The sequence below is a fragment of the Sceloporus occidentalis genome, unplaced genomic scaffold (genome assembly GCF_023333645.1).
Source record: "Sceloporus occidentalis isolate IW3139 unplaced genomic scaffold, rSceOcc1.0.p SCAF_1, whole genome shotgun sequence".
Lineage (NCBI taxonomy): Eukaryota > Metazoa > Chordata > Lepidosauria > Squamata > Phrynosomatidae > Sceloporus > Sceloporus occidentalis.
Genome location: NW_028316981.1, coordinates 163,418,374 through 163,474,216, shown reverse-complemented (window position 1 = coordinate 163,474,216; position 55,843 = coordinate 163,418,374). Strand labels below are relative to the sequence as shown.

The window sequence follows — 55,843 nt, the reverse complement described above, 5'->3', positions numbered from 1 at the left end:
GCTGAAAAACAGCTCATGTGCCCCACTGCTGATCTTCCCTTGTGAGGGTCCAGGGTCACATTCTCAGTTAGGATCAACAGGGAGAAAAGCCCTGGCTGTGAGGACCTGGAGTGTAAAAGCAATGCTTGATCTATATATGTGCACCACATACAACTGAACCAAATCCATTCTTATTTTCTAACCAGCTGTGCATGACTGGTTAGAGATAGAAATAGACAAAGAAGCCTCCTAAACGCACATTTTGGAACACTGTGGTTTTCCCCGCTGAAGCATAAAGTTCACCTTTCAGATTGAGCTGCCTTTTCTTTTCTTTTTTAATATTTTGTTCTAAAGGAAGTGGAAGTGGACACAAACTTGACGTTAGAGCTTTTTGTGCTTCCAGCGCTGTATCCTCCAACAGACAGACAAGGGCCCCCTAGTTCAGTGCCACTGGTTGAGGAGATTTTTCTCCCAATGCCGGGGCTACACATTCCACCTCCGCCACTGCTCACAATCCCTCCACCTCTGACAAAGCTCCTGCTACTAGAAGCATATCCTCCTCCAATACAAGGGTCGGGATCACACATCAGTCCACCCTGGGTCCGACAGACAGCTAAAGCAAGAAGTAAACAAGACAGGATTATGCATTTCCAAAGCTGAAACATCTGTATAGGATTGATTACAAAGGTGGGGTAGGGTAGGGTGGATTGGGGGACAATTCTCAAAAAGATTACTTACAGATGTTTACTGGACAGGAATCAGCACACAACCTGTTCAAAGAAAATGGAAAAATCTCACACATCTATTGTATCATGCATATTGCATTTCTTTTGGAAGAGATGCCCCACGTGGCTCACCAAGTGGGGTAGCCTTTCTATTTTAACTTTTCCAAGTGATTCTTGGCCAAATTGATTTTGGAGAGGTGCAAGGCTTTGCGGGTAGGTCACAGAAGACTTGGCGGCTCCAGCAAAGGGTGCTGAAGCCACATGCCACATTTCCCCAATCTCTCTCTTTTCCCATAACAGGGATGGAGGAATCAGGCTGCTTAGGTTTTACAACTTGTGAGCTTTCTGAAGTCCATATTCATTAATTCCCATGTCTGCATTGTTAATTTTGGGTAAAGAAAAAGCCAACGTAAAGATCCTAGGATCATAGAATCATAGGGCTGGAAGGGACCACAGGGCCCCTCTAGTCCAAGCCTTGTCATGCAGGCACACCATCAAAGCATTCTCAAGTGACAGTCATCCAAAATCTGTTTAAAGAAGAAGATTCCGCCATCTGAGGCAATCTGTGGAATAGCTCTTACTGTCAAGAAGTTCTTTCTAATGTTTAGGTGACATCTCCTTTCTTCCAATTTGAATCCAGTGTGGTTCATGTTCTAGTCTCCAGAGCAGCTGAGAACAAGCTTACTCCATTATCAATATGGCATCCCTTAAAACATTTTAAAATGTCTGACATATCACCTCTCACTCATCTCTTCTCCAAGCTAAACATTACCAGTTCTCTAAGCCACTCCTCACAGGACATGGCTTCTAGACCCCTTATTATCTTGGTCACTCTCCTCTAAACATGTTCCAGCTTGTCAACCTCCTTTTTGAACTGTAGTGTCCAGTATTGGATACTGTATTCCAGGTGAGGTCTCACCAAAGCTTGAATAGAATGGCACTCTTACATCCCTTGATCAGTATGCAAAGGGATCTTGCAGCACCTTTGAAATTAGCTGAAACAAAGAACTAGTTATGCAGCCCCCAAACATGTTGCCAGCTATTTTCTTTCAGTTAATCTCAAAGGTTCTACAAGAACCCTTTGCATACTGGTTTTCCAGACTAACATGACTATGGAGATTAACACATGAGGCTAAAAAGTGGAATTAAAACACAACAGATGTGTCTATGGCCAAACCTTATCTGATGACACCATGGCTGAGCTATAGCTGGTCTGTCCTCCATCTGTGACTAACGTACATCTTTTCACTGACAAGCTTTCCTTGTCAATTGCTGTCAACAGTGCTGCTGTTGCATTAGATTTGTATGTAATAATGTCTAGGCTGAAGTCCCAGCATTGGGCATTCACGTTGTGTCAATTTACTTCTCTCCATCGCTCCCCTCACTATTCACAAGCAGCCTGTATTCTTTCTTTTTTAAAAAATTTTTTTTCTCCCCTTCACATTTAATAACATTGCTATAATATCTAAATAGCTTTTAAAAGAGAGAGAATAATAAAAGTTAAAAAACAAAAACATGCTAGTAAAGCAATAGGGCAGAGAGGCAAGTTTAGGGAGCATGCTGGGAAAGAGAATGCCGGAGTGGTAATGGCTGCTACAATGGTTGCAGACGTGTGATGGGGACTACTCCCTAGCCAGTATGTATGTGTTTCCTTACATTAATGCGACCCATGGAGAGAACATGACTTGTGTGATAACCTGCTACGTCTTCGAATCCCTTGATCTGGACACTACTGTTGATAAAGCCTAGAATTGTCTTAGCCTTTTTGAAAGCCACATTACATTGTTGACTCAGTTTAAGCTGGTGCACCACTAAGACCTCTAAATCTTTTTCATATGCACTATTAATGAAAATGCATACGAAAATGCATTTTTTTCTACACATTTCTTTTAAGGTATCACATGTATGTGCACAATTTCCTCAACTATACACATTTTTTATGTATTTCTTTCCACCACAAAATTCAGAGAAGTGTGCAATGAGGAAGAAACTTTTATTCTAGTTCATCTATTAGTTCAGAGAGTGTGAATTAGCTTGGTATATATCAAAATGCAAACCTAATAAGCACCTGAACAGAAAAGAAATGCAATTAAAATTGCAGCAGCTTTCAGTCCTAGCTTAGCCTTGATAACCTGAGCCCTAGTTTGGAGAAAAGTCAGGGTACAAATAAACCAATACATCACCTGCTCTCCTCTCCTTCCAGCATCTTCCTATAAGTGGCGATCTCAATGTCCAAGGCCAGCTTGACATTCATCAGCTCCTGGTACTCCCGCAGCTGGCGGGCCATGTCTGCCTTGGCTTTTATGAGGGCATCTTCCAGCTCTGTCAGCTTGCACTTGGCATCTTTGAGAGCCATTTCTCCTCGCTCCTCAGCTTCTGCGATGGCAGCCTCCATCTTGTTACGCTGCAGAGATGACATTTATTCTCAGCTGTTGGGCCTAACAATATAACTATTCTGAATAAATGTAACATTATGGTTGCAGACTGAAAGACACATAGCTGGGTTTGGGCAAGAGTAGAAAATACCTTTCAAACTACAATGACATCTAGAATAAGCTATGTGGGAAGATGTGCCCAACAAGTTCAAATCTTATTATATCTTATAACCATCATGTTTAAAAGGATTAGAGTTGAGACAATATAATTATTTGCTTCAAAAGATTCATTGGGAGTGTGATGTTATAAATGTCTTTCTTTTGTCTGTGCTTGACTCATTGCTTCCTCACAGCCCTCTGTGCCTATCAGTAGAAATCATAATTCACAGGACATCAATACCACAGAAAACCAAACCAGAATTACCTGGCCTTTGGCGCCGTCAATTTCAGTTTTCAGTCTCTGAATCACACGGTTCAACTCCATGATCTCATTCTTGGTGTCACGTAGGTGGTCACTATGTTTGCCAGCTGTTGCCCTCATCTCTTCATACTTAAAAAGCAAAGATTCAATGTGAAAAGCCTCCTAACCATTACAACCACTTCTGGGTGAGTCAGTCTCTAATTATCCAAGCTACTGCTCTAACCTCCTGTTTTTTTTAGATCAAATATTTTAGGATTTACTACAGTTTACTGAAGTTACAGTAATTGGATCACGGGATGATAAGATTAAACAAGTTGCAGCTTGACTTGAATTTAGAACGGAGATGTTTTAGTCTGGAATATCAGTATAGAAAGGGATCTTCTAGCACCTTTGAGATTAACTGTGGGAAAGAAGTTGTAGCATGTGCTTTTGTAGACTTGGGCACAAAACAAACCACCCCAAAAGGGCGGGCTGGTTTTCCTCTGGAGGGATGCAGCAGCCAAACTGCACAGCGTCCCTCCACCCCAAAAAGAATCTGTCTTCTTTGGACACTGCACCAATGTCACGAGTGCACCATTGGCGCACTGAAGTGATGCACAGCAACGTCTATATGCTGGACGTCACTTACCTCACGATGGCAGCCCCCATATGGATGGGAGGATGCCATTACAAGGATGCCATGACATGCTAGGGTTAGGGACCGTGTGGTTGGTGCACAGTCCCTAACCCTAGAATCACCTCATGAACGGTATGGCGGTATGTACTGGGCCTTGGTCTACTTTCTCAGATGCATACAAAAGCTTATGCTACAACTTCTTTTGCACAATTAGTCTCAATAGTGCTGTGAGAGCCCTTTGTATCTTGACTTGAGTTGTCTTTCTCACCTCTCCCTCACTAATCCTTTGTTCTGTCCCTCCATTTCTGCTTTCTATTTTCTCATCTATCTCAGAAGCACAGAGCAGTCCTGCATGCAAAAACAGAAACTACTAGAAAAAGACATAGAGACGGAATATTGCTTGTTTGTCATCCAGTGTCAGGAGTTGGTGATCTTGGGCAGAGCATGTTTTCTTCTGGTTGGTATGCATCTCCTATGGACATGAAGGAACATACTTACTGATGATGGTGCTCCACACATAAAGCCGTGATGGACTGCAGTACCCAAGATGGGAAACAAACTAACCCATGCCTCCTTTTCTAATCTGTCTCCCACCTAATGGCTCCTATGGGAGGAATTTTTTTGCATGTTTTACATTTACACACTCTGTGTTGTGTGCCTTCAAGTTGTTTCCAGCTTATGGTGACTCTAAGGTGAATCTATCACAGGATTTTCTTAACAAGATTTGTTCAGAGGGGTTTGCCTCATGGCCTTCCCCTGAGGCTGAGAGCATGCGACTTGCCCAAGGTCATCTAGTGGGCTTCATGGCTGAGTGGGGAATGGAACCCTGGTCTCCATAGTCCAATACTCAAACCACTACACCATACTGGCTCTTACATACTCATTCCTACTAGTAATAATAACAACAATGCTAAAAACTCCAAAACAAATCCCTTCCCATCTGGGCCCAAAAGATAAAAAGGAAAGCTTAAAACAGTACTAATATTGTCCATTATTTCTTGGTTCCATGTTAACCCTTTTGCCTTGGAACTGACCTCCCTTTTTAATACATTGATTCCATGATGCACTATGCCCATACAAGAATTAATTATCCTTTTTCATACAAAGAAATAGGATTCTCACCTTGCACTGGTACCATGACTCTGCCTCATAGCGGCTCTTGTTTGCAATGTCTTCATACTGGGCTTTGACCTCAGCAATGATGCTATCCAAATCCAGATCTCGGCTGTTATCCATTTGCACAATAACTGAGGTATCTGAGATGCAGGAGTGCAGTTCCTGCAGTTCCTGCATGGAATACATATGAAATTCATCAGAACAACCCAGTCCCCTCCTTTGACATGGCCTAGCAGTGAAGGATTGCCAGCCACAGAACACATTTGCTTAGCTGGTCTAAGGTCACAAATTGGGCAATGGTCTCACTACAACTAATGGCAGGGTTGACTGCCATGTTTGTCTGACAGATCCTAATGATCTTCAGTGAAAACAAGCTGTCTTCTAGCCTAGGTGCATCCAGATAGTTCTTCTTCTTACAGAGTGGGTTTCCAGAGGCATGGATAACAGAGTTATTTGAATACCATTCTTTGATTTTATTTATCTGTGGGTGCATCTGAACTGCAGAATTAATGTAGTTTGACACCACTTTAACTGCCATGTTGTCATGCTATGGAATCATGGGGTTTGTAGTTTTGTGAGGCGCCAGAGATTTGTGGCAGAGAAGGCTAAATATCTCACAAAACTACAAATCCAAGAATTCCATAGCATTAAGCCATAGCATTATGCCATGGCAGTTAAAGCATTGTCAAACTGCATTAATTTTCCAGTGCAGATGGAGCCTCTGTTTTCAATTCAAGCATTTTAGGTATTCTTTGGCTTCTGTTAATAACATACATACATCTCCTTAGAAGCTAACCTTACCGTTTGTTTAAATCTGGAAAAGGCAATTTCTTTGCTACCAGTCATCTTAACAGCAACAACCCTCCAGAAAGGGTTTTTCCTTCCACACTGCCTCTGGAGGGCCAATGTCTCCTTGGACAAGATCTAATTCTTAATTCTTTACAGTAATATTGCATGAATATCTTTAACACCACTTGGTTTTTGCTCTTCTGAAAAAGCAAAATGGTCTCTGTCTGTCATAACCTTGCATCAACACATATGTCAAAATACTTCTGCAATGATTTAAGTTTTTATTTTTTTATTTTTCATTTATCAACTTACTTTCTCTTCCTTTTAGAAAGATAGGGGAGCACAAATTTAAAGCAGGGGAGAGACTGCATGGTGTAGCATAGGAAATAGCATTACCATGTCATGTAAACACCTCAGAAAGCTGATCTCTTCCATTAAGCTTTCTACTTTGCCTTCCAGGTCAGCCTTGTTCATGTATATGCCGTCAACATCCTAGACATTGGACAGAAATACAATAAAATAAGATACTTTAATTTATTAGATTATTTCTTTATTTATTGAGTTACTCTGTGAGTTACAAAGGATATAAATCTTGAGTTTCCACTTTCCCCCTTACTCTCCACTCATAATAATCCTATGAGGTAAATCAGACTGAGGAAGTATAACGGAATAAAAGTCACCCAGTGAAATCCACTTGGGTCTCCCAAGTCTCAGTAAGGGATTTGCTCCATTTGAACACACAGATTCTTATCCAAGGCAGTACCCTGGTTAGAATGTCCTGACAATGACCTATTCCAAGGGAACAATGGTGGTAGGCAACTGCTTATTTTTGCACCCGTGCACTTGTGGTGAGCTTCCCTGTTTTGTCCCAAATTTGCAATGGAAAGTGACTTCTGCTTTCAAATTATAGTGTTTGTAAAGTGCATGAAAGGTGGTTTTGAGAGCTTCAGGGTGGTGTTTTTTTTAAAGCAAATCCAATCAAAATAAGCAAAACTTAGTGGATGACAGAACCCGAACAGAAATCCAGCAATTCCTCAGGATACTCAGAATAAAAATTTCAGGGCATACTTCTAGGATACACTGGCTTCCATGTATAGTATTTATCCTTTAACAGTAAATACTGCATTTAAGCATGTATAAATCTAGAAAATGTCAAAAAAATTAACCCCAAAAACCTGTATCAATTTATCCATGGGTCAATTTAAGTAATGCACTTCAATTCTTATATGTAAAAAAGGCAAGGGCGTAATCTGTCCTGGAAGCACTGGTGCCCATTCTGCCCTCACATCCATCCGGTCTTTGTTGTGAGCACAAACAATGATGCCTGCTGGAAATTTTGTAAGTTCTTTGGCATTGTTATCTCCTTTGTTATGTGCCCCTACATTTTACTCTCGACTTATCCACAGGTCATATCAAAATCCATAATTTTGGCTCCCAAACCTGCCCTGGACTTATACATGAGGTCAACCTATAGTCGAGTATATACAGTAATTTGTTTCTCTTGCTGATTTGGCCAGCTGGGCTCCTGGTTAAAAATGTAAGTTTGTCCTACCCTGCTACCATGTGTTTTACCCTTCTATGGCCCGGTACATACCACCAATAAACGGTGTACCAGGGCTGATAGTAGGGTTAGGGACCATGCTGCAACTGCACAGTCTTTAACCCTAGTACATACTGACGCCATTACAATGGTGGTGTTCCGTGTACATGGGCGCTGCCAGTCTGACATAAGCACCTCAAGGTGTCCGCATGGCACCATACGTTGCTTACATCACAAGTGCTCCAATGGCGCACTCACAACATCACTGTGGCGCCACAGAAAGAACCTAGAAATACCAGGTTCTTTTTGCTCTGCAGTGACAGAGTGCCATTTGGGGGCTGTGCCGTCCCTGCGGAGCAAAAATGGGTGCCGGCAGGCCACTGTTTCTCAGCAGTCTGTCCCGGGCCTATGTTTAGTCACTCTTCCCTGACCCTCTTCCCTGTTGGAGAAGAAAAAGATTTATGCTCCCATGTGTGTGTGCATGGATACAGTTACACCACACAGTAGCTGTTACCAATTGTCAGTGTCTGTTCACTCCTTCAGCTTGGGGAAAAACCATTTTAGGAGTGGGTGGAACTACACATTTAGAAGTCAGAGAGGAACAACCAGAACTTCATAATTTGAGGCTTTCCCTTGAGCTATGCTTTGCTTCCCCTAATGACAAGCCACTCAATTGAAGAAGGAAGATGGAAGCAAAAAGCCAGACTAGATCGACCTTTGACTTGATCCAATTTGGCACCAAATTTTGTTGACAACTTTGGTACTGGGAAATGTGGTGGCTGTTGTTGCATTTTGGTGGCATGAACAGTAATTTGGAAGCTGTGGAAATCCCATTGGGTTCAGGGGAAAGGGAAACCAATGCATTCTTTCCACTTCAGCCCAGTAGAGTCAACCACCTTTTCTTTAGAGCACAAAAATGTAAAAGGATACTCTGTGTATGAAGGGCAGAGTAAGAGTTTCTATTGATTTATGTTGAACTCTGAGCCACTCACTTTTTTCAGTGTTACAAACTCATTCTCAGCACCTGTTCGCCGATTGCATTCCTCTTCGTACCTGTGAAGAAGCGAACAGGTTTGGGCATATTCTTATACTGTAAAAACAAAGCTAGAGAAAATTAGGTTTTGGGGGGACTATAACTCTCAGAGGGCTGTTGTGGAATCTGGGGGTTGTGGCAAAAGAAAAAAGGGGGGTACATTTCCCCAAGCCCAGTGGGAAAAAGAACATGAATGTAAAACAGCACAGCCAACATTTTGGTAACATGAAGAAAGTGTGATTTTTGTAGTGCAACTATTACCTTATGATTTATCTAACATTGGAAATATGGCTTGTAGCTAAGACTTACATTCTCTCACCTGGGATGGGACTCTAGATCTCACTTAAGGCCCGCTAGGTCTTTAATAAAGGCAGAAGAAGAAACAAGACGGCAGCAGCAAGCAAATATGTGTGTGTGTGTGTTTTTAAAAAAACTGACGTCTACAAGAGGGCTCTATCACAAACAGGTGTGTATGTAGCAGACTAATCAATCAATCAATCCTCCTGCATAGGCTTAGCCTGGTATGTGCCAAGTGCAGAATGTTTTAAATCTTTTGAGAATGTGGGGTTGTATAGATATCTAGATAGATAGAATGAAAGAACCAGCATGGTGTAGTGGTTTGAGCATTGGACTACAACTCTGGAGATCAAGATTCGATTTACTACTTGTCCATGGAAACTATTAACTTTGCATATGCAAAATCACCAGACACAATGTTAACACTGGGTAAAAAGAGATTCCATTTATGTCCACCAACTTCTATCTCTATCTGTAGGCCTATCTATCTATCTATCTATCTATCTATCTATCTATCTATCTATCATTGTTGTGTGTGTTCAAGTTGTTTCCAATTTACAGCAACTCCAAGGCAAACCTATCATGAGGTTTTCTGGGGCTGAGGGTGTGTGACTTGCCCAAGGTCACCCCATGAGTTTACATAGTTGAATGGGGAATTGGACCCTAGTCTGCAGAGTTGTAGTCCAACACTCAAACCACTACACCATTCTGTCTCTCTCTCTCTCTCTCTCTCTCTCTCTACACACACACACACTTCTATGTAACTTTTTATACTTTGTATTTCGTGTAAATCCCCACCACCACGGTGAAGAGCTCCCATGCCAGTGGGGCAGTGAATAGATTCCAGGTTTTCATCCAGGCTTGGAGTTCTCTAAGGCATTTAAGCTATCTCTAAATAGCTTCAGCACTCATTTAAAGATAGGCAAGATCTGGAATGAGTATCATCAGCCTATTAGCATGAGAGGAAGCAACTGCCACTGCTTCAGATAAAGTTGAGACTTCTTAAGTATGTCCAGTTCTTAGCTATGTAAGGGCCTCCACTTACTTTCTCCTGTAATCTTCCAATATGTCCCTTGAGTTGGTCAGGTCTGACTCCAGCTTACTGCGGTCACACGCCAGGGTCTCAAGCTGTTTCTTTAGTTTATGGATCAAGCCATCAAACATGGGCTCCATGTTGCTCTTGACCCGCTTCTGCTCTTGCAATAAGCTCCATTTTGTCTCTAGCACCTTGTTTTGCTGTTCCAAGAACCGGACCTAGTTCCCCAAACCCCAAAATAACATTGGTTATTATCAACATTTGTGGGGTTTGGAATACTCTCTTACAAACCTAGATTGGCTTTGTACCACTTTATCTATCCTGATTCTCCCAAATAATCTATTGAAATTTGGACAGGTGAAATTACTCCCTAGTAATTATGGTTCTAAAATACCCAGGATCCCATGCAATGAACGTTTGGAAATAATTTGTTAAAAAAATTAAAATGTTATTTTAATCATTATATATTGAATGACATAATTTTAGTTTGCACTTTTCATTATTTTAATTTGCTGCTGGTCATTTTATCAGTTTTTAATTATTTCTGATTTAATAAGCTAACCAATTAGAATGAAACTTTACAATCATATATAGTTCAGTATTATCTTTGACAGAGTTTCAGACAGGGACCTTTTTTCACTCTAGTCTTGTGAAGGTTTAAACCTGGGATCTTCTACATATCAAGCACTTGTGCTACCAATTAGCTATAGCCCTACTTTCATCACTAGGGCTGCATCTGTACTGCAGAAATAATCCAGTTTGACACCACTTTAACTGCTATGGCTCAGTGATATGGCATTCTGGGAACTGCAGTTTTGTAAGACATTTAGCCTTCTCTGCCAGAGAGCTCTGGTGCCACAACAAACTACAATTCCTAGAATTCCATAGAATGGAGCATGACAGTTATAATAGTGTTAAACTGGATTATTTCTGTGTGAAACTGAAGGCTTTCATGGCCAGCATCCATAGTTTCTTGTGGGTTTTTCGGGCTATGAGGCTGTGTTCTAGAGGAGTTTATTGCTGACGTTTCGCCAGGAGCTGTGGCTGGCTTCTTCAGAGAATGCCGGCATGAAAGAGAGTGAGGTATATATACTGGGAGGATATATATATATATATATATATATATATATATATTGAGGTTAAGAGGAAGCGATTTATATGTTAAACTGTGTATTGTTCTGTTATTGTATGGCAAGGACTCAGGGTGTCTATTTAATCAATGATCCATTGTCTGCTGGGATCCCCCCCCCCCCAGACCTTGGGTGGTTTGCATTTGCATTTACTGGGTTTCGATTTTGGTGTTTTGCAGGGCTAGTAGCCAAACTTTGTTTATTTTAAGGGTGTCTTCTTTCCTGTTGAAATTGTCCAGGTGTTTATGGATTTCAATGGCTTCCCTGTGCATGCTGTTGGCAACAGTATATATACCCCACTCTCTTCCATGTCAGCATTCTCTGAAAATGCCAGCCACAGCTGCTGGTGAAATGTCAGGAACCCCTCTAGAACATGGCCTCATAGCCCGAAAAATCCACAAAAATCTATGGATTGTTTCTGCTGTGTGGATGCAGCCTTGAAATATAAATGCTATCTTCTCATGTCTTGTTACTAGAAGAACAAGAGGGAAACAAACCAAAACCCACTGGGTAGCCAATTCTTGTCACATGCTAATTCTGTCTGCCCCTCTCCCTGGGCTATTGGTATTGTCAGCACAGGTTATACTGGACTGTAATCAATAAATGAGAGGATTTGATTCCCTGTGTATTCAAGCATATTGATGCCGAATGGAGGTTGCTCTCCCCTTCTTTTTTTTTCTGAAATGCTTTTCATTTTCAGTACCTTTGTGGAAGGCAGGCACAACATGGTCTTCTCCATGCTGGAAATAGCTGTGCACCTATTGAATTTGGCCATTGAAAATAGTGGAGAATGTTGTTTCCTCCTCTCTCTTTTTGGCAGAGTTTAGCAACAGTCACACATTACATATTTAGGATGGAAAGAATTTAGGAAGTTTTCAAAAATCCAGAAAGAAGAAAGCAAAATTGACCAGGTTTTCTTTCCCAGGAGATAACAGTAAAGGTCACTAGCTGAGACCTTAGGCAGCTATTGCTAGTCTGGAAAAGCAACAGTGGGCAGGATGTGGAAAAGTTACTTTTGTTGATTATATTTCTGAGAATTGCTATTGGCTATGCTGGCTAGGAAATTTGGGGGGGGGGGGGGAATCCAAAAAGCAAGTTTTCCAACTGGGCTGCATGAACCAGTATTCTGCTCCCCCCCACCCCAACTGTTATAATAAATTGTTCAGTAATCATCTTCACAAAAGTAACACCCAAAGAGTTTCAGGCAAACAGAACACAATTAAAAATTCCAGAATAGTCTCATATTTAAATCTTTATATGTAACTTTGAGAAAACATTATCCTTTCCCCCTTCTTGGGACATGAAAACATATTTCTTTGAGATTATACACACACACTATCTTAGAAGCTGTACAACTCTGCATTGAAATGTCTATATGAATCATCACAAATGTAGCCTGAGATCTCACAGAACTCACCTTGTCAATGAACGATGCAAATTTGTTGTTGAGGGTCTTCAGTTGTTCTTTCTCCTGTTGCTTCACCAATTGGACGTTGGGGTCAATGTCTAGGTGGAGAGGCTGGAGTAGGTGTGGGTTGACAGTGACTGGGGCAATGCCAGCTTGGCAAGGCCCACTTACTCCACCAACCCTGTAGCCAAAGCTGGACATACCATAGCCAAGACTGGGGCCCACCAAACTGTATCCATATTTCATGGGGCGGTAGGTACCAATTGCAATTCTGGGCCGGCAGGATGCAACACCACTAAGACTTCTGCTCCCAAAGCCTAATGCCTTAGCACCAACATTGCTGCCCCCTTTGTATGAGACTGTGCTGACAGCACTGTAGCGTTTCACGTTCCTTGGGAAAACAGCTGAGGATGAACTGTAATTCCTGACTGCACCACCACCCCTTGAACTAACGTGGTAAGATCGGCAGGACATGACGGCTGGCGGATAACAGAATGAAGGCTGATGTTAAACCTACTAGTGCTGGAGCAGATAGGAAAGTATCTCCAGGTGGTTCCTTCTTAGTGAAACCTGAATTGGAATGGTCTCCCTTTTTATCTGTGGGATGAATGGCCTTTGACTGCCTAATCAAGCCCAAATGTCCACTTACATGCCATTTATTAGCTTGGGGTGTGAGGTAATCGGTTTGCTTATCCATTTTGCTGAGCAGAGATTTGGTTTCTACTTAAAAGGGCATCTCCTGTAAATGCTCTTTTAATGGCAGGGAAATCCAGTTCCATAAAAACTAGACTTGCAAACCTCCTTTTTTAATAGGGATGATTAAAAGAGAGAAAAAATAAGCAAGAGGAAGGGACTCTTTTGATGTACTCAGCATCTTGTGAGTTAGCAAAGGGGTGATTGCTTCATTTTATATGTGGGAAAAACATAAATGGCTTGTTAAGTGTATACATCAGCCTGAGAATGCCTGTGTGTACAATCTGGTGGAAAGAAAAAACCCAGAAATTCTGGATAAGCCTTCCCCCCACCTCAGATTCAAATTTAATATGCCAAAAAGACATTCATTATATGTCTTCTTTATATTTGTGTTGTTGTTTGTTATCTGCCCTGTGTCCCATTGCTGGCAGGAAAGTGGGATATAAATATAACAACTAAACAAATTGTTGTTGCATACAGATTGGCTATTTCAGACCACAGGCAACCTTAAGAGTGGAGACCCTAAGAAATCTCTCTTGCACCAATGTTGTTGTAGCTGAGGTCATTCATGCTCTTTCTGTCCTTTGGTATACCATTTTTCATGAGTTTGCAAATTCTGTGACTCCAGTTGGTGCCTGCAGGTCCAGACTTAAAGAGCCAGCATGATGTAGTGGTTTGAACACTGGGCTATAGACTTTATCACATGGGAAAATCAGGAGTTTAAACAGCGAAAATTGCATGGAAATGGCGCAATTGTGATTGACATTTTCATACACATTGTGATTAAAAAGCCATTATCCCGGCAATAAACAGGCAATAAACAGCAACAAATCATTCATGGGATTTCCCCATGAATGATTTGTTGCTGTTTATTGCCTGTTTGTTCCTGGGATGGTGGCACTTTAATTGTGATGTCATGTGAAAATGCTAATCACGACTGTGCAATTTTCACAGGATAATCGATGTTTAAACCCCCCAATTTTCCTTGTGAGATAAAGACCTATAACTCTTGAGAATAGGGTTTGAATCCTGGCTTTGCCATGTAAACCCATTGAGGGGCTGAAGTAGATGGAGAATAAAAACCAGGCTGTTCCCAGGTTTTCCCAACTCGACTGGAAAGCCCACTGTCTGCACAGCCTTCTCTAAAGGTGGGTCAGACACCCACTGGTGTCCACACCATGCTGCATTAAACCACTGCGCTCAATTATTATTACCTTTTTGCCTCCCCTCCATGCATTTACACCATCACACAAATACATTGGCTGTGACTGCCATTTACCTCTTTTGTCCTTCCCAGCTGCTATGCTATGGGATGCCCTGTGTGATTGGCCACACAGTCACATGAGTGATACATTGCCTGCACAGTACATCAGTGCATCCAGTGACACATTGGCAAAGCACAGGCATGAGGATCCCTCATGCATGTCCTCCCCCCCCCCCCTTCACCCAATGGCCCTTTGTTGGACTAACTGGTCTATGTATGTTTTTATTACATCCATTGCATTATTAGTGACCTGCCATGTTTGTTGTAATTCCACTTCATGGCGTGTGTTGAAGGTTCACAGTTGCATGGGTCAATGGTGTATTGGGCACTTGTGTGCCTGTAAACTTGACAAAAGGGGAGAAAAACCTATGTCAAGCAATGGTGCCGCTAGCTGTGTCTCACTGGGCTCAGGACACATGCTCCAAACTACTTCCGTAACCCATCTGGGCCTTCTTGCATTCTCACATTCATGTTGTGCTGTTTATATACCAGTGCAATATTGCATACTTTATGCATTAGAGCAGAACAAAGGGGCATTGTTTTGCTCCTGTTTTTCACCCCACAGCATGGCTGTGTCTGAGTTTCAGTTTCATGTGTTGGCCTTGTTTGTTATGTAAACAGCTGAGGCACAAAGCAGGCTGAAACTACATTTTTTTTGTTCATGCAGATAACCCTTGGGTGATCTGGGGCAAGTCACACTCTCTCAGCCACAGAGGATGGCAATCGCAAACCTTCTCTGAAGAAACTTGCCAAGAAAATCCCATGATAGGTTTGCCTTGGGTCACCATAAATCAGAAACAACTTGAAGGCACACAACAGCAACAGGTACAGTCTTATTACTGGACACAGTGATGAAAAATAATATCTGATATTTTTCATTTTTAGCTCTGGAAATCCTGATGGGAACAGTAATAAATACCAGTAAGCAAAAATTTTACACAATTTTCTCAATGTATTCAAATGTCCTGAAGTGTTGTGGACCAATTATTCTATATAGAGATACACATGGGATTTGTTTGGGTTTTTTAGCAACCTCCTCCTGTCTGTTTTCTGCACATAAAACACTATTTGCTATATAGGAAATATGTTTTCTGCACAAAACAGGATGTTTGTACAAAAACCCACAATAACTCCTCCACAAGAATTTGTGACATTTGGATACTAGGAAAATACTGTTAAGGAATATGAATTTTCTTCCATAGTAGGCTTACTGAAATCCCCCACCTCCCTTCCCCTTTGGGTCTGCATCTGGGAGAGATTTTAAACTCCGTTTTTGGATTGATTCCTATGGGGAAAGAGGGGAGAGAGAGAGATGGCAGGACATCCCCATAGCCAAGCAACCTCTGCCTCCCCAGATGAAGACCCATAGGGCTCTCTGCTCCTTTAAAACTCCGTTTTTGGATTGATTCCTATGGGGAAAGAGGGGAGAGAGAGAGATGGCAGGACATCCCCATAGCCAAGCAACCTCTGCCTCCCCAGATGAAGACCCATAGGGCTCGCTGCTCTTTTTAAACTCCGTTTTTGGATTGATTCCTATGGGGAAAGAGGGGAGAGAGAGAATTGGCAGGACATCCCCATAGCCAAGCAACCTCTGCCTCCCCAGATGATGACCCATAGGGCTCGCTGCTCCTTTAAAACTCCGTTTTTGGATTGATTCCTATGGGGAAAGAGGGGAGAGAGAGAGATGGCAGGACATCCCCATAGCCAAGCAACCTCTGCCTCCCCAGATGAAGACCCATAGGGCTCGCTGCTCCTTTTAAACTCCGTTTTTGGATTGATTCCTATGGGGAAGGGAGGTGAGGGATTTCAGTAAGCCGAGGGACTCAGGAGAGGCGAGCTCCATGCCCCAAGCCTCCCTTTTTCCTCTTTCCTGGGAGCAGCGCCTCTCCCGAGCCGTCCAACCACTGAGTGGCGACGTCATCAGAACACAGCCCACAAAACGTAATAAATACCAGTAAGCAAAAATTTTACACAATTTTCTCAATGTATTCAAATGTCCTGAAGTGTTGTGGACCAATTATTCTATATAGAGATACACATGGGATTTGTTTGGGTTTTTTAGCAACCTCCTCCTGTCTGTTTTCTGCACATAAAACACTATTTGCTATATAGGAAATATGTTTTCTGCACAAAACAGGATGTTTGTACAAAAACCCACAATAACTCCTCCACAAGAATTTGTGACATTTGGATACTAGGAAAATACTGTTAAGGAATATGAATTTTCTTCCATAGTAGGGAGAAAACTGCAGAAATTATCTGTCCTAACAAGTGTTTCATCCCCACAGTGAGGCAGCTGCCTTGCCTGACAGAAGCTGGATAATGGGAAGCAGTAGCAAGAGCTTGGAAGAGAGAGGTATGAAGGCCTTCCTTTCCTCAAGTTAGGGGCTGTACAAACCGGCATCAAAGGCCAGCATGGGGGTGGAGTGGGGGCATGGTGTCTACATGACACAAATCCTGACTCTGTCCCCATGCTGGCGTGACACTGTGTGCCCCACCACATGGAGAGCAACATGACAATGCTCCTCTGGCACTGCGTACACATGATGCAGCACCAAAGGACCACCAAAAAGCTGCAGCACCAGAGATATGGCACCCTTTCTGTGGTGCAAAAAGGAGTCACATTTTGCAACTCCTTTTTGTTCTGCGGAGAGGCCACCTAAAGGCCACAATGTGTAGTTGCTGTGGCCCCAATCGAGCACTAAAAGGGGCAGTCTGTTCAGCTCCTTAGTCAGCTGCAATGGAAGGAACTATTTTACTATTCCAGTGGCAAAATAAGGAGTTTACCACATGAGGTGAAGAAACAGAATTTTAACAGGATAAAAGTGGCTTTGGTGGGTACTTATCACACAATATCACCCATCCTGCTGCTGCCTTGCATTCTATTTTTTTTTACTGCAGTGCATCTTTTCATTTATGAGCAACACCTGTTAATAGGCTCTCAATCTCACTGCTATTGCATTAATGCCTTCATGTGATTGCACCCATCTGCACTTTTCATGCAGTAGCGTGGTGTGAGTGAATGTGTTTCTGCTCCTCTCTGCCCCTTGATCTCACACTGATCACAGTGGCCAACAATTTCATCAAATGATCTGCTTTGTGCACGTTCAGACAGCAAACAGCTTCAGGAGGCAGTTGGCAGCCAGGATAGCTTATAGTCCCCCCCCCCCCCTCCTGAATTACACACACCAGCCTTGCGCTTCAGGATGGAAGAGAAGAAGCACGTTCATACAGCACATGGCTTCAAGAGGCCACTCATTCCTTTGTTTTACTGAAATGGTAATGAGATCATCAGCCCCAACCCAGGCAACACCAGGCAAATTACCTAGTCCATTATTAATGATTTCTCTTTCCAATATTTTTTTTCTTGATGTGAAAAGCAAGGCAACAAGTACCAGCCTGTCTGAACTAGCTTTGTTTTTTTCTACTGAGGCACGATGTAGCCCCTTCAAGCTTCATTTAAACAGAATTGGCAGACTGTTCACATTACTGCACTGCACTCTTATACTGCTGCTATTCCACTTTTACTGCTCTGGCTGCCTCCTGTTGCATTCTAAAGCTTGTAGTTTAGTGAGGCCTAAGAGCTTTCTGGCTGAGAATTCTAAATGCCCCCCTCCTTCAGCTACAAATCCCAAAATGCAACAGGAGGCAACCAGAGCTGTTAAAGTGGAGTTCAGTGGATTGCAAAGAAGCATTTCTTTCTTTCTTTCTTTTGGCAAATGGATGTTAAATTTCCTGGACTCTGAAAATCTCCTAGTGACCACAAGGCCAGAAGAAGGAGGTTCCAACCTGTAAGCAATGCCCCTCCATACCATCTGAACCGAGAACAAAAAAAAAAAAAAAAGCAAAATGAAGGTGTATGGCTAACATCTTCAGTTTTTTCCCCTCCTGTATGGTTTTTACCATCTTGCAGGATGAAGAATCCAGTGGCGCTTCAAAAACTTGCAACATGTAATTGTGCATTTTGGTTGATCCAATAAAAGTATCATTGTTTGGTGGGTTTTTGATTTGCTCTATGGCCAACACAGCTACCCCTGAATGTTTTTTAGTAAAATGACCTGATAAAACAGTTTTGTATGTTTCCAGGATCCATGGTTGATTCTTGGTTAGTGAGATCATGAGGTTAAGCCCAGTTCAGGTAAACAACACTGCCTTTCCAATACAGAAGTCTGTTTTCACACTAGTTGTATGTTTACAGCCCCAGAGTCATAGAAGATTATCGCACTGGGTTCTGAGAACGTTCTCATCACGTGATGAGAACGGAACACATTTGAGTATACCGCACGTATGTGTTCCAATCGGGTTCTCAGAACGTTTAAATGTGTTCCAAATGTGTTCCAGGAGGGTACAGATTGAATGTGTTCCCAGCGAGCTGAAACGTGATGAGAACGTTCCAACAGAAGTGTGTGCGATATTCTTATCCGTTCTCAAATCCGTTCTCTCATTCCTCCGTCTCCTGATTGGCTGAAAGAATGACAGGCAGGGAGACAGGGGGGCAGGCAGGCGAGCGACTGCAGTGAGGGAAGGTGTGTGTGTGTGTGTGAGAGAGAGAGAGAGCGAGAGAGAGAGGGGGGAAGAAGGAGGGAGGGAAGGAAGGAAAAAGGGAGGAAAGGTGGGACAAGGAAGAGAAGAGGAAAGCAGGGAAAGAGAGAGAAAGAGAGAGGGAAAGAAGAGACCAGAGCAGAGAGCAAGAGGGAGAGGGTCTGGCTGCTTCTGTGGGGGGCCTCTAGTGTCATGTCCAGTGGGGCTCCTGTGCTGTCACAATGCAGGAGGCAGGGATGCCCAGGACCTTCTCCTCCTTCCCTCCAGGAGGGAACCCACAAAAGCTCCTCTGTTTGGAGCAACACACAAAAGCAAGCAAACAACTCCCAGAATTCCATAGCAAAGAGCCAGACAAGAGTTAAAGCGGGGAGGGAAGCTCACAACCTGAAGGCACACATTACATGCACACACACAGGAGCAAAAGGGTGTCAAGGTGCCAAAAAGGGGAAATGGGATGACAGCAGAGGACTCTTCTTTTCTAACCGGTTTAAAGAGCTGCAATGGCTGCTGGGGCTCTGCCCTTGGTCCAGTCCCCTCCCTTTCCCTCCGCTTGAAGGGACCTCCGTGGAGCTCCCTTAAAACCCAGGCTGCCAAGGAGGGGACTCTGCCCTTGGCCCATCAAGTTACATAGGTTTTATCCTATTTTCTTCAAACATATGCCAGCATATGAAGCCCCAACGTTTTATAGGGGCTTGCCTTCCTTCCCTCCCAAGAGAATCCTCGGACTCCCTTTGGAGGGAAGACAACCTGGGGGGGGGGGGGCGCTTGCCTTCCTTCCTTCCCTCTCAAGAGAATCCTTGGACTCCCTTCAGAGGGAAGACAAGCGGGGGGGGGGGGGCGCTTGCCTTCCTTCCTTCCCTCCCAAGAGAATCCTTGGACTCCCTTCGGAGGGAAGACAAGCTGGGGGGGGGGGGGCGCTTGCCTTCCTTCCTTCCCTCCCAAGAGAATCCTTGGACTCCCTTCAGAGGGAAGACAAGCTGGGGGGGGGGGGCGCTTGCCTTCCTTCCTTCCCTCTCAAGAGAATCCTTGGACTCCCTTCAGAGGGAAGACAAGTGGGGGGGGGGGGGCGCTTGCCTTCCTTCCTTCCCTCCCAAGAGAATCCTTGGACTCCCTTCGGAGGGAAGACAAGCTGGGGGGGGGGGGCGCTTGCCTTCCTTCCTTCCCTCTCAAGAGAATCCTTGGACTCCCTTCAGAGGGAAGACAAGCTGGGGGGGGGGGGCGCTTGCCTTCCTTCCTTCCCTCTCAAGAGAATCCTTGGACTCCCTTCGGAGGGAAGACAAGCGGGGGGGGGGGGGGGCGCTTGCCTTCCTTCCTTCCCTCCCAAGAGAATCCTTGGACTCCCTTCGGAGGGAAGACAAGCTGGGGGGGGGGGGCGCTTGCCTTCCTTCCTTCCCTCTCAAGAGAATCCTTGGACTCCCTTCAGAGGGAAGACAAGCTGGGGGGGGGGGGCGCTTGCCTTCCTTCCTTCCCTCTCAAGAGAATCCTTGGACTCCCTTCAGAGGGAAGACAAGCGGGGGGGGGGGGCGCTTGCCTTCCTTCCTTCCCTCCCAAGAGAATCCTTGGACTCCCTTCGGAGGGAAGACAAGCTGGGGGGGGGGGGCGGCCAGAGTCCCTAGGCTTACTGAAATCCCCCACCTCCCTTCCCCTTTGGGTCTGCATCTGGGAGAGATTTTAAACTCCGTTTTTGGATTGATTCCTATGGGGAAAGAGGGGAGAGAGAGAGATGGCAGGACATCCCCATAGCCAAGCAACCTCTGCCTCCCCAGATGAAGACCCATAGGGCTCTCTGCTCCTTTAAAACTCCGTTTTTGGATTGATTCCTATGGGGAAAGAGGGGAGAGAGAGAGATGGCAGGACATCCCCATAGCCAAGCAACCTCTGCCTCCCCAGATGAAGACCCATAGGGCTCGCTGCTCTTTTTAAACTCCGTTTTTGGATTGATTCCTATGGGGAAAGAGGGGAGAGAGAGAATTGGCAGGACATCCCCATAGCCAAGCAACCTCTGCCTCCCCAGATGATGACCCATAGGGCTCGCTGCTCCTTTAAAACTCCGTTTTTGGATTGATTCCTATGGGGAAAGAGGGGAGAGAGAGAGATGGCAGGACATCCCCATAGCCAAGCAACCTCTGCCTCCCCAGATGAAGACCCATAGGGCTCGCTGCTCCTTTTAAACTCCGTTTTTGGATTGATTCCTATGGGGAAGGGAGGTGAGGGATTTCAGTAAGCCGAGGGACTCAGGAGAGGCGAGCTCCATGCCCCAAGCCTCCCTTTTTCCTCTTTCCTGGGAGCAGCGCCTCTCCCGAGCCGTCCAACCACTGAGTGGCGACGTCATCAGAACACAGCCCACAAAACGTAATACAGCAAACCGTTCTGAGAACAGTTTCAAGAAAAAGGAAGCGCTGTGCGGTAAAATGCGTTCCAATCATGTTCTGATCACGTTCCAGTTTACTCAATGCGGTAATATCCGTTCCAGGAACGTTCTCATCATGTTACGTGCAGAACGTTCTGAGAACGATATGCGGTAATCTCCATAGAGTTGGAAGGGATTGCAAGGCCCATCTACTTCCACCCTGTGCACGCAAGAATATACATCTAAAGCACTCCTGAAAGATGTCCATCCAACCTCTGCTTAAAAACCTCCATCCTCTGAGACAGTCTACTCCACTGTTAAATGGATCTTACAGTAAAGACATTCTTCCTAATATGTATATGGAATATTTTCTTCCACTGAATCTGTAAGTTTGTATTCTAGTCTCTGAAGTAGCAGAAAACAAACTTGCTCTATCTTCTACATGGTATCCCTTCAGATATTTAAAGATGACTATCCTCTCACCTCTCAGATTCTTCTTCACCAGCTTAAGTCACAATCAGTGTACACATCTTGTGTTAACAGCAATTTATTATAGTGATTCTTTGAAGCCTCCAAGGACTCCAATACAAGTACTATGTAACAAGCATTGCACTTGTCAGACAACAATAACTGCTTTTCTTTCTAGGATGCAATGAATCGAGCAACCTGCTGATGTGATCATTTTACTTGTGACAAAGTAATGCTATGTGTTGATTATGGATAGATAGTTATGATTTCTATTTGAGTTCTTCAGTTCTGCTCCTATACATCATACACATTGTTAGATAACATTCTTTAAAACTAATTGGCCATCTTTTCAAACAGAGGGTAGGGTCATGATAAACTCTAAGATCGTAGATGATGATGATGATGATGATGACTTGGTCAAGGCTGAAGAGCATAAAACAATCCTAATATTTTTAATTCTAATATTGTAGCTTACAATTATTTTATAGTTTTGCTTTAAAATGAATTCCAGTTCCTGAATCCCAAAGAGTTCCACTTCAGAATGCTTTAAATGTGTCACTAAAAACACCATTCAAAGCTCCTTGAAGTTTTTAAGAATAAAAAAGATAATGTTATACACTGCAAAGTTATTTCCAAAGTCCAGAAAGGGGTTTGCCTGTTTTTCAGTTTCTTTGAAAGCTGATCTTGGATAGGGGATAATAAATCCATCTATTTTGGAGATTAAAACAAAAACAAATACACACTGCCTATGAAAACATTTTATTCTTTCCCATCCTTGGAAAATATTACATATGAAAAGAATGACCAAGCCCAGTGATTATAATTTCCATGGTTTGTCTTAAGCAGAGCATGACTTGCCAAAGCATTCCTAAGGGGTAACTTCCCTACTGATTTTATTTGGTAGAGTAAATCAGCAGCACTAAAACTTATTTAGTTTTGGATGGATTATCCCTGCTTCCCCCCCCACACACACACACACATATTTATTAGTTTAATTACTAAATAGTTAACCATTTTAATTATGCTCTGGATTTTGTGAACAAATTATGGAAATTGCAAATGTCCCTTAAAAATATGGTTAGCATAAGAAAACAGATTAAAAGCGCAGTGTTCGGTGAGCTATACAAGAGTATCTGCTGATCAATAGACTATGCAGGTTCATCACATCCACAAAAATTAGATATCACATCTCTCTTAACAGTCAGAGCAGGGCAAAGGACAGACTTCTGCATAATTATATTTCTGAAGTGATGAAATTGTGCGAAAAGCCATTAATGCTGACAGAACAAAGCTGAAGCACGTTGAAGAGCTGGGAGGTTCAAAATGTAGCCTCCAGCTCTAACCAAATAAATCATAACATTTCTCAGTATTGATTTGAATTGCCCTTTTATAAATAATCAGCCAGATCCAGCCATTCTTGCAAAGAGGATGAGACCTAAAGTGCACATGAGGAGCTCTTCTGCGGCTTTCTAGTTCATTTTAGTAGCAGGGTATAGTTGTCGACAGGAGAACTTAGTATAGGCACTAGAGTACATGGTACATATTTTAAATATACCGGGCCTAGGAGAATCCTTGCAGTAGGGAACTTTTCTGTGCAAAATTCATGTGTGGTGAGGATTTGGGGGCAGAAAACCATAATTCTGCACAGCAGGAAGAAGACTACTAAAATTATTTGTTTCCTTCAAGAATGAAACTATCAAGTAATTGCATCCCTGATTAAATGCAGGGTCATGCATATCCTCCACCTGCATGGATTCCACCACAGGTGCTACTATGGCTAATGCCCTCAGTCCACTGGATAGGCATCCCATGGTGACCTAGTAATGGAAGGCTAGGTATCCTCTCCCTCACCAGAAATGGTTCCTAATTAATATCTCTTTCTTTAAAATTGTTACAAAATTGCTTCTAATGTCAGCTGGGCTTTTGGGTTGCAGTTTACCTGGAATATCAGAAGCAGCTCATAATAATTAACTCTAACACATTTTTCATTCGATTGGGATTTTTTGGTTTTGCCTAATGGAAACATGGATAAAATTTGGGGGACAGAACATTTTGGGAAGAGACAAAGGGATGTTTCCTCTCCCAATAGGATCTGAGTCTCCAGCATGTCAGTAACTGTACAGTTGCCCATGTCTTGTATGGTTGGCAGAGATACCTAGATCCTCAATGTAGCAGTGAAAAAGAGCTAAATATGCAAATACAGCAAGTGATGTGCAAATCAGTTCAGGAACCAGATATGAGATGATTCTCCTAAACTGCAGCTCTCCCTAAGTAATAGTGATGCCTACTATGAGTTATATTTGCAGCTCTCTTCCAGCATTCTGTCTGTGGGTTCAAAGAGTACAGAATGTGACACATTACAGGAGTGACAGCTGGAGGGAGAGCTGGGTCAGTGGCACAATGACTCCACTCCAGGCTTTACTCTTTGGTGCTGGATCCTATCCCCAAAATAGATTCTGTCCCTTGGACAGCTCGTTTCAATTTCAGACTGAATCCCCAAATGGATTCACAACTTCACTAGCATGGAAAGCACCAGTTATCACTGCATCACAGGTCTGTCAAGGAGTGAGTTATATGTCACCATTGTTGATACAGGTATGAGTTGCAACAATTATGCTTAAACTTGCAGTGGTGATGTCACTGAGTGCAGCAACAAACCTGCATGGCAGGTCTGCACTGCACCTGTTATATGGATGTACAAATATGGATGTACAAACTGGACCACCACTATTTATCATATCATCAAGAGTGAGGAGAGGTCGAAAGGCAGATCTGACAGAGTTGGACCACTAAGGCTGCTGGGCAAGATACATCTGGAATAAAGTTTTTAATGAGTAGATGTGGAAACAAGAATAACTTGATAAGGAGCCTAGGCTGCCTGGTGGAAGGTGAGAGACAAGAGCAAACTAGACAGCCTGCATATTATAATGGGGCTTGTGAAAAATATTTATAAAGCAAGGGACAAGATAAAAACATACAAAAACATACAGGACAAAACATACAGCCCTCCTAAGGAGGAGGGCTGCATATGAGGTGAGCTCTCCTTTGGGTAATCCTTTCCAATCTTAAACTGCTTCTCTCCACCTGGTTTTCTCTTGGCAGCAGCTTCTGGCCTTTGCCCCCTTCAGGAGAAAATCAGCTGGAGAGTAGTTGGTTTGGTGAGAAAGGTATGTCTGGAGGGGGGTTCAGCACCTCCTTGCTATGCTTGAAATTGTCCCGCAGCCCCGTGCTTTATAGAAGGGGTGGGGAACATGCATTCTCCTTAGCTGGCTTTGGACTGCAACTCCTATCACTCTTCACCACTGACTATACTGGAAGGGCTGATGGGAGTTGCAGTCCAGCAACAGCTGGAAGGCAACTGAGTTTCCCCCACCCGCTGCTTTATAGAATTTGATGATAACGTCACATGCCATTTGTCCCTGAGGGGTGTGGATCCGTCCTGGCTGGTTTGACTTAGCTGACACCTTTAACTCTGGTAGCTCTTTCTGGTTGTGGATGTTTTAGACACAATTTTCATACTGGAACTGCTGCCCCTGGCTGAACCCATGCTCCCCACAAGACCCTTCCCGCTGGAGGAGCTGATGCTGGTTCCTCCCATGCTCAGCCCCCCTCCGTAGCCAAGGCCAGCCCCTCCTGCAAGGCCCATGGCACTCCCGCCACCGCTGTAGCTCATGCCTCCAGATGAATGGACAACAGCTGCAAAGAGACAAGAGAAAAGGCACAGGGTTGGTAGAGAAACAATATTTCAGAAGAGTATCAGAGCTCTGGAACAAGTAAATACATGGACAGAATGATGGAGGCAGAAAGAGATGGAAGATGCATCACATCACCTTTAGAAGTATGTTAGGGATACAAAGAATACTCTTTAATATTCACATCCACAATGAAAAGAAGGTGACACTTGAGACATCCCAACAAAGAGATTCAACTAGCCACAAGCTTCTTTGCACCTTAGGGCTTTGTTGGGGTGAAGATTCATCTGTGCAGAAATAAATGTAGTTTTCTTACACAGAAAATGTGTTATTCTGTAATATACTCTGGTTCCTTCTTAAAAATATATTCTATCAGTTTCCTAATGGAGGCAAATATTCTCTGTTGACAAAGGCTTGGTACAGACTGGTGCAAAGCACTGGCCTGGGGCCGATTTTAGGGCTCGGGCACCATCATGGCTCACCCTGTCCACACAGAGGCTGCCATGATGACATACGTGCAGCGCAGCATTCAAATGGCCTATTTTGTCAGTGTGTGTGAGGGTGGTAATGGTGCCCACCGGGAGTGGGTTCTTTTTATGCCTCCTGGAGGCCACGCCGTTTGGTAGGTGCAGCCTTCATGTGGGGCAAAAATGGGCAGCTACAGGCCGCCCTTTTGATGCGGTCTGTACAACCCCAAAGTTATCAAGTCATGTCCAACCCTAGGGGGTGGTGCTCATCTCCGTTTCTAAGCCGAAGAGCCAGCATTGTCAGAGACTACTCTCTGATCAAATAGCCAGCATGATTGCACAGAAAGCTATTTACCTTCCCACTGGAGTGGTACCTGTTTATCTACTTGCATTTGCATGCTTTCAAACTGCTAGCTTGGCAGAGGCTGTGCCTAGTGATGGGAGCTCATCCTATCATATGGGTCCCAGGCCTCGAACTGCCAACCTGCTGATCTTGCAATCAACAGAGTCAGCGTCTTAACCACTTGAGCCACCACAGCCTTCAGTTTCCTAGTACAGTGCACCCACACCATATGTGGGCTCACCATACTTGGCTTCAAGCATATGCTGAAGCCACGTGACAATAAAATAAATGGTGCAGGTGCCGCAAGCACGCACCCCATTATTTGCAATGGGGCACGAGCAGAACAGATCCCCCGCATAAGGGAAGGGCCCACTGTACAACACTAAAATCTCTACACCATGCCAGTTCCCGCCAGTCCTAGGCTACAGCATTGTTTTGATGTGAATCTGAGGTTTCTACATTAGGCCAAAACGGAGGAAAACAAATAGCTTTTGTTCACCCTTTGGTTGCCGTCAGGTATTGCCTAGAGCAAAATATGAGTCAACTTCAGTCTCCCTGAAGTGAAACATCAGGAAAATATCAAGAAAAGTAAAAAGAGTTTCAAAAACATTTGTATAAAATTTCAGGGGCTTTTGCAAATTTCTAGTGGTGGCAACCACCGCTGTTTGTGCAGATGTATTGGTATAAACTCTGCAGTACTTTGGCTATCTTTTGCCAGAAGGGAAGGTAGGAAGGAGGGAAAGTAGGAGGATGACATAATACATAAGAGGATCGTAACTTTCATCTTACTGAGTTTCTTGTGATTCACATGTTTGTTACTTACAGATGTTTACTGCGCCAACTCCCTCTCCAGCAAGCCTGTTAAAGAAGGAACAAGGGAAGTTATTGTTGGGCTCAGCATCTTGAAGTACAGGAGCTTCTTGAAGTATTTGAAACATCTTGAAGTTGCTTCATAGAGCCCCACATTCTAGTTGCTGCATAGTGTTGCACTGAACTCCCAGCAACTCTTAAAAAGGTAGTGAAGAAGGCTGGGAGGTGCAGTTCAACAACATCTGGAGAGCTGCACAATTCCCACCATGACTCCATTGGTGACTCTCTTCTTAATCTTCCTGAATACAGAGTTCATGATGTTCTATTAATCTGAGGCATGAAGGTTTAAAAAAATGACATTGTACATAAAAGTTATGGCAAAAAAAACCTATGATGGAACTACAACTCCACTGAGTGCTGAACCCAACAGGCAATCTCTTGGGCAGTGGGTCCTAGCACAATTCAAGGATTCCTCATTGTAACCCCAAGGGTTAGTGTCCCTCTTCAAAATCAGGAGTGGACAACTGTGGCTATCCAGATGTTGTGGGACTTCAGCTTTCAACAGTTCTTGCAATTGGCAATGCTGGTTTGGACTGATGGAAGCTGCATCCCAACAACATCTAGAGGACTATAGTTGTCAAGCTTTTGTAAAATCATAACTAGCAAACACCTCATGCTCTTGAAATAGCTACCCATGAAAAGTACAATAACACCCATAATTGTGGTATTCTTCATTTCTCTGTGAACAAGTCAACAGTAGGTTCCTGTTCCATGATGTCAATAATGGACCCCTAGGGTGAGTTTCCTCCTCTGCTATGGCTTTCCCAGGCTGAAGCAAAAGCTAGCTGGATGGTACTATGGAAGTGGAGGAAGGAACCCGGTTTGTTGGATCTGCAGAATAAGATGTTGAATTACTGCCATTTATGCAGCTGATTCAATCATAAAATTCTTTTAAGGTATGAACTGTAGAGGTTTGTATGAAGAAAATCAGTCCATATCAGACCAGCATATATCACATTCAAGGCACACCTCCTTGAAAAAGGCTCTCATATTACTCTCAATATTTTTTTTAGTTTTCCCAGCATATAGTATCAGGGTGAGAATTGTGCAGCACTGCATGTATTATAGGACTGCAACTCTCAAAAATCCCAGCTAACCTAGCCAGTGATGGGGGATCTTGGGAGTTGTAGTCCAGCAATTTCTGGAAGGCCACAGATTTCCTACACGTGAGTTAGAGGAAAGTGCTTGCTTCTTCAGTTGCCCCCAGGTTATTCTGGAAGGTGTTGATGGCCTGGTGAGAAAGCTGTCATGGGAACTAAATACAGTGGCCCCTTGTTATCCATTGGGGTTTGGTTCCAGGACTTCCTGTGGATAACAAAATCCTTGGATGCTCAAGTCCCATTAAAAACAAGGGCATAACAAAATGGTGCCCCTTATATAAAATGGCAAAAATCAAGGTTTTCTATTTGGAATTTATATATTTTAAAAATATCATCAAGCTGTGGATACTTGAATCAGTGGATAAAAAAATCAGTAGATTTAGAAGTCTGATTGTATTTTAATTAGGCTCCTCTGCCTAAAGACAACAGATTTGTTAAATTAAGTAACTGTCTAAAGTTACTTTTAGGACTGCAACTCCTGGAGCTGAGCAGGTTGGCTGAGAGGTTCTGGAAACAGCTATGCCTAAAATCAAACATCTAGGATTTGTTCCTGGTTAGATACATCTGCTGCAGCCATGGAAAGTCCAGGCCAATTTTCTTCAACTTAATGTGTTTCAGATGTTTGAGACAGTAACTCCTGTTATCCCTATCTTTTGATTAGCCTGGCTAGAATAGATAGGTGTTGCAATCTGGAGGATGCCAGGTTAGGGAGGGAAGGGTTAGACCTGGAGTGATAAGAAGCCGAGTGGAATATCTCAGAGGAGAAAAGGCTATTCTTCTGCGGCCACCGCTGCATTACAGCTGTGTGTCTAGGCTTCTGTTCAGCCCATGCCAAAACACACACAAGATAGACTACCATTAACATTTCACATTCTGCCCACCTGCTCTCCTCTCCTTCCAGCAGCTTTCTGTAGGTGGCGATCTCAATATCCAGGGCCAGCTTGACGTTCATCAGCTCCTGGTACTCTCGTAGCTGGCGGGCCATGTCTGCCTTGGCCTTTGTTAGAGCCTCCTCCAGTTCAGCTAGCTTGATCCTGGCATCTTTTAGGGCAAGTTCTCCACGCTGCTCTGCATCGGCAATGGCTGCCTGCAGGCTGGCACACTGCAAGAAGCACGGGCAAGATCTTGATTCAGAGTGCACTGTATTTTAATTAGTAGCCTTAATACAGTTTAGTCATGATAGCATCTCACCATTCAGTTCACTAGTGATGACAGCTATAAGCGTGTATATCTTTTCACATCTTTGTGATGGTGCCCCAGATGTTATTTAAATGCAACTCCCATCATCTTTCAAGTGATGGGAATTCCAGTTCAATAACATTCATAAGGCCAAAAAACTCTTTTCCTGAATGTCACAAGAACTCCATGTTGGAATTCTTGCATTTGCAAGCAAACTGGTCCCTAGCAACTGAAAGTATGATCATAATTAAAACTCAGGAACCTGAAAAACACCATCCAAACTTTGGAAATACTGTGCTCATTTTCTTTCATTCTTTTTTTTTTTGCTTCCCTCCAAGGTTTATTCCATCAGACTGAAGCCTCCCCCCACTTTTTTTGTTTTTTGTTTTGGCTCATGATCTATTGTTGTCTTTGAAATTTGTTGGCCACTCTGCAGAGCAGTACCTGCTTTTTCACATTGTCAATCTCAGAGTGGAGTCTTTGGATCATGCGGTTCAGCTCTGAAATCTCAATCCTTGTGTTGCGCAGGTCATCTCCATGTCTTCCAGCTGACAGCTGCAACTCTTCATACTGGGAGAAAGAAAGGTGGACCAAACAACATGAAATGATTCTAACTCCTATGTCTCAGCTAAGATATTTGGTGAAGAATTACTAAGGAAATTTGTCCAATGTGGTGTTTCATTTTCAATTGAATGTCAAAAAGCAGTAACTTCAAACTACACATACATACACACACACACACACACACACACATGTCCCTCTGTTTTTGCAGGCTTGGCGTCTGCATCCCTCACCCATGACAAATGGAGGGGGATAAAATGGGGCGTGCATCTGTGTGCAGCCCTGTGCACGGGGCACGGGGCATGGGCTATTATTTTCAATGGCACTCAGATATTTGTGAGTCACCATTTTCACAGGGGGATCTGGAGCAGATTCCCCGTGAATTGGGAGGGGCTAGTGTGTGTGTGTATCTATAATTGATATATAGTGTGTGTGTGTGTGTGTGTGTGTGTGTGTGTGAGAGAGAGAGAGAGAGAGAGAGAGAGAGAGATAATACACACATACACACATATATATACACATTTGTTCAACACTGTTTTGGATTATGTTCTATAAAGGTTATTGTCTGTCTGTCAGTGGTCCATTGAGGGTAAGGCTTTCAGATACAGGCTTAGTTTGATCTCTCAGCAGAATGAACAGGAAGGTTCTCATTACAAAGGAGGTTTGGCGGATCATATAGTATGGAAGTAAGTGAGTGATTACACATGATCACCTGAAGAACCAGCTATCACTTTCTCTGGTAAGACAGTTAAATTCAGAGTTTAATACTATCCAACAATACCTCTGCTTACTAAGATAACACAGATTTCCTATACTATCAACAAAATGAAACTCATTCATACCTAAAAAAACTTAAAGCTGAGGACCTTCTTAAATTTGACTCACCAGCTAAAAATTCTGATTCTTCTTACCTTGGTTTGATACCATGATTCGGCCTCAGCTCGACTCCTGTTGGCAATGTCCTCATACTGGGCCTTGACCTCTGCAATGATGGAATTCAGATCCAGGTTTCGACTGTTGTCCATTTGGAGAATGACAGAGGTGTCTGAAACTTGGGCTTGCATCTGGGCTAATTCCTACATATATAGAGAGAGAGACAGAGAGGGGGGAGGGGAGGATTGTTCACCAGGTGAAAGATGCTACAGTTTCCTGCTAATTCAGAGAGTGACTTTACACAGAACTTCATTAAAAAACAAAACAAAACAAGAATAGACAAACAAGCAAATATATAACTCCTAGGGGTTGTGGATTAGGACCAGGTCAAAATATTTTGCTGTCTGACACAGATCAGTAAATGTACCCCTCCAACCCAATAAATGAAGTCAAAGAATGCAGGGCTTCTCTGCACTGTCCAGGATATTCTGGGGGCAGTCTGGAGTGTCCTGGCCTCAGAGCTGCCTCAGTCTCCTCCCCATTATCTGGCCCTCCATTTTTATGCCAGGGCAGCTGTATGTAGGGGTTTCCCATTCAAGAGCCCAGCACATCCACTCCCTCTCAGGACACCTGTGGACACAGCCACCCCAGTGCAGAAAGGGAGGTCTCTAGATCTTCCCAGTATGTTTTTAAATTTTGTTTTGAGGGTGTTATACCCTGGTTCTGCTGCTGAATGTACCAGACGTCAACCGAACTGTTTGCAACAGAACTGAGTTTTGGGCTGTGCATCATTCAAACAGGATGAATGCCAGAATGGGGGCTGGGGACTAGGGGAGCAGATCTTTTGGCCCTGCAGACAAGGCCACAGTATACTAGGCCAGCCTAGTAAGAATATGAGACAGAGAAAATCCTGCAAGTGTCTCTTGTTCGTCCTTTTTAGTAAAAATAGAATAAAGAAATAAAACAACTAACAATGAACTGTCCTTTCATGGAATGATATCTGAAATCTACCACTTGAAGTAACTACCTCACCTTTCTCAATGATAGGTCTACAACCTTATTACTCAGGACTTGAAGAAGGCTATCCAGTGACTGCTAATGGTGAGAATTCAGCCACAGCACAAGACTTTGCGGGTGCTTGCTGGTTTAGAACCCATGTCTAATTCTAATTCTTTGCTGTTCACCCAGCTAGAAGACATTTAATCCTGTTTGCATTTTATTTGAGCATCTAAGCATCATATTATTTTTTACATTACAGGTTGTTTTAGCTATATTGTATTACCATACAGCAGAAACTGCTTTGAGTCCCATATGTGAGAAAAGCAGGTTAAAAATTAAATAAATATTAAATAAACCACCATCTATCTTCAGCTGGAATCTTTTAGCTGCCACCTAGCAATTACATCCCTTTCCATGAGAATTTAAATGGCATCATATAAGCATATCTTATACAGATCAGCATCACAGCTAAGCAGTTAAAATTTTATTCTCACTATCATCATTAGTAGCCAATAAAGCCTAGAAAGTGACTTTCCTTACCGCATCATAGAAACTTTTCAGGAAAAGGAGCTCATCATTCATGGAATCCACTCTGGCTTCCAGCTCAACCTTGTTCATAAAGGCAGCATCCACATCCTGGAAAAAGAAAAAAGATCAAACAGACTGAATTCTGTAGCATCTGCTATAGAGCCAAAGTGAAAGCTAAAAACACAAAGATTAAATCAGGGTGGGGAAAGTTAGGTCTTCCATATCTTTTAGGATAGGACTTCCATCAGCCTAATAGTCTAAAACAGAGATGGGCACACTACATTTTGTGTATTTTGTGACCCTGAGAGACCCCTGGAGATAAGCAAATATGCCAAGTTTTTCAAATGTTTTGTACCCAAATGCCCAAATGTAGTGGGACCATTTCCACTACATTTGGGGGGAGGGGGCTGGGCCAATTTATTCCCAGGAGAAGTTATTTTTTGGAAATAGAAAGTGAGTTCTGGTCATTTCCTCTTGTTAAAAACATATTTGGGGACAAAAAGGTTTTTTTAAAAAAAATGGTGGGACCAGGTTCAGTGTTTGTATGTGGGGGTAGGGTGGCCCTCCAATTTCTCCTGAGAGGCTAATGCAGTTCTCTAGCCTTCCACAGTTGCCCACCCCAATCCAAAACATCTGATGGCCACATGTCTTCAAACTGAGTTTGAACATGTGTGTACGTATATGACTTCAAGTCTTCTGTCAACTTATGGCAACCCCATTAATTTCTTATGGTTTTCTTAGGTAAGAAATACTCAGAGGTAGTTTTGCTAGAATAGTGATTCCCAAAGTGGGGGGTACACCCTCCCCTCAGTGGCAATGGAAAGATCCAGGGGGTGGTGAGGAGGAAAGGGGGCAGTAAGGGGTGGTAAGACAGGAAAGAGGGCAGCAGGGAAGCTTTCAGTCAAAGTACTGGTGTGCAAGAAAGAAAAAGGGAACCATCAGCCTTTAGGACCATGGTGGGGATGAGGGTTGCATGAAAATTCTTTAAAACCACTGCACAGCCTCACTGATTGCCTCATGTGGTGGTATCTTCCACTCTTTCACCTGCCTGTGTGAATTCACTCCCTTAGCCACATCTTTTGCTAGTAGTGATGATGGTAGTTGAGAAACATGCGAGGCTAGGCTCAGGGCATTCCTTCTGTAGCCCAGAGTAGTGCTATTCTGAGATAGATTTAGGAGATTATCAAACACAGACAGGATAGGGATGGGATCACTCCCTGTCCTTACCCCGTCATTAACCCATCGATGTCTGCGATAGCAGGAAAGGCTTTCAAATAATACTGCTGATCCCACCATTAACCCATCATTAAAGCACCATTGCAATGACACAAACTTCCATTATACAAAATGCCAGCCAATGTTGCTTGAATGATAGGTTAATAAGGTTAATAATGGGATCTGAGCAACATCATTTCTAAGTCTTTTGTGTAATCGCACTCATTCACGTTTCCCGGATGGGTTAATGATGGGTTCTGCCCGACATTGTCTGAAAGTCCTTCCCACGATTGCGCACGAAGGATGGGACAGGAATGGGACAAGGACAGGACAACCGCTGTGTGATAGGCTCCTTAGTGACATACAAGAAGTTAGAGTATGTGGCAGCAAGGAAGTAACAGCAAAAAAAGAGCTTTCAAATTTAGTACCCTGCTTAAGCTTTGTAACCTTTGCGAGGACTTAGTTGTCAGGCTGGAGCTGCATTGCTGCTCCTGCTTTCTTTTTTCAGACAAACTGAGAGAAGAGTTAGCAGGTGAAACAATGTGTGTGTGTGTCGGTGTGGGGGGGGGGGACACTTGAAACTTTGTGGGGAAGATATGCCTCTGCGGAAGGAGGGGGAGGAGTATCTGGGGTTGATTCTTGGAAAGAGTCCTTCACCTTGCAGTAGTTCCTGTAGTTAAATCTCTTTCCCACATCCATGTCAGTCTCCAGAGCATGTGGCATCTTGGAACCCCCTAAACACATATACCAGCTATGCCCCGCTTTGCCCCAATGAAGAAAAATTGATAGTCCTTCCTCACCAGGGAGAAGCTTCTCCCTTTACACCGGTGCATTTTGGAAGCGGCAGCCAAGCCGCTGGCTAAGCAGCAACTGAAAAACCTCTTGCATGCACTGGCCTTTGCTGGAAGGGCAGCATGGGCAAAAGACTTCTCAGTTGCTGGTCAGCCAGCAGCTCATATGTTGCTCCCAGGGTGACTGGCTGCAAAGGGAGCAACAACCAAGATCAGCCAGTCAAGTAGTGATCAAAATGCCTCTTGCTCAGTCTGGCCTTTGCCAGAAGACCAGCACAGCTGAGAGGATTCTCAGTCGCTGCTCAGCCAGTTGCTTAGCTGCTGCCCCCAAGGTGACCAGGTGCAAAGGGATCAGTGACCTAGGAGATTTTTATACAGGAAAAAAAAGCTGGGAATAAAAAGCATGCTGACGGCAAAGTTGTACGATCGTACTGAAGATTCTCAGACACATCGTGCTGATCCAGGACTTCTCCCAGGAAGAATCAGGAATGCTCCAGCAACAAACCATTCATGGGGACGTCTCATTAATGGTTTGTCGCTGCCGTATTTCTGGGTCTTCATGGGTTAAGAACTGGATCAGTGCAAGGTCATCTGAAAATCTTCAGCACTTTTACTCCCAGCATTTTTCCCCATGTGAAAAACTCCCTCAATTTGTTGTCTTGAATTTGCAGTAGAACAGTAGACCTAATATCCAGAAATACACATGGAGGGGCGCTAGAGGGGCACAGACATTCACAAAAAAGAGAGAACTTTAAACGGGAATTAGTTACAGTTGGATGAGGTACCTAGTTACTGTTGTACTTACATTTTTTTAAAAGTAACTTTTTTACTTTCTACTGTTTCTCAAAATAACTGAATTATTTTGCAAGTTTAAAAATGAATAACAAATGTCTGGACTCTGGTACAAGTCATTTGGATTCTGCCCATTGTTTCATTTCATTGCTCGAACACTTACAACAAGCCATATGATAACAGAAGTCACTTTTCAAACCACTGGATATTCCTCCACCAATATTTACTGAGACTATATCCCTGTAGTTTTAAAAGTAACTAGAAGGTTACAGTTATGGCTAGGAATGGGAAACTGTATGTTTGGCTTTCTCTTGCATGAAAATGTTGTGGATTTTAGGTAAATTTTGATAAATATCAAAGAAACATGAAATTCTCATCTATCTCTAAGGATGAATAGATCTGCTTTGTTCTACAGCAGGATCTTGCATGTTTTGACACATGCTGATTTTTCTAAAAAAGCAAATGAAATTTTCCAGTTACACCACAAAATGAGCTGCTGTCTCTAACCAAGAAGCTTATAGCACCCATTCCCCCCCCCCCCCTGTTATGGGCACGGCAAGGGACCGCTTGGGGCTGGGTGAGTCTGAGGAAAAACGCATTTTACCGCACCTCAAAGTGTCCTCAAAATGGCTCCACTCCATCGCCCGGGCCCCAAACTGTCCCCATTCAGTGCTGAGGAGCTTCCTTTGCGAAGATGGAATGGGGCTATTTTGAGGATACTTTGAGGTGCGGTAAAATGCATTTTTCCTCAGACTCACCCAGCTCCAAGTGGCCTCTTCCCGTGCCCATAAAGGGGGGGGGGGGGGGGAAATGGATGCGATAAGCTTCCAAGTCACAATTGTAAGATAATATGGCTATGCCTTAGCTATGACAAAAATCGACATAATTACAAAGAAACTGTTGTTTGGTTTATGCATGGGTGGCTTGTGCCTGTGCATATATGCCCCTCACATCTACAATTTATGGATTACTCACCTTCTTGAGCACCACAAATTCATTTTCTGCACATGTACGCTTGTTGATTTCTTCTTCATACCTATTAAGAGAAAAAGGTATAATATAACTCATAAGTGCTGGAAAAATACATGTCCAAAAGGAGATTAGTAAAGAAGCATCATCCTGTTCTGTTATCCCAACCATTTCACTGGCTTTCTTTTTAAATTGTCCTTCCATCATCTATTACCTATCAGAGGGATAAATGGATGAAAGATAGAGTGGAATCTACAGGAGGATTTTTAGGCAGTTTGAAGTATATCTGGCTTTCATTCTTTTTAAAGCAATGGCCACAATAAAATCACTATTCTCCAACAAAACATTGTAGTGTGGAATGAAATAATATGTTTGTGTGTGTGACTGTGTATGTAGGATCTGTTTGTCTGTGTATGAGAGCAAGAGAGCAAGAAAGAGACAAGAAGTGGAATTTTGTGTGAAAGGATTGTGAGCTCTGTTCTGTTCTGGTCCTCATGGCAAGTACTTAGAGTCAGAATTCTTGAATTTTAAAATCCTGAGATCAGGATTTTAGAAGCAAACTAAGATGAGCTTTTAATGGCATGTTAAGCTGTTTTGTTGGCTTATGTATAGTCTTTTAATGAACTGTAACTTTACAAATTATTTAACTGTTTTTAAGATAACTTTTATATTTATATTTTATTGATTTTTGTATAGCTTTTAATGTGCCTTGGTTTTAATAAGATGTACGCCAGTTCGAGTCCCAATATGGGGGGGGGGGGGGGGAGAGGCAGGGTATCAATGAATAAAACAAATAATAAATAATATCTAGTAAAAATGAAATCAATTCTGCAAGCCTGAAGTTTACTCATCCCAGTTTGCCTTATTAGGTTGTAGATAGAATAAAATGAAGGACTAAAAGCTGATGTGCACAGAATAAAAGACTAGAATTTACAAGTGCAAATTTCAAATCCAGTTTAAGAACATAACATGGCCCAACAGAAGCAGAGCCAAGGTTCACCTAATCCAGCAAAGATAGTCAGCTAGATGAGTCTAGGAAGGCCACAGAGGAATTTATCGCATTGGCTTTGCTCCCATGATAGATGTCGGATGTAACTTTAAGAAGGTGAATCTTACGGCATTTCCCCATTGCCAGGGAGTATGCAGCCCATTTACAAACCGGGCTTCTGCTGCATCTTTTCAAGAATGGGAAAATCCCATTCTTGAAAAGATGCAGGAGGAGCCCAGAGAAGCCCAGGTTGCAAATAGGCTGCATACTCCCTAGCGATGGAAAAATATGATAAGATTCACTTTCTTAAAGTTACATCCCGCATCTATCATAGGAGCAAAGCCAATGTAATAAACTCTTCGGCAACAGCCCTTTTTTAAATTGGTCATGAATTTTTGTTACTCAGAGGTAACATGCCTCTCAGCATGGAGTCTCCATTTAGCTATCCCAGCCAATTAATTTCAAAAAGCACAGACAGATCTCTTGTGCATTTCATCAAGTCATTCTGAAACCATCTAAACTGGTGGCCAGCACCACAAGCAAAATTTCATTATGCATGTTTGAGTATATGGCTATTTCAGAAAACAGATTTTGTAATCACTCTGGAAAATATATTTAATTACTTTCCCCTCCAGGGGTACATTTTAAGGTCATAATGAACAGTAAACTTCAACTTGTACAGCTCGAGAACACAGCCGTGCTAGTCTGGATCAGTATGCACAGGTATTCTGTAGCACCTTGGAAACTAACAGAAAAAGAGGTTGGTATTATATGCTGGCAGACAACAAAGGCTTAAACTCCCAACTTCCTTCTCTCAATTAGTCTAAAATGTGCTACAAGTTCCCTGTGTGTGTTGTTCAATTCAATTACTTTTATACTGTCTTGTTCTTCCTAAAAACTTGCATTCAATATGCAGTGATGGTGATTTGGTATGCAAATTAGGAGAAGAAGTCAGTTTGGACTCTACATGCAAATCTGGCTCCAGGTGTTCTAAAACTCAGTCTTGGTCCCTTGGATCAAAGAAACAGCAGCAGGGAACCAGAGCTGTGCTCTCAAAATTGAGAGCTCGGGAAAATTACATTGTTGGATTACAAGTTCTAGAATCTCTCAGCAACCTGACCATGCTGGCTAGGGAATTTCAGACATTGTGGTCTCAAAAAACAATATTTCCAAACTCTGCCCAAATTCTTCAACATTTCTGGATGGGTAAAGCAACTTGAGGACTATTTCATCCAGATTCTCCAGAGAAAGGAGAAATTCTCCAACAGGATTCTCAAGGGTGAGGATCACCATGAGCAATAGCAGCAGCCCAGCTTCTTTCATTTGCCCTACCAAGGCTTAGTCATTAGGCTGCTGCTTCCTAACTTCCATTTTGCATCCTTCACAATGCCCCAGAACTAATGCCATTCTGAGGGTTATATGTATATGAGTTTGTAGGAAATGGTAGCCATCATACTCCAAAAATGTAGAAGAAAGTTTGGAGGAAATTGTACAGTATGGTGTTTGTACAGAAGGAGGCAGTGGGAGATGGTGTCAGAAAAATAAAATCTCAGAAATGTTTCTGAGAAAAATATAACACTTATGAGAATTGGAAGCTGAACATGCCCCTGCTGTTAGCAGTTGGTTTTGTAGCTGGGCATGCCATTGTTACCCTTCAGATCTCCCGTAGACGCCACCTGAGGGGACAGTCGAATATTGTCATTTTACAAATAATGTTTTATTACATTATGTGTTGATTCCATGCTAATGCTCAATATTATTTAATTTGCCTTCATTTGATTTATGTCAAACTGACTTCAATGCTCCTTATAGGTGATAAGGCCATGTGTAAATTATAAACTAAAATAATGGAAGTCTTAAAAATTATTTCAAACATTTCATACTGGATTTGAGCAGCAGAAAGTAAAATTCTTAACTATACATTGGAGGAGGGATAAATGAACTGGTTTGTACCATATCAATTTTGGCTTTATTCACAAATCTGTTTCGTCCAATATATGGTATCAGTCTCCATTTGACAACTTGTTCTTTAAAATATACATTTATTTTTATGTGGTTTCCTCTGGCATACACCTTTCTGCATGTTTATTGTTATTGTTTATTGCTATTGCTTTGCATTTCCCTACTGTTGTAAGCCACCCGGATTCCCAGTGATTGGGTGGGATATAAATAAATCCAATTATTATTATTATTATTATGTAAACTTCTCTAATATTAATATTAATATTGATTTTCCACATGCAGTTTTAAAGCTGAGAACTGCACTGCAAAATTTAGAGAAGTACATGGACTTGTTTTCTGACCTTCATGCCAGTCCAAGAAGTATAAATTAGATTGTTTCGCTTAAAAGTGCAAGACTACAACTTCTCCTGTCTTTATTTCTGAACCTCCTGGATGCCTTAGAAGTGCTTTTGAAATCTGTAGAGGATGATCTGCTGTCTGAGTCTTAAGTCCTGGATCAAATTGCTACTCAACATGGCAACTAAAAGATGCAAGGTCAGGATGCAATTCATCAAGCTAGCATTCCTTACAAGAGCTTCTCTGCTACCAGTTCACATAAGAAAGATAAGCCTTGCAACAGTCAGATATCAATGAGCTAAACCATAACCTGAACGAAAAAAACCATGTTCTGCTCAATCTCAAAATAAGGTAAAATAATCCTGAAGTATCTTCATATTTCTACTTTGGACATACTCTTTATGTTGAATGTTTCAGAAGGAATGCAAACATGAATATGCCCAGACTAGCTTTATTGCCTTGACTTTGAGGAGAAGCCAACACAAATCTATCCATTTTGGTTTTTCAAATGGTGCCAGATAGGAAGCTGCCAAAAGATGCTGTAGAAACTGGTCTTTGAGGGAGCAGGCCTCATCATATGACCAACCCTTGGGGGAAATGGTATTCTCCAGAGCTTAGCCATGGAAGCAGGACAACCGCCAAATCCTCATGAAAGAACTCTCTTTTAAAACTCTAATAATTTTACACCTTATATGAAAACAAACAACTTTTATCTGCCCTTGTGACAGTGTTCTCATGTTGCTGGAACCTGGCATTAAGCTCATTAACACCTTTCCTAGAAATTAGTCAGAGAAGCATGAATGCCATCTTAGTGATTTCAGAAGCTCTAAGGTCACACAGCTGAGGGTGGGGTGGGGGAGAATCAGGGTGGGATTTCCTTATGGATGGAATTCTGCAGCAGCAGTTGGGGAAGTTGTTGGCTTGTACAAATCCCTGTCCATCTATCACTAACAACTGAGAAAAAGAAAGGATTCAGTGTTCATCAGGAACTTTCTTGAAGGTGATCGTAGGTGTACATGCACTTTAGTCAGTACCACACCCATATGTGGGTGATGACACTGGCTACCTACTCTTTGGAAAGGGAACTTTTAGCACCTTTGAGACTAACTGAGTGAAAGAAGTTGTAGCACAAGCCTTCATAAACTGGGTCTACATCCTCAGGTACAGCAAGATGCAAGTATACAAAGGCTAATGCTACAACCTCTTTTGCTCAGTTTCAAAGCATTTAGCAATAGCATTTATATTTCTATACCACTTAATAATGAACTCAGCATTCTCTAAGTGGTTTACAATCTGTAAACCAATTGCTTGCAATAGGTTTGGTACTCATTTTACTGATCTACGAAAGGATGGAAGGCTGAATCAATCTTGGAGTCCTGGGATCAAACTCACAACCTTGTGGCTGCAATACTCACATTTAGCCTCTATGCCACCAGGGCCCCTTCGAGTTAGTTTCAAACATGCTACAAGGTCCCTTTACATACTGATAGTCCGGATTAATATGACTATGTCTTTGAATTCTACTTTTGGGAAAGGTTCTGATGTCTAAGGGAACAGTTAATCTGACCCAGACCTTTGTGCAGAGTACACTGGTGTGCTATCTGCCTCCATGAATACCTCCTCATGCTTTCTGGTGGAGAGAGCGACCTCTCTGTTAAACAGCCCACAGCACCTTTTACCCATTCTTCCTAGACAGATATTTCACTTGTTGAAACAATTTATTTTCTCTTGAAATATTTACAGCAGGATAGATAGATGTGTGGTCCTTCAGATGCTGTGAACTGTGTCACCTATCAGCCCTAGCTGCTGTCCACAGCCACTGTTTGGTTTATTATTGTATGGGATTTTGTTGAGTAATTTGCCCTTAGTGAAGTGTTCCCCTGAAAGGTGGAGCAATGATAATGATAAAGATGGTAATAATAATAATAATAATAATAATAATAATAATAATAATGAGGGGAAAGCTGGGAAAAGGTCATATGTTTTAATAAAAAGACTAACCAGGAAAGTCTGGTACTAATACTTATTTAATAACAATGCATTCTGTATGGTGTGCTAATGACTAAGGATTCTGTATGGTGTGCTAACAGGACCAGGTCAATGGTGGAGGTGACACCATGAGATACCGCCCTGGGTGACACTAACCCTACTGGCTAGTTCATGGCAGAACAGGACAGGATCACCTTTGAGAAGCAATCACATTCATTATTATTCCTTTTATGTTGCTTACCTGATCCTGTAGTCCTCCACAGCACCCTGCATATTCTTCAGTTCTGATTCTAGGCGTGGCTTCTCTCCACAAATACCCTCCAGCTGCCTCTTTAGATTAGCAATGTATGTCTCAAAGAGTCCATCCAAGTTAGCGCGGGTGACCTTTTGGTCCTGCAAGAGGCTCCATTTAGTCTCCAGCACTTTGTTCTGTTGCTCTAGGAAGCGGACCTAGGGAAAACCCACCAGAGAAGAAACACGTTATACATTAACATTGTTTGCTGACAAAATAAAACATGATAATTGCTAAGCAGAACAGTCCAAAGAAAATAATATCCTAGCACAGTGATGGCAAACCTATGGCACGTGTGCCAGATGTGGCACTCAAAGCCCTCTCTTTGGGCACATGCACCATCGTCCCAACACAGACTTCACTAGAGTTTGTCATTAGAAATCCAGAGAGATGTGGCACTTTGTAATAAATAAGTGGGGTTTGGGTTGCAGTTTGGGCACTCGGTCACTAAAAGGTTCACTACCACTGCATATTCTCTCTCTATTTTAGAAGAGTTGTAAGGAAAGGACCTCAAGACCTCTGCACTGTAAATACACAGAAAGTTTCCAGTCTTGCACAGTATCTTGCACAGAGATCAGTGTCAGATGATTGAAAAAGTCCTGGATCCCTGCAGTTGGTGGCCAAAATGTGAAGATATGGCAATGAAAATGTTAACTGTTATTTTCAAGCATCTGCATCTGTTGCATGGACTTGGTTCTAATAAACTTGTCCAAGATCCTGTATCACAGATGTTGTTACAAATGCATAACATGACCTCTCCTGACCTGACTCCCCAAACCTATTTAGGCTGGTTTGAGGAAGCAGATCAGGAGAATTCACGCAGTTGTGCATTTGTAACGACATTGGTGATGCTATCTGTGATGCTGACTATTGTCAGCAGCTGCACCCAGCAATGTAGGTCTATTCTGCTGGCAGTTGGGATGCTGCATGATGACATATCCAGCCCCCTCTCAACAACCAGTGAGGCTGTGACAATCAGAAGCAGGAAACTTGTCGCAATTCCTCATTGCAACCTTGCTCACTAGCAGGAGGGGGCTGGAAACATTATCCTGCAGTGCCTTGATCGCCAACAGAAGAAACCACCTTTGATGTGGCTATTGCCTATTAAGATGTGTGTGTGATCGGGGGGAAGCATTTGCAATCATGGCAATAGTGCCACAATCATACACACGAATACCAAACAATTATGGCTCAATTATTTACTGCTCCTTTCTACCACATTCCATGGAAGCCAGCTCAGTCCTAATCTGGACTGGATGATGGTAAACAAATTGAAATTTAATACCAGAGAATAATCCAGGGGTTGGGGGGGGGGGGGGGAAATGAAGTGATTCTGGTCAGTTGAAAGGCAGTTCAGGGAATAGGGATTCAGCCTGTGGTGAGTGGGGTTACATTCTCCCTGAAGACACAGGTCTGTAAATTGGGTGTCCTCCAGGATTCAGCCCTAAGTTTCCGAAACCTGGAAACTCAGGTTTGGTCAGTGATCAGGAGTGCATTTGTCCAGTTTGTGTACCAGCTGTTCTGTTCCTTAAGACATCAGATCAAGCCACAGTGAGACAAGGTTTAGTTACATCCCAGCTGGATTACTGTAACATGCTCTATGTGGGGCTGCCTTTGAAGACTGTTCAGAAACTTCAGCTGGTCCAAAGATCGGCATCCAGATTACTAATTAGGGCTGGCTACAGGGAATACACAACTGCCTTGCTGCAACCACTCTTCTGGTTAGCTTGTCTACTTCCAGGCATAACTCAAAGTGTTGTTTTTCCCTATAAAGCCCTACATAGCTCAGGTCATTTGAAGAACCGTATTATGAACCTGCCTGTTGTTTGAGACCTGCTGGGGGCCTCTTCTCTCTGTCCCAGCTTTTTTTCCCATTATCTCATGATAAGGAGATAGACTTTAAAAGCAGATTTTGGGACCACTATAAAAATGAAAAATGACAAGAATGTCATTTCGTGTGCCCATATTTTTATGTGTGTGTAAAGTAGCCCTTTGGGTCTTAGACTGTAGTTACAGTGCAACCCTATATGTCTACTGAAAAGTAAACCTCACCAAATTCAATGGGACTTTCTCCTCTGACCAAGGATAGTAGAACCACTGAACTGGAAGGAGCCCACAAAGTCATAACTCTAACTCTTGGCTCAATGCAGGATGCATCCACAGCATCACTGAGATAACCATCAGCCAGTTAGTGCTTAAGCATCTCCAGTCAAGAGAACAACCTCTGCCCAAGGCAATCTATTCCATTCTTCGACATGTCCTTCCATTAAGAAGTTTATCTCAGTATTTAATAGCCAAAATTTGCTGTCCTCCAGGTTCCAGGCAGGGAATCTGTTTATGAGGAATAGTGATTAATGTTTCTTCTTCTCGTCCTCCTCATCCTCCTCCTTCTAACCTTTCCTTCTTTTGCCTTTTGAGGCCTTCAAAAATGTTGCTAGTATACACACATGTACACTAGCATTTTTCAGGTTTCAACTGGATATCTCTGCCTCCAGTCCACGTCACCGTCTCATGTATTTATTCATAAGTCTATTAAGTCCCATCATATTACTTTTGAACAGCTTTTCCCACCAAATGTGGGCTTTCCTGAGGTGAGAACTGTACCACAGAATTTGGAGAGGGGCAAAAATAGAACTATTAACAATCTTCAGTTCTGTATACAAGTTCAAAATACTCAAAAATTCTTGAGCATCCCTAAATACAATTACAGTGTCGTTGTTGTTGTTGTTTAAGAAACAATATCAGCAGGAATACTTACCTTGTCAATGAAGGAGGCAAATTTGTTGTTGAGTGTCTTGATCTGCTCCTTCTCTTCCTTCCTCACTTTTTGGATGGTGGGGTCAATCTCCAGGTTGAGAGGAGCCAGGAGGTTGGGGTTGACAGTCACCTCATGGATGCCACCAGCTCCAGCACTGTACCCAGCACCACCAACGACCCTGTACCCAACTCCACCATGACCTAACCCATAACCATATCCAGATCGGGCTGTGCGATAGCCACCCATGGAGATTCTTTTACTTCCTCCAAAACCATGGAGGCTCCTGCTCCCAAAGCCACTGGCAGCGTGTCCAAAGCCTGCTCCGCCTCCCCGGGATACTGAAACGGTGCTATAACTAGTTCGGCTGCCTGGAATAACAGCTGAAGATGTGCTAAAATTCTTAGTAACTCTGACTGATTTTTGAGCCATTACTCCTGCACACAAGTAGGAAATAAAAAGAGAGAGATGGAGATAGGAAGTGTGACAAGGCTCCTGGACTATGAAGGTGAAAGGATCCTTCTGAAACCTCAGAGTTCCCCCCTTTTTATCTTATTCACAGGCTGGGTTTGGCCAATGGAGATCATAGGGCAGTGGGCTGAATTAATCATCTTGGTATGTTGGGCATAAGGCCATTTTTTCCATTTTGTTCATCACTGGATGTTCCTAACGTAATGCCCTGGCAATCTGGAGACTTGTAAAACCGAGCAGGAGTTTCTGAGCCTGTATTTTACAGTGCCGGAGGTTCCCTCAAGGCATTCCTTTTAACTTCATACAAATCAACAAGTGGCTTTCTTCCTCCTCCTCCTCTTCTTTTTTCCAAAATTTGATGGGAACAAAATTGTCCCAGGAGGGAAGTGAGAGCTGCTCAGACAGCTCCCTTGACAACAGTTCTCCATGGTTCAAATCCTTATGTCAATTTCCTCCCTGTTCCTTATTCATCTTCAAGAACTCCTCTACCCCATCCTACCAGGTGCCATCTCTGAATAAGGTTCTTGCTCCTTTTCTCTGCCTGCTTGACACATATTCCTAGGTTCCAATCTGTTTTTGTTCCAACAATCCCTTCTTTTCGGTGTTTATCTGGAAGAAAAGACTTGTATATTTCCATCACTGGCACAGAATAGGTCCTAATAGAGTGGGCCCTTGCCGGAAGAGATCCGTCAAATCACCAATCTGGATAACTTCAAAAAAGCTATTAAGACGGATCTCTTCCAGCAGGCCTTTCTGGAATAGTTTCCACTCAGCATGAAAGAACCCCCTGTAAAAGCTGCATATTTTATATTATACTATTCTCACCTGTTGTTATTTGTTTTAATAGTTTATTTAATAGAGTGATTTTAATAGTAATATGTTTAATTCTTTTTAGGGGGGGGGTTATGATATATTGTATTGTGTACTGGATGTTTTTATACTGTAAGCAGCTGTGATTGCCTTATGGTAGAAGAGCGGGATATAAATAAAAGTTTCATTTATTTTATTTATTATTGGTGTCTGCTAGGATTCCAGGCCCGTTCAAAGATTCCAAAATCTGTGGATGCTGAAGTCCCATAAAACACAATGGGGTAGCAAACTGATGTTCCTTATATAAAATGGCAAAATCAGGGTTTGGTTTTTTGGATATTTGTGTGTGTGTGTATTTGGCACTGTTTTCAAGCCATGGATGGTTGAATCCCTGGATGCCAAATCTGTAGATACAGAGGGTTAACTGTATGGCCTCTCATGTGATTATTAATCATATTTACCACACGTCTACCACCCCACAATTGTCTAGATCTAGTCATTTCTCCTTGCATTTCCATTTCTGCCAAGTCCCCTTAGGTTGCGAGGGATCTAACATTTCAGTTGTTCCATTTCCTGGCCTTGGAGACAGCGAAGGAGAGGCAGACACAACTCTACTAGGACTAACACCAGAAGCAGATGTAAGGCTCTCCTTCCATCTTAACTACTACCACCTTGACCTCAGAGGGAGTGAAGGAACAGCTCCACCATGCCTAAACACAGCAGCAGATGGAGGAGGACCTTCCCTCCATTCCAACTGTCACCATCATGGCTTTGGAGGGAGAGAAGAACCAGCAGTATCTGCTGGACTCGATCCCCTTCTCCACTGCCATTCCCTTCTCCTTTTGTGTCATGTTATTTTGGATTGTAAACCTGAGGGCAGTGAACAGTCAAATTAGCAATCTGTAAAATGATCTGCGAGCTATTGTGGCTGAAGAGCAGGTTATAAATACTCTATGAATGAATGAATGAATGAATGAATATTTCCTGAGGCAAAACAGCAACTGCTGCGCACATGGGCACTCACACACACACAGGTCAAAATGTATGATAGCCAACATTAGCCTAGTTATTTTGGCACCTGAGATAGGAAATCTCACAAGGACCTTTCCACATCCATTACATTAAAATTACATCAGCAGTTTAAGAAACAAAACAAAAAAACAATTTAGCATCCTTTACGGGATCCAGAACGAACCACCTGAGTAAGGCAGGAGTACTCAGGCAAAGAGGAAGAAAGGGGGAAGCAAAAGGATGGTTTCAGAGTAATAGCAAGCACTAGCAATATGTGTTGCTGTGTCATGAGGCAGTCTATAGTCTGAATCACACAGGCTAAGTATCCAGGATCCAGAATTCCAGAATCCGAAATCCTCCAAAATCCTAAAACATTTTTCATAGGTGGCTGAGATTGTGACACCTTTGCTTTCTAATGGCTCAGTGTACACAAACTTTGTTTCATGCCCAAAATTATTAAAAATAGTGTGTATAAAATTACCTTCAGGCTGTGTCTATAAGATGTATACGACCATAAATTAATTTCATGTTTAGACTTAGGCCCCAATTCCAAGATATCTTATTATACATATGCAAATATTCCAAAAACTGAAAAAACAAAAACAAAATGCTTCTGGTCCCAAGCATTTCAGATAAGGGAGATTCAACTTGTCGTGACAGTCTCCACTACAGAAGATTTTCTGAATCAGTAGGATTTACAGAAGTGCTGATTTGATATCTAACAACTGATTCAGTGGCTTGACTCTAGTTGAAACTACCAATAGGATTCATACCTATGTTATGTTTTCCATGAGGTGAGAGAAAGATGGAAGAACATTTTGTACATCCTTTTGTGAAGTGTTTTGTTGATATACACATATGCTCAGGTACACATATGCTCAGGTGCATGAAGAAACCTCCCCCCCCCCCCCATTTCCATGATTTAATTGGGGATGTTTGTGTTGTGGCCCATGCTAATAATGTAATTGTCATTTATAGGACTTTTTGCTTTTAACTTCCCTTTTGGGTCTAGCGCATGGCCCCCTTCTCCGAATCACTTCAGCGATTCAGTTCAAGTGCGAACCAGGGTCATTTAAACTGGTTCAAACTGATTTGCAATCTGGTTTAAAAGGCAGTGGGAATGAGGCCCTTAAGGCACAACAGGGAGAGCCAGCATGGTGTAGTGGTTTAAGTGCTGGACTAGGACAGTGGGAAACCAAAGTCTGAATCCATGTCATGGAAACCCATTGGGTGACCTTGGGCAAGTCACATTCTCTCAGCTTCAGAGGACAAAAAGGACAAAACACCTTTGAACGAATTCTGCCAGGAAAATCCCATTATAGGTTCACCTTAAGGTTGCTGTAAGTCAGAAATGATTTGAACGCACACAACAACAACAACATACCACAGGGCTCCTTATTCTTATTACAACAGATTAATACGGCTACCCATTTTGAAACAAAATCTGGATACAAGTGGTTGCACAAGCACACAGTCAGGAATGCATTCTCTTTTGAGACAATGTTTTACTGATAAAAAAAAGTGTAAACCAATTATTAACCAGAAGGAAACCTACGCTGGACCATGTTTGCAAGCTTCACATTTAGAGCACTCTTCTGTGCCATATTTGATTTTTTTTAAATGAATGATCTTGAAAGCCTCTTTTAAATTTCAGAGTCATTATAGGCTCCAAATTCTGGGGAGACAGTTAGGAGAATTTGCAGAACATCTCTATTTTTCAGTTCCTTCCTTCAAAAACCTGGACTCCCCCTCAAGGCATTGTTTCTGCTTCCTAATTCACAAAGCAACCATCAGGGGACTCTGTTCTTCTTTGAATAGGACAAATGTAGTGCTTGAATAGGGGCATTTCTGTCTCTAAAGAGGATGATGTTACTGCATTAGATTTTACTAGGCCCTGCAGCAATTGTCTGTACAGAACAAAGTGAACCAGAACAGTTTATATAAGGAAACACCCCTCTGTTTCCCAGCATGTAAACTCATTCTGTAAAGCTTTTAAAAAAAAAAATTGAAAGCAAGATCCTGGGTGGATCACAAAAGCCCTTGGCTTTGAATATAATGACTCCACTGTACCCTCCCCATCTGCAGGGGTTTGGTTTCATCTACTAACCACTGATGGGGAAAAAACATGGATGGCAGTACCCCATAGTATTCAATAGGTGGTGATAGAAAGGATACATTGTACAGTGTTAAATCTGCTCTGATGCAATGGTGTGGAAGCACTGAAATATTAAATTATTATTAATTCTCTTAACTATTAAGAGAATTTGGTCATTACCAGGGGGTTATTGATCATTTACTTATTTATTCACTCTTTAAAAGCCTAAAACGGCTTTAAGACAAAAACAAATAACAGCTAAGCACAATAAAATAATAAAACCCATGAGATCCAATAAAAACAATTCATTAAAAATTGTAGGCAACTCAAAATCTTAACCATTGGGAACATGATCAGGAATAAGCGTGCAACATAGGTAGATTTTTAGTTGGAAACATCTAGCATTGGAGACCCCCTCCCTAGTTTTAATTAGGAGGTTATCTCCAGAGGTGGGTACCACAGGACAGAATGCCTTCTTTTGTCTGGCAGCCAAACAAGGAAACACTATGTTAAGTAGAGTCTTATCCCACCTCAAAATGTTCTTCTTTGTGGGCAGAAAAAGAAGCAGTGGCTCTGATATCCAGGTGTACATTTATCTCTTTCACAAGATGGCATTGGTAGTGAACATGTGGAGCCCTAAATACCCTAAAGGTACCAGATCCCATCTAATCTTGGGAGCTAAGCAGGGTTGTAAGGAGCCCTGGTGGCACAGTGGTTAAATGCCGGCCCTGCACTCACAGGTTGTGAGTTTGGTCTCAGGGCTCCAAGGTCAACTCAGCCTTCCAACCTTTTGTAGGCTGGTAAAATGAGTACCCAGCTTATTGGGGGCAATTGGCTTACAGATTGTAAACCACCTAGAGAGTGTTGAATGCACTGATAAGCGATATAGAAATGCAAATGTTATTGTTACCCAAAAAAAGGTGGGGGACTAGGGGTCACCACCAAATATAACAGTATTCTTTTAATTGTCGGGGAAATTCACTTTGCAAGAGGCTGTAACCTTTAAGACCATTTGCATCTGTTTATACAAGTACTAACTGTGGAGAACTCCTGGTCTAGAGTGAATTAAGAGGATTTTATTTTTTTAAAAATCAAACACACACAATAGCACTTCACACAGACACACCATCCAGAGATAACCAAAATGGAAATAAGGAAACAGGATAACGGAGTATGAGGGGTTTGCAGGGGGGTGATAACTACCATTGCAGTGTGTAGACCACAGTGGAATCGCTTAGATTGGGGGGTTTGAGGAAGTACTATTGAATCCGTGGAGGGTAACCCAGGACAGACAATGGCCTGTTACAGACAGGCCAAAATAAAGCTGCTTCGAGTCACTTTGTAGGTATGGTATTTCAATGATGCATGCGTCCTAAGAGTCCAAAACCCACACCAAAGCCATGCTCTAGTCCTAAGGACTGGAGTGCAGCTTTGGTGTGGATTTTGGACTCTTAGGACTCATGCATCATTGAAATACCATACCTCAAAAGTGACTCGAAGCAGCTGTATTTTGGCCTGTCTGTAACAGGCCTAGGTTTCCATACTTATACCTAAAATCTAGCCCCAAGCAATGGATTATCCTATACAGCCCAAATACTGGACCGTACTTCAGACCCCCAACTGTGGGATATGCCATGGAAAACAGGATACCCGTAAACCCTACATTAATTTGACCATGTCTCTTTTAGCATCTGGGTTTTGACAAAAGGAATGTGAATGTCTCTAGAAGATAGAGATGTAAATTTTCATTTATGCATTCTTTTAAGCAAGAACAGAGAATTTCAAAAGTTTACTCTCCACTACACACAAAAAAAGAAAGAAATTTTGTCATTCTCCCCTCCCCTGGATTTTATGAGCACATGCACAGAAACTCTTGAATTTTGAGGAATCTTGCAAAAATGTTATTTTCACAAAAATAAAGGTCTTGTTAAAATACACCCATTAAGAGTAAAACTACAAGATTATTTGTTCCCTATCCTTGGGAAATGGACACAATGTACAGAAACCCTTGATTTTGATACATCAGGGATGGGAAATGTGTTTTTCAATTACACCATAGGGATGATGTGATGGTAGTTACAGTCCAACAGCATCTGGAAAGTCACATGTTCTGTGTGTATGTGTGTGTGCAAGCATGCACGCATGCATGCACACACTCGCCTTCAAGTCATCTGTCAACTTACCATGATCCCATGAATTTCCTGTTTTCTTAGGCTAGGAATATTTAGAGGTGGGTTTCCCAGTTCCTTTCTCTGAAAGATAGGCCACAATACATTGGGCAGTCTCCCATCAAAGCAATAATCAGCTCTGACCTTGTTAGCAAACCTTCCATACCTCACACTTATTTGGGGTCCCTGTATTTCATATCTGAAACCAGCATGTTCTTGAGAGGTCCTAATGACCTTTAGGAGCACTAAGGAGCATGGCAGACCACCTCTTTTAGCGCTGGATCAGGGCTGCACTCCTGATTTGGTCTTTCCGCAGTGCAAAAAACTGCAAAAAGCTCCTTTTTGCTCCACATAAAGGGTGCCATAGCCGCCGGTGCCACAGCTTTTCTGGACGCAGTGCCAGAGGAGCACCATGATGCCGCCCACTGTGTGATGGGATGCAAGGCATCAAGCCGGCCTGGAGGCGGAGTTGGGCCATGTGTCATGTGGATGCTATGCCCCCACTCCACCCCCAGGTATAATTTTAATTTTGTTAGTTGTTTATGTCACAACTACTGGCATTACATTCAGTGGTATATTGGAATTATGATTTATGAGTAACATTTGTGCAAAAATTTATTACTAAGGATTCTGTATGTGAAATGGGAGGAGGTCAATGGGGGGAGAGACATCATGAGTTACTGCACCCAGTGACCCCAACCCTAGTGACCCCACTGCTCAAATTTAGTAGGAGAGTGGAATCTTCTTCTCCCCAGAAGGCTCAGGCAAAAACAAACTGCTGAAGCCTCTCCTAGCTTGGGCAATCTTTACCAGTTTGATTACATTCTGGTGTTGCTTGGCCACACATGTCCTGGTATGTGTATGTGAAACATCTGTGGGTAAGATACTGCCATAAAGTGGGAATGAGAAGGAGAGCACTAAATCAACAAACATTCAGCACTGACATTCTTTAAGGTCCTAAAAATGGCCTGGCTATTGAGGCAGCATCTTTCCTTGTGCAGATAATGGATGAGTTCCACTCTTCACAGCAGTGGTATAAGAATGCATCCAGACAGGAAAGTTATTCAAGTCTTCTCCCTCTTCTTATTTTTTATATATATATATGCCTTTCAGACATATTTTCATATCTTATTATGTACTAGCAATATTTCCTGAACTCATTTACTTTGCTGCCTGCAGGGCAATCTGTAAAACCTAGCTGCCTCAGAATAATTAATGGATTTTCAAAATCACATTGTTAACCAGAATTTTACACAGTGCTAGTAAAAAGAGTAATCATAGGAGGCAATTTATGAGCCCAGCTAAAAATAAGCCTGGTGGAAGCTTTGTAAATTCCAGTTGATCAACAGTTATTGCTCCACATTTAACTCTGCCCAGCAATAAAGCAGAATTTACCTTTGGATCAGGCCAGCATTCTGGTACTTTCATAGTTATGAAAAAAGGAAGTTACACATAGACTGTTTTTCACACTCTAGCACTGTATCTGCTGAAATCCTCTTCTTTTCTGCAGAACAGCTTCCTTATGGACATGGATCAGACTGTGAGATTATATAGTTATTCCAATCCAGGGCAAAAAAAAAAAAATTAGAAACAAACCAAAGTTTGGAAAAGTCATGTATTGTACTACAGTACCCAGAATTCCCTCACCAGCATGGCTCTAAGATTCTGAGGTTATAGTCAGTGGCCAACAGATTAGAGACAATCAATATACATCCCCATACACACACACACAAAGGAGACACAAAAGACTGCAATTATAGGACCATAGCATTAATTTACCACGCAAGCAAATTTATGCTCAAAATTCTGCAGCCTACACTCTAATCATATATGGAGAGAAAATTGCCAGATAATATGATGGCCAGATTAGTCACTGGAAAAACCAGAGGTAACCACATTACACCTATTTTTAAATCTCTCCGTTGGCTGCCCATTCGTTTTTGGGCACAGTACAAGGTGTTAGTAATGACCTTTAAAGCCCTTCATGACTTGGGCCCAACCTATTTGCAGGATTGCCTTCTTCCGTATAATCCACCCCACACACTTAGGTCCTCTGGGAAAATTTTACAGATTGGCTGCAGTTACCCAGAAGGCCTTCTCATCAGCTGCTCCCAGATCATGGCATGGCCTGTCGGAGGGGATTCACCAGTCTAGACAGTTTTAAGAAAGCTGTCAAGATGGATATCTTCTGACAGGCCTCCCCTGCATAACTAACTTGGTTACCTGTGTAACTAACTTGGCCACCTGCTAAAATGGACTAATATTTTTGAATATCCCTAGAAACCCGCCTTCCTTCTCTGATTATTTTAATGTTTTAAATGTTATTTATTATTATGTAAGGATTATTATGTGTTCAAGGGAGGGAGGGGATAATGGGGATTACTTTTTATTGTATGAATTTCTGTTACTGTAAAAATAAAATAAAATCTGAACATCTGAACCTGCTACTCCCCAGAACCATGCTATAGCCATTGTCGATTGATGGTTTTCTTTTAAGCTATGTTTTAACTATGTACTGGTTAATTGCTGTTTTAAGGGGGTGGGATATTAGAATATGGAATTGTATTAGTTTAACTGTAAGCCACCCTGGTTATGTTCCACAAAGAGGCAGAATATAAATAAATTTATTATTATTATTATTATTATTATTATTATTATTATTATTATTATTATTAGCATCTATGGATTTTGATATCCCCTGCATTCCTGGAACCAAACCCCAACAAATAGCAAGGGCGCACTGTAGTAAACTCCTGTAGGCTACAGCAGTAGATTAAGGCTTCAAAAACATGCTGTGTTTCATGTGTGTTATTGGCAAAACTCAGAACTGCTTTGCAGCAATGTGTTACTTGCAATGAGTTACTTTGGTTACTTACTAACTTTATTAGGGTGCTCTGTTTTTTGCATTAACAAGCTGTATTGGTGTCATTTTTTTGCTTGTAACAGCCAGAGTTGTCGTCAAATATTTTTTTTTCTTTTAAATTGGGGCTGCATTGGTATTAACAATACCTAAAAGTTTTAACAACTTAACAACACCTAAAGTTTTTCTTGATGCAAAAGCATGGAGGCTTCTTAGTCAGTGTTCTCTTCCTAACAAAGGGGCTTGTAGCCTTACAAAGGACTGAGACAAACTGGATGTGAAAAGCAATGGCTTTTTGTCTTGCTAATTGTATTTAAATTTTATTTCCTGGACTAAATCTCCCAGTATCCACATGGCCAGAAGGAAGAGGGGCCCACCTGCATGAATACCCTTCCATGCCATTTGAAATGAGGACTACAACCACAACATCTACAGCCCAATGTAGGCTATGACTTGGAGCTTCAAAAGCTTGCAACATGTATAATGTGCATTTTGGTTGGATGAAAAGGTATGACTGTTTTGTGGATTTTGGATAAGACTATATTCCTTCTCGGTGTAACTGTAGCACTACAATTCAGTGTAGTGTAACCCAGGCCATTTTCTACCTGTTACTTTTTCCTGGGTGTGTTGACTCACCCAATTGGAAAGGAAGGAAGAAGAAGAAGAGTCACATGGGTGGCTGCCTGCCTTGTGTTGTGTCTGCCTCTTTTTGGGGATTAGTGCAGATAGTGAGAAACAGAGATGATGAGGAGGAGGAGATGCATTGAAAGGATGAACTGCACTAGCGAGTCAGGTGACAGGATTATTTATTATTATTTAATTTAAGAAATGCTTTTGAAAGAATAATCTTCTTTTTTGGCTTCCTCCATCCTGCCCAAATGAAAGAGACTGATGCCACTGTGTGTGGACGGGGGGGGGGGGGGGGGGGAGTTGCCATTTTGGTTACTCCAAATGTAAGTTAAATCTTACTTAACCAAAATTCTGAAATATTCCAGAATTGTCCACATGAGTGGCTGAAATACTGACACCTTTGCTTTCTGATAGTTCAGTGCAGACAAATTTTGTTTGATGTCCAACAATATTAAAAATATTGTATCACATTGCCTTCACTTCAGGCTATGTGTGAATACGAAACATAAATGAATTTCACGTTTGGAATGGAGTACCATCTCCAACATATCTCATTATATAGGCAAATATTTCAAAATCTGAAAAATGTCAAAAGCCCAAACACATCTGGCCCCAAGCATTTAGGACAGTGGTCCCCAAACTGTGCTCTTTAAGGGATTTTGGACCACTGATTTAGGATAAGGGAGACTCAACCTGCAGCAGACTAGAGTTCATACTTGGGCCTAGCTATAGTGGTGTAAGCGCTATGTGAGAGAGTTTAGAGAAGTTATGTTTCTCTGTAGCCAGAGGGTGGCTCAGATTTAAAGCAATATTTTGGAAGAGATGGAAGACAAAAAGGGATTGAATAACTGTTTTTATGTGTTGTGCACAGGACAATTGCTTTGTACAATATGCTCTATCTGTGCGGGTGAGGAGGAAGAAGTCCAAGCAGGGTAGTCTACTCAGAATTGTGATGATGAGCGATGGGTTAAAGAGAAACCAAAGAGCATTTTCTAATGGTGTTTGTATGTTGTGTGCCTTCAAGTCTGACTTACAACGACCTTAAGGCAAACCTATCCTGTGGTTTTCTAGTCAATATTTGTTCAATAGTGGTTTGTCATTGCCTTCCCCTGAAGCTGAGAACATTTGACTTGCCCAAGGTCACCCAGTGGGTTTCATGGCAGGGCTGGGCATTGAACCCTGGTCTCCAGTGGCCTAGTCCAGCACTCAAGCCACTACGCCATTTTGGCTTCCCTTTCTAATGGTACAAATAGTAATAGAAGCCTGCTAGTAATGCATAATCCAGCAAATTACCATACTTTCTCCACTGAGGTAA

The 55,843-nt window shown here is 42.4% G+C and overlaps 2 protein-coding genes across 2 annotated transcripts; both read right to left on the bottom strand.

The window, feature by feature from the left end:
• Window positions 1–314: 314 nt before the first annotated feature.
• On the bottom strand, window positions 315–12,939 carry LOC149322617 (keratin, type II cytoskeletal cochleal-like). Its single transcript, XM_089480440.1, has 9 exons — window positions 12,475–12,939; window positions 9,937–10,145; window positions 8,554–8,614; window positions 6,418–6,513; window positions 5,239–5,403; window positions 3,504–3,629; window positions 2,888–3,108; window positions 718–749; window positions 315–592 (listed from the first exon to the last, which is right to left on the bottom strand). The coding sequence occupies exons 1-9, from the start codon at window positions 12,937–12,939 to the stop codon at window positions 315–317; spliced, it is 1,653 nt and encodes a 550-aa protein (XP_089336566.1).
• Window positions 12,940–25,248: 12,309 nt separating this feature from the next.
• LOC149322616 (keratin, type II cytoskeletal cochleal-like) lies at window positions 25,249–44,915 on the bottom strand. The gene is made up of 9 exons (XM_089480453.1): window positions 44,487–44,915; window positions 41,678–41,886; window positions 36,168–36,228; window positions 32,407–32,502; window positions 30,906–31,070; window positions 29,878–30,003; window positions 29,136–29,356; window positions 27,108–27,142; window positions 25,249–25,478 (listed from the first exon to the last, which is right to left on the bottom strand). The coding sequence occupies exons 1-9, from the start codon at window positions 44,913–44,915 to the stop codon at window positions 25,249–25,251; spliced, it is 1,572 nt and encodes a 523-aa protein (XP_089336579.1).
• Window positions 44,916–55,843: the final 10,928 nt, after the last annotated feature.

Excerpts from the sequence above, each read along its gene's own strand:
- LOC149322617 (XM_089480440.1), bottom strand. The coding sequence starts at position 12,939 with ATGTCCTGCCGATCTTACCACGTTAGTTCAAGGGGTGGTGGTGCAGTC. Across the intron at positions 3,630-5,238 it reads AGTCATGGTACCAGTGCAAG|TATGAAGAGATGAGGGCAAC; the intron begins GTGAGAATCCTA and ends TTGCTTTTTAAG. Across the intron at positions 750-2,887 it reads CTGGAAGGAGAGGAGAGCAG|GTTGTGTGCTGATTCCTGTC; the intron begins GTGATGTATTGG and ends TTCTTTGAACAG.
- LOC149322616 (XM_089480453.1), bottom strand. The coding sequence starts at position 44,915 with ATGGCTCAAAAATCAGTCAGAGTTACTAAGAATTTTAGCACATCTTCA. Across the intron at positions 41,887-44,486 it reads TTGCCTCCTTCATTGACAAG|GTCCGCTTCCTAGAGCAACA; the intron begins GTAAGTATTCCT and ends GGTTTTCCCTAG. Across the intron at positions 31,071-32,406 it reads TGAAAAGTTTCTATGATGCG|GAATTAGCCCAGATGCAAGC; the intron begins GTAAGGAAAGTC and ends CTATATATGTAG.